The sequence below is a fragment of the Euphorbia lathyris genome, chromosome 5 (assembly GCF_963576675.1).
Source record: "Euphorbia lathyris chromosome 5, ddEupLath1.1, whole genome shotgun sequence".
Classification (NCBI taxonomy): Eukaryota; Viridiplantae; Streptophyta; class Magnoliopsida; order Malpighiales; family Euphorbiaceae; genus Euphorbia; species Euphorbia lathyris.
The window spans coordinates 68,327,256-68,390,466 of NC_088914.1; the positions used below are offsets into that span (position 1 = coordinate 68,327,256).

A 63,211-nucleotide genomic window follows, 5' to 3' on the forward strand; every position below is an offset into this window, starting at 1 on the left:
CTGGGCACGTTTGTTTTCACCAAAAAACGCTCACCCGAATTACGTTCACCGGATTTTTTTTTTTACTTGAGCTTCAGGGATCTTAAAATGACTGTCTAATTTAGACGAGTGTAATAGTATACAAATTTTCGAAAAATGAGGTTAGAAATGTCGGGAAAATGTATTTTAAAGAAAAGAAATAAAACAATTTTCTCTATCATCTCATTCATTTTATTTACAAATTTGACACCTTGCCCTTTTCAATTATCATCAAAATTACGCATTTTTGTTATATCACACAATAAGCTCCTTGTCACACCCTAACTCATTGTCACACTGGATCTCACCCCTATATATATATAGGGTTAAGGTGCAAAAATACCCCTAACGTTTTGGGTCAGGAGCAATTTTACCCTTAACTTCTAAAATGGTGCAATTTTACCCCTAACATTGGAAGCCAGGAGCAATTTTTCCCCTAACGTTGATAAATTGGATCAATTTCAGACACTATTATAAAATACATATATTTTTGTTCATTATTCTACACCAATTGCATAATAATTCGTTCTACAAAAAGGATTTCATGTTTTTTATAATTTAATAATAAAATTTGAGATTAATATTTATAAATTTGGTGGATTTTTTGATTTTTTTTTTGTCTAATCTGTACAAAAAGACAATATATTTTTTTTTTATTTTTTTATTTTTTTTCACATCCCAACGAATGTTTGTGATTTGTTACTAATAAAATGACACACATATGAAGTGTAGATAACAAAATTCATGATCGAGAAGACAGTTTGATGAATTATTTATCAAATTGACCCAATTTATTAACGTTAGGGGGTAAAATTGCTCTTGGCTTCCAACGTTAGGGGTAAAATTGCTCATGGCCCAAAATGTTAGGGGTATTTTTGCACCTTAACCCATATAAATATATATATTTTCTTTAACATCCATTTTCTCCCATTAAATGGTATGCAACACTCATGTGGTAGATGAGGTGGGTAAATAGTACTTCCGCACATGACTTCAAAATTATAAGGGCCCAAAATTTAAGACGCGTGCTTAGTCAAATATAGATATTAGTTTAAATTAAAAAAAAATTACTATAATTTAATAAAATCCATTTACACTCTTTCACTTCATTAAGTGCATATATGATTTAGATATTCAATCATTCAAAATTCACAATATTACATTTCATTCATTTTTCTTTATATTTTCTTAATACAAAATTCTATTAAATATTAAGAGTTTGATAAAAAAATTAGCATAGTGCTCCAAAAAGATTAAGACGGCCCTGGCAACGCTATTTTGATTAATAAGGTGTAGTATTCCACGAGTATACTAAAATTTCTCCATATTTAGGAAAAACCTTAAAGCTAGCGAAGATTCTTGAAGCTTCTAGCTTCCCTTGGGTGCGGTGGAGCTTCATGGGAACTGCATTGGTCCGTGTTAAAATCGTGCATGCCCAATGGTGAACTATCCAACCAATTCTTCCAACTTGTAGAATTTTCGCTGCACTTTCTAAATACCATACACTTCATAGGATGTGTAGCGCTCATTATAACATAGTAATGTCTTTTGCGTTTGGGCCTTGGGTTGGTATAAGGACTACAATAGAGGAAAAGTTTAGACATGAAAATTGAAATTGTTCCACTTATAAAATCTCCAAATAATAGTAGGAATTGAATCCAAGTGAATGTCATAAGAATTGTTTCCTTATCACTCAGACCCACATTATGGGTAAATTGCACCGATGATCATAAAGTTGGAGTGAATTTTAAAATGTTGATTGAACTTTATTTTTGTTCCAATAAAGTTATTAAACTTTGTTTTTTTTTATTTCAGTAAGTCATTCCAACTAATTCTAAAAAAAAATCATTGGAATAGTAACGGACAATCACGTTAGAAAGAATATATTTGTGTATAACATGGCACCCATATGATAGAAAATAAACCATAAAAATATTATTTTAGCAATAATGGATAAATTAGTTAAATTTAAGAAATTGCTTAAATTACGTGCAACGCGTCTTCCGTATGTAATATACTTTTTTTTACAACCGAATGATTAATTACTTATATTTTATGCAAATTTGAGGGTTAACTGAATATTTTATATAAATTGAAGGGGTTATCTGGAAATTTTGAAAATTTAGGATGAATCGAGTTTGTTTTAAGATAAATTTAAGTGCAAATGATGTATTAATGTTTTTAAAACAGTGATACATCATCATAATGGTAAGGAAAAGAGGCCACAAAATCCACGTGATGAAGCGAACAGAAGCTAAAAGGCAGAATTTATAATTGAATTGAACATTTTCTTCTACCCATCACAATGGAATTGAAGTACGTGTTTGGTTGCCATGAAAAGGACATTAAAATTGTCGTTTTCATTTTAGTTCTATGAATCAATTCTTCCATAGATATTAGATTTGGTCAAACTACTTAAACTGCGAACTCAATACCAAACAGAATGTTAATTAGTCAATGATACCGCGTTGCTAAACTAGTAGAATATTTTACAGATTTTCTCTTTAGTTTTTTATATTAAATATTGTCCAGAGAATTAATTAATTAATTAATTAATTTCTTACAAAAATTCAACGAAAAATAGAGTCGCAATGATAGGTTGTTTCTGGAAAAACTTTGCACAAAATTATAAATTATATTCAAACATTATAATTAATTAAGAAAAGCATAGAGAGACAGATATAAGAAAATTCAACCAGTCTCTTAGAAGATAAGATTGGGGTTAGCTTCCCTAGGCTAATTCCTGGATAGTTTGTTGTTATTCGTTTTTCTTTTTCTTTTCTACCAAAAAAAAAAAAAAAAGAAAATTCAACCAGTAATATAGATTGATTGATGATTCATATATCACCCAAAAAAGTGAAAGAAAACCCAGTATTACATGTAATATACATTCAAACCTATATATATATATATGAATTAATTAACCACACAATACAATAATTAAGCAAACAATTAATTAATTAATTAGGATTAAGGATTGTGGTTCTGGGTATAGATGTAATCAGTATGAGCAGCAAGAGTTCTTCTCATCAAACATTCTTCTTCTCCAACTCCATCACAGCTTTCTGCTTCAACACCCTAATTATACATTTAAACATTAATTAAACCATATTTTATAACCAAATTATACATTAATTTTCCATAATATAATTAAAGACAAAAAAAAGAAAAAAAAAAGAGGAAGCTGATCAACACACCTGATTTTGGCTCTTTACGGTGGATCCATTAGAAAAGGCTGGCTGAGGCCTGCCGGCGAAGGTTAACCCCGACGAGCAGAGGAGGAGGGCTACGAGGAACAGACTGACAACCTTAATCTTAACCATTTGAATTAATGTGTGTTTAGTTAGGTGTAATAAGAGAGTGAGATTTTGTGTTATATAAATTAGATGGAGGACATGATGTGTATTTATAGAGGTGGTGGATAAGGGAAAGGTGGGAATTTTAATTATTATTATTTTATTGAAAAGGTGAGAAATTAATTAATTGTGCATGTGAACTCGAGAAGCTGGTAGCATTTTCAACTATAGCAGCTTATAATTATTTTATACCTAATAAATCAATAAAGTTATATTTTCTTTTAAGAATTCTAGAAAAAAGAATTATTAGATAAATATATAAAAGATGGATTGAAATGACATATCAGGTTATCAATAAACGAAAGAAGTTTGAAAAAAAAAAAAAAAAACAGATACAGTGATAATTGCATAGATTTTATTTTTAATATTTTTTTTTTTGTAACAAAAATATATTTCTAATTTATCTTTAATATATTGACACTTGTAAAACATGGTAATCAATCAGATTAACCAACTGGGTTTTGTCGTTTAGGAAGAGATGGGTTGTTGGTTTAGATTCTGAGTTCACAGGTGAATCAATATTATATTGTAAAAAGAGAGCAAAAGGACAAAAGATGCTGAAAGAAAGAGCAGAGGCAAAACAGTGGGCAATTTGATGATACAGTACAAGTTTGAATTTTGCCTGCAATGTTTTGGGTTTATGTAAATGGCAGTATGTACATAGCATATTGTATCAAAATATTGGTGGCAACACTGCAGTATTTTTGTTCATGCTATACAAATATAATATTCCTAAAATTTATATTATTGATAAGCAAATTTTTAAGTTGAGTTTAAACTTAACCTCATAGTTTGAAAATGGTATGAAATATCATGAATATTTAATATTCTTTCATACATGTAATTTTTTTTTTTTTTTTTTTGGCAAAACCTCAAATAGATTAACGGGAAGAATTTGCATCTTCCAAAATAATGTTTGACAACCAGACAGGTAAAATAGAAAAAAAATAATCGCTAGCATTGGAACAGGTCCGCCTAGCCACCAAATGAGCGGCCCTATTCGCTAAACGAGAAACAAAAGCAAGTTTAAAACTAGGTTGAGAGTTTAAGATATCCCTGCAGTCTTGAATAATTGACCCAAACTCTGAAAGGTCTTGACGTCTAGAGGCAACATCATCAACCACTTTAGCATCAGACTCAAACTCAACTCTAGTGAAGTTTTGGCTAGCCAACCAACATAGACAAGTACGAAGAGCAAGTGCTTCCACAATTTTAGGCTCCTTCAATGCAGAAATAATACAGCTGTCACGTCCGCGTCTAAATTTCTAGAATTTATACCTTAATAGTAATATATATTATAATTATTAGGCGTGTGGTTTTTATTTGGTGTTATAGGAAAAATTTGGAATTAATTTGAGGGTTTTATATGTAAATTAAAAGTCAGGATAATTTTTAAAAGATTATAGAAAGATGAAGGATCAAATATGATATTTACCATATTTGGATATATATTGCAAAAGATTACGGATGATGATGATGATGATCAGCATCTTTGTTTATTTTTTTCTTTCTCTTTTCTTTCTCTGCCTCTTCGATCTTTTCATCATTCCTAAACCGTTTCTTCACCGTTTCTTTGATTTACGGAGATTCGACCGTCCGAATCACTCGAAATTGGAACCATAGCATCCTTATACATAAATCTAAGTCATAGCCGAAGAGTTTTTTAGTTTCGGCAGTGTTTGGAGGGAAATGTCTTAGACAGAGTTTAGAGGCGAATTGAACGGGTTTGTGGTCTCTAATTAGTAGCCAAAGTAAGTAACTATCAACTATATTTTGAGGTTATGCAGGAATTTTGTAAATTGGGTTTTTTTCACGATTTTGCTTTTTATTGTGAAATTATGGTTCAAATGAAGCTATTGATTATGCTTCTATGTGAATTTCAGATTTTCCTTGATTATGTTGATTTAAGGCTTAATTTGGTTGATTTACATATATACAAATATGTTTTTGGTTTCAATATATATCTATATTGAACAAAATGAATTTGATGGTTTATTACGAATTGTTTTTGGATTGAGAAATCCGTTGCGGTTATTATTGTTATTATTTTGGATTGAAGTCCAAATATGATTTTTATGATACAAAAGGGCTAATTGTAGCCAAATGATTTATGATTATGAAATAGTTTGGAATTTGATTGTGAAAGGAAATTTGAGCATGTTATGATTTTATGATTTTATATTCATCGAGAGTTATCCGGATCGGTGGTTTTATATTTGAAGACCATGTTCAGTGAGGGACATGGCATGTGTACACAGTGTGAAGACCTATTGGGTATGGCAGCGAAGTGTTGGGTAAGACCATATGGGATAGGCAATGTTAAGAGACGTCTCGACTATATATGTGGTTATGGATTGATACTTAAGGGGAGAAACTCGAGGATGGATACAATGTTTTAAGTTCATTTGGATTGTGTTTCCGATTATGATTGATTTTGATATAAGGTTTTGAACTCAAGAATGGATACAATATTATATATTTTTAGTTTTTGGTTTAGTACTTTGACTATATTATGAACTTAAGTTTTGAGTATATTTTATACGGTTTTGATTAAATCACTTTCTAAATGTATATATGTAGCTATGTTAAGTAAACTTGGTTTTTATAGCTGATAGTTTCTTACTGAGATTTTTGTCTCACGTTTTTAAATGTTTTAATGTTTTTAAGTGAGAAAGTACAAGATATAGAGCAGATTACCGACCGGTTAGGCGAGGTTTGGAAGTTGGCTGCTTATTATTAGAATTATGGTTAGAACTTTGGTATTGCAATTGTAATATAATGATATTTGGATAAATTAGAGACTCCTAAGTATTGATTATGATCTTTCTATTTCACGCCCGATGCCGATTGAGGTCGTTTAGGGTCGGGTGTGACAACAACTACTCCCAAACATAAAAGACCCCAGATCATTCCTAACTGTTGGTCCCTTGTAGGGTTGCAAGTATAGTTCCAAGGGGGGGGTTAGGAACTATTTAAACTTTTTCGCAATTAGGGCAGACTTCTTTTTCTAAGGAAAAAGGTCTTAACAGCGGCGCTGAGTAAACAACAAGATATTGGCTTAGTCAACTGGTGACTAGGTCAGTTTCTTAGCTTGAGTTAGGAGATAGCACTTAGAGTCTATTCCTGAGCTCAGATGTTCAACACGCACAACTCAACTTGACCTCTTTACTTGGTAAGTTTTTGGTTATTTTAAGCAAGCAATATATATAAGGAGTTAAAGGTAAGAAATACTTTACTCAGCAGATTTATCCAGGTTCGGCTTCTTCTAAGCCTACGTCCTGTCCCCGGAACACGTTCTGAGATTTCGAATCCTCTACTGAGCTCTTTAAAGGTAGAGCCTCAAACCTTTTACAATCTTAGCAACTGAGTATAACAAGAGTACCTTCCTCTATACCTCTACTCAATCCTAATCTCTCGCTGAGTACTATAACCGAGTACTCAGCCTCTCCTTTCTATCTCTAGAAATGATAAGTGTTTGTCCTATATAATGATTTGCTAAGACACTTTAGACGATTGAAATAATCACTCTAGACTTTTACACAAATATATGAATTGTAGTGTAAGATTGCTTTGCTTCTTTGCTTGCAGAACTTGTGTAGAAATTTGGTCAGCGTAATGGCTTGATCAAGTTCTGTATGGAATGAAGCTTCTGATGGCACTATTTATAGAGACGTCTTGAGGCATCGGTCATTTCGAATTTCGAAATAACCGTTGGAGGGAAACGGCTTCGTGTCGTTGTCATCCTGACTTGCTCAGAGCTCTCGGCCAATCAGATTTGTGTATCTTCTGTCCTCGGTCAGCTCAGCAGAATGTCTCTCCTTTTATGGTAAAGTCAACTAGACAGCATACTGTGTCGTCTGAACTTTACCCAAAGAGGAAATACTTTGTCTGGAAGTTTTCCTTAGCCAGCTGCTGTCTTGTACGTTTGTCGAATCTACTCAGCAGCTTCATCTTGAAGTTGTTCCCAAAGGTCTTCTAGATCCTTCTGTTGCTGAGTTGCGTTTTGTCCAAAGCGACAACGTTTTGACAAACGCGGGCCGAGTTGTACTGAGTTGTTTGACTTGGGCTTTGACACTTGTATTGGGCTTGGGCCTTTTAATTCTTGTGTCTTATAAACAATTTAACTCAACATTGAACAAACACATTAGTAGAATAAATCAAAGCATTTAAACTTAGTGTGTTTAGAATATGTATTTCAATTATACTTAAACAATTTTGTCAAATCAAAATTATGTGGAAAGGTGTTTCAACAAACTCCCCCATTTTGATGTTGGCAAAACTATTCAGCGAGGAACTCAGTATTGAGCTCCCCCATGATAGTTGACCTATTATAACTTAGCAAACTCCCCCGTAAGGGTTGAGCTACTGACTTAGTTTTACTCTAAACATTTAAAGGTTTAATCGAGTAAGTCTAAGGTCAGTTTTCAGATATAGGTCAGCTTATTCAACATATTCTATTTACTCAGTATTAAGCGGAAGGTTTAATCATATAGAGTGCGCTGAGTAATTTGTTGTTCAATGAGTTCTTAATAGACAATGTTTTATAAACATATAAGTCAAAGTTAATCATATTATAAGCATAGGATTAGATTGAAGATACTTTAATTGACTTAATACTTGGCATCAGATAAAATAACTCATAACTCATATAATGAACGATGCAAGTAATTATATAAATACTCAGTGCATTAGAAATAAAAGAAATAGGTACAAAGGATAAAATAATAAACAAATCATTCTAGCCTATCTCTATTTCTTTTTCTTTTGCTGAGACTGACTACGCTCATGCTGAGCTCTAGCTGCTTGTTCTTTCTCCCCCATTTTGTCAGCATCAGGAGGGGGAAGTCTGAAGGCATCAGTTAAGACAAAACGAGTCAGTTCTTGGGACAGCACCTTAAGTTTCTCAGCGCTTTCATTGACGCCGTCAAAAATTGCAACTCCATCAGTGGATACCTCTTCGGGTATGTTGAGTTCAGCAGCACTGATCATGTTGACGTTAAACGCCTGAGCTTTGCCTTGCCAGATGAGTGCTTCAGTAAGACCAGCAAAGACTTGGTGAAAAGTCTTTAAAAGGGCTGTGTCGTAATACTGACGTTGAATATTGGTATGACGAATGTGGTTAAAGGTTTGTCGTGTGATAGACAACATCTCATTTTGTTTCATTGCGTCAGTATCCATCTCTTGCTTATTCAGATTCAGCAAGCGAATAGCCTCACCAATTTGCTCCACTAAGCACTGATTGTAAGAGACCATTTGCTCATTGGTCTTGAGTTGCTCGGTGTGAAGCTAAGCAAAGAGCATCTTGACTTCAGATGAAGTGGCATAGTCGGGGTTCACAGCTGACAAGTTCTGAATTTGTAGTTGTAAAGAGTTCAAGTGTTGCACAATTGTCAGCTGGATCTCAGCCAGCTTGGCGATTGAATCCTGCTTAGCTTGCTGTGCTTGAAAAGAAATGATGACGTTCAGCAGGTCCTTGAGTCCCTTAACTTCGTTGAGAAGCTGAGTGACCTGGGAGAGCTGAATGGTCTCAATAGATGAAGACCCAGCAGCAGGAGGAGTGGACTGTTGAAGGTCTCTGATCAACGCTTGCACTGAGTCAATTATCCTCTTGCCGGACTCAGTTGCATTCAGATAGCTTTGAGAGCCTTCAGGGACATCAGTGTGACCGGTAGGAAGAGGAGTGAAAGGAGTGACATGGTCAGTGACTGGAATAGTGTTTTCAATCTGCACTTGTGGTTCTGGGATGGTGTTGGGGTTTGGTGTCCTCTAGTCAATTGTTGCAGGATACAAACTTAATGTAAATGAATTTTTCTTTATATCATTTGTTTTAACGAGATATATGTTTTATAACTATATAAAGGCAATCCCTTTTAAGCACTATATAAAGTCTAATAAAAGGAAATCCGTAAGTTTGTTTAAAGTGATTATAAAGTGTTCATACAAGCATGAAGTGAGACAAAACTTTATAATAAACTAATAAACTTAAAACCACCCCAAGTCAAGTGATATGTTTAGGATTGATATATCACTGTTGAGACTTGTATGTAACAATGTCTTTTGTCCGACAGAAAGCTGATCTCACAAGCTTCATATATATAGATATCTGGACAGTTACATAGATCCGATGAAACGTCGTTCATTAGGATTGGGGATCCGGTTTGAGATAACAGGATGGGTAGATTCATCCTTGTCACCTGTTCATCTCATTGGTATTAATAGGTATAAGTAATCCTCAGACTCAAAGGAATGTTAATTGGTCATCCTGAATTACTGAATGTGAGACTTTGATCCTGTGGTCCCACGATCCTTAACAGAGATGACTCTGGGGTGTGAACTGCAAAGGTTGGGTGTCACAGGAAGTAATGTTAGGGTAGTTATACATTGGATTGAGCATTTATCACTCCCGATTAATGGGAGATATATCCAAGGATCGCTTGTGGAAGACTCGACTCTAAATCCTTGCAAGGTGATAGCTTAAGAGTAGAAATACAGATTTCACTTAACCTATCTATTTGAGTTGACTCGGCCTGTACAAGTAAAACGAACGTCTCGCTATATGTGACTTGACATCACCCATAGTCATAAGATTCAGTTCAAGGATATAGTTGATAAAGGATCGAATTATACTGTAACTAATACGGAAGGGTTAACGACAGAATCAACCTGTCTTCTTAACGGACTCTGGGGGAATGATTACAGACTTGCCTATAACATACTCAGTACATCATTCCGTTATGCAAGGATTAAATATAATTCTTGAAGAAATTAATTTAATAGTTGCATACGGCCAGAAGTAGTAAGAACCTAATGGATCACACATAAGACTTGGAACCAAAAGAGAGATGGATATGATTAATAGATGGAAGCCCAATTGAGCCCAGTAAGGCCCATTTATATAGAGGGGGCCGAAATTTATATATAGTAAATAAAGGAATTATTTTAATTCCATTAATCCTAATTTGATTAGGTTTGTGAATTAAATTAATTAAGAGATAATTAACTTAGGAGTTTTAATTAGATTAATATACTCCTATTATTATCCAATTAGGTTATTTATTATTATCCTAAATGTATTTGATATATTATAAGATAATAATTAGGAATCCTATTCCGAATGGAATTCCTATTAAGTAACCTATTCCTATCTAACTAGGGTTTAGATACAAGCGACTATATATACCCCCTCCCTATGAGAATTTCGACCAAGCTAATCCCCTCCCCTTATTGTGATTTTCGAAACCTACATTAAGTAAGAGAGAGTGAATTCGCATCCCCTAGTTCGTGGACAAGAATTCATACGGCTTCCGTTAATTGATTAATCTCATCCATCTCTTTTTCTCTTTGATCTTGTGTTGGTTAATTAGAGGCAATCTAATTTGGTTGCATCTCATAAGGGTTGATTCCATCTTAACCTCACCGTATTATACTTTGTGGTTGGAATCTCGGAGAAGATTTGTGGGCGCTTCTTTAACAACGGTAGATTGTTCATCGAAAGGTATTCCTTCTTATCCCTCTTTATATGAAATAACGATTAACGGATCCTATGGTTAAAAGGAAGTAGGCTAAAATTTTTATATTTCCGCTGCTATACCTTAGCCTTAATTTCCTTCAGTGGTATCAGAGTCATCGTTAAATCCGTTATTTCATATATAAAAATTTAGAAGTTTTCAATAGGATTGAATAAATATTTATGGTTAGGATTAATTAACAAATTGTTTGATTAATTAATTCTAAAGATAAATAAATTTTAGTTAATTGTTAATTAAAATTGATTATGCATATGTTCCTAATTATTTTGGTTGATAATCATTGTAACAAAATCTATTAGTTTTATAGTTAGGTTAATAAAATTAGTTTTATTAATTCTAAATGATAAAACAGAAATCTATTGTAGTTTTTCCTATTTCTGAAAATCGTTTTTTAAAACCGTTTTAAAATCTGATATATATATATATATTATAAAAAAAATACGACAGCGGCTCGGGTCGCGCCTCACGGCGCGACCAGCCGCTGTCGCGCGGTTGCTGCCTCGCGGCAGCAGCCGCGTGCGCAGTCGCGGGGCTGCTGCCAAACGGCAGCAGCCCAGTTTCGGGCCCCGGCCCGAATCCCACTTGATTTTAATTGTTAAAATTGGCTTGAATATAATTTATATATATATATATATATATGTTTCGGAAATTAATAGTTTTCTGTTTTGATTATCGAATGAAAAATTCGTTTAAAAGTTTGTTTTTACCAAGTTGTAAATCAAAGTGTTAAATGAATTGAAATCAAAATAATTGGGACATGCATAATCGACGTTTTATATGGTTATATTAATCTAAGGATTAATATAAAGATACAAAACGATTAGAAGTAAAATTGGATGAAAGTTAATTTGACGAGTTAATGTGATTAACCTAAATATTACATAAGTCGGTTATGTAATCAACCAATTAAATTTATTTAATTGAGTCTATGCATGTTTGGAGTTATGGACATATTTGGACCCTCTTTTAGTCTTTTGGTATTTTTGAAATAGGGCCTGCGCGTCCTGCCTTTCTACTATCTATTGTAATTTCTCCTCTCATCTGATTCCCTTCAATTCAATTGAAGTTTTCTTATAGTAGTATAGTTAGTATTTCCTTAGGTTTGGCCTTTCTAGTAATATGTAATTTCAAGGCACCATGGAGAAGACGGAGGACCTAAAGAGAAATATGTAATAGTTAGTATTTCCTTAGGTTTGGCCTTTTATTCCGTCTCTGGCTCGACGGAATAATTTAGATGATATGTCCATAACGCCAATGTATGTGAATGTATGTATGTCTGATGTATGCTAAAGCAAATCAAGACTAAGTTAGATTATGATACTTAAATAAAATCCCTCGTTAAAAAGTTAAGTAAATAAGCAAGTTATTAAAATCGGTTGCCCCTCCCTAATATTATAATTCAGCCGGCAGTACTGGGGGCCTTTGGGTTGTTGAGCAAACTCAAGCTCGGGGTCTTATGGTAACACCTGAATTATCGAAAGTTATTCTTTCATGAATATGGGGTAATACTTAAATTAGATTATGATAATTGGATGAGCAAACTCATGTTGTCATAAACTAATGGGCAATATGGTTGGGATTAATGTGAATAACATGTTAGTTACTAATGTGGTTAGTAACCCAATAACCTAGGAGTCACATTCGAGATGTGATTGATTACATGAATCTACCTAACAAATGAGACTAGCTTGTTGAGCAAACTCAAGGCGAAATCTCAGGAGTTAGGATCCTAGCTCACTAAAGGATTTGTGAAATTCTTCGAATTAATATGGAGGGCTATTAATTTGGCAAAATAGTGGGATCAATCTGAAATAAATTAAAAGGCCTATAATTTTAGATTGTTATACTTTAAAGCTAATCCCCCTCCCTATGAGAATTTCGACCAAGCTAATCCCCTCCCCTTATTGTGATTTTCGAAACCTACATTAAGTAAGAGAGAGTGAATTCGCATCCCCTAGTTCGTGGACAAGAATTCATACGGCTTCCGTCAATTGATTAATCTCATCCATCTCTTTTTCTCTTTGATCTTGTGTTGGTTAATTAGAGGCAATCTAATTTGGTTGCATCTCATAAGGGTTGATTCCATCTTAACCTCACCGTATTATACTTTGTGGTTGGAATCTCGGAGAAGATTTGTGGGCGCTTCTTTACCAACGGTAGATTGTTCATCGAAAGGTATTCCTTCTTATCCCTCTTTATATGAAATAACGATTAACGGATCCTATGGTTAAAAGGAAGTAGGCTAAAATTTTTATATTTCCGCTACTATACCTTAGCCTTAATTTCCTTCAGATAGTTGATTGATCGGCAGAGATGTTAATAGGAGAAGTAGAAATACGAATACTGTCTGTGCTGATGGGGGCGGATATGTTTGAAGTCAGCACCATGCTTGAAGAAATAGCATTGACAGTAATCGCCTCAACCTGACTTGTTGAGGTGGCAGAAGCATTTTGGTCGGCATGTTCCTGTTGAGAAGAAACAGAGGCTTGCTTTTCTAAGGACGCCGATGCAGTAGACGTGGGTTGGCGTTTGAAAAATTTGAGCTTAACTGTGGAGGGGTCCTTGGTTGGCTTTGAAATAACAAAGTCAGGAAGAGTTGGTGGTGGCACAGGAGGTTCACTGACAGTCTTCTCACTGGCCTTAACCAATTTTCTTCTTCTACGTGGTGGAGTGTTACCGTGAATAGCATCTCCTGAGTGAGAAGGAGAAGATTCTTGTTGCTCATCATTAGGTTGGTCAGTTTGCACTTGGACTTGATCAACATTGTGTTGGTCAAGTACTTGCTCTTCTCCAGCAGCCAACACAGTATTGGCATGCTCAGTCTCATGTTCACTGGCTGTCTCCTCAGAGTCCTCAACGTCATCCTGACCGCTGGCCTCTTCTTCTTCTTCTTCTGTACTGTCACCATCGAGTTCTTCCTCAACTTGTGCAATGAACTGATCGTCCAAATGCACCTCATGTTCGTCATGCTCAGCTACTGTACCTTGACACTGGGTGAAGTGAGAGTCACCAGGTACAACAAAGTCTGTAGGTATGGCGTTGAGGGGAGTCAGTGTAGAAGGCTTCTGCTTCTTCTGAGGTTGCTCAGTAGTTTCCTCAATTCCAGGCTCACCTTGCCTGCTTCGTTTCTCAGCTGACTTACCAGCTGACTTCTGCCTTTTAGCTGGAGACTCAACATCTTTGGAAGGAGTCTCAGCAGCTTTTCTTTTCCGAGAAGCTGGGGCCTTAGTCCTTCTTCCTTTCTTTGGGATAGCAGTTCCCTCAGCTTGCTGTTCAGTAGTCGTAGCAGCAGCTTTTCCTTTCTTTAGAGGCTGACCGAACTTCAATGCTCTCAGCGAAGCCGCTGTGATCTCAGATCCTCTAGCTATTTCTTCATCGGTCAGGTCTACCTGATGATCAATGAGGATCCTGGTGATAAGCGATCCTAACCTCAGCGTACCAGTTCTTCGTAGGAAGCCAGCGACAAGAAAGACTGGCATATTGATTGGTGTGTATGTCAGCATATGCCATATAAAGCATTGCTCGAAGTTCGTTGCTGAGGTAGTGCAGTTGATCTTCGGATAGATGAAATAGGTCAGCAGATAATGAGCCATCTTCTGGTGCTGACCCATAGATGAAGCTGAGACTTCTCCTGAGTGGCCCTCAGGTTTGCAGAAGTTGACCTCGTACCCAGTGCCATCCTAATCTCCTGATCTCCTTAGTCTTGTTCCCTCAGTTTTTAACTGGAGCAAATTTCCTAGGTAGAGAGGGTTTATGAAGATGGTTTTCTCCTTCACCACGGTTACCAAGTAGTCCTGGTTATCATTGGCAACGCGAAGGTTGTGGTAAAACTCCTTTACCAGGTCAGGATAATTATGATCCCTAATGGAAAATAGCCCAGTCCATCCATTCTGTGAAATCCACTCGCAGAAGGGTTGTTCGTTTTGTACGAAGGCTTCAGATACCCAACTTGAGGGCTCAACTTTCCATTCTCGGACGTTTTCAAAAACCTTTGTGTAGGTCCTAACTTTTTCAGGCTTTCCCTTACCGGAGGATTGGCCAGTTTTTCCTTTGCTCGATGAGGTGACCTTGGTAGGTTCCGGCACAGAGGTTTGCCTAGAAGTGTCATCAGAGCTGGGCTTAGGGTGGCCAGCACCGGAGATGTTGTAGGAAACCTTAGTCATTGTTGAGGATGGGAAAGCTTAGAGGGGTTTTAGAGAGAAAGAATTTCTTTGCCAGAGAGTTCGATAAGCGTAAAGAATAAAAATGGGGAATTACCCATTATTTATAGAGGTGAGGAATGGATCTTATCGAATCCATGTGTCAGTTTTGCCTCGGGATTGTGAACCGACAATAATCCTGGCATTTATGACACATTCGGTGCGTACGTCATCCTAGGTGGCTATACGCGTGCTTTTGCAATTATTCTAACGGATATATTACTCAGCGTTTAGAATGCCAAGCGTTTGATATTCTGAGTGGTCAGTATTGCATAAGGGATAATTTCTAAGTTTAAAGCTAGCTTACTCAGTGTGCAAGTTTACTCAGTATTTGCTGTTTAATTAATTTCAATGAGTACACAGCAAAAACAATCATTCAGCATAGTAATTCACTCAGCATGCATATTCATTTAGTTCAGGAATTTACTGAAGAGGATTGAACATACCAATAGCTTCTCTCAGTATGCTGAACTGCTCACGGGCCAGTGGCTTCGTGAAGATATCCGCAAGCTGTTCGTCCGTTGGGACAAAGGTCAGCTTGATCTCACCTTTGAGTACATGGTCTCTAATGAAGTGATGTCTGATGCTGACATGCTTCATTCTGCTGTGTTGAATTGGGTTCTTTGAAAGATCAATTGCACTTTTGTTGTCACATTTGACTTCAATTGTCTTCGTTTGAACACCATAGTCTTCAAGCTATTGCTTAATCCATAGGACTTGAGCAACACAATGACCAGCAGCAATGTACTCAGCTTCAGTGGTAGACAAGGCTACTGACGCCTGCTTTTTGTTGAACCAGGATACAAGACAGCTTCCTAAGAAGTGACATCCTCCAGAGGTGCTTTTACGTTCCAGCTTATCCCGTCCATAGTCAGCGTCAGTGTATCCGATGAGTGTGAAATCATGAGTATTGGGATACCATAAACCTACGTTCACCGAGCTTTGCAAATATCTAAGGATTATTTTTACAGCAATGTAATGAGATTCCTTAGGGTTAGATTGATATCTAGCACAGTAGCATACTGAAAACTGAATGTCCGGTCTACTGGCTGTTAAGTAAAGTAGAGAGCCTATCATACCTCGATATAATTTGCTGTCTACTGACTTACCATTCTCGTCAGCGCAGAGGACAGTGTCAGTGCCCATAGGAGTGGATATTGGCTTGCAATTTTCCAAGTCATATTTCTTTAATATCTTCTTGGCATATTTGGCTTGACTGATGAAGATGCCATTCTTTCCTTGTTTAATTTGAAGACCGAGGAAGAAGTTGAGTTCTCCCATCATGGACATTTCAAACTCAGTCTGCATTTGTTTGCTAAACTCCTTGCACATTGATTCGTTAGTTGCACCAAATATTATATCATCAACATAAATTTGGGCCAACAGGGTATCTTTACCCTTTCTCTTAATGAATAAGGTTGTATCAGCTTTACCCCTGACGTAATTTCTAGTCAGCAGGAAACTGGTCAGCCTCTCATACCAAGCACGTGGTGCTTGCTTGAGGCCGTACAGAGCCTTTTTGAGTTTATAAACGTGGTTAGGGAATTTATGGACCTCAAAACCTGGAGGTTGATTAACATAAACCTCCTCGTTTATAACTCCATTAAGAAATGTACTTTTGACATCCATTTGGAATAATTTAAAGTTCATGTAAGATGCATATGCACATAGAATTCTAATTTCTTCTAGCCTTGCCACTGGGGCAAAGGTCTCACCGTAGTCAATACCTTCTTGCTGACTGTAGCCCTGAGCTACAAGTCTTGCTTTGTTCCTGACTACATTCCCTTGTTCATCCATCTTGTTCCTGAATACCCATCTTGTTCCAATGGTCTTTTGACTCTTTGGATGAGGCACTAGCTCCCATACATCGTTTCTTCTGAATTGATCGAGCTCCTCTTGTATTGCGTTCATCCAGAATTCATCGTACTCAGCTTTAGCGAAATTCTTCGGTTCTTGAACTGAGACCAAAGCAACATTGATGAGGTACTTCCTGAGTTGATTCCTCGTCATCAGGGTATTCCCAGCAGAATCAAGGATTGCACTTTCTGAGTGCCCTCTTGGGATCCTTATCTCTTTAGGTAGATTCATGTCTTGTGCTGTCCGTGTTTCAACAATCTCTGCAGAAGTAGATGGGTCAGTAAAAGTAATCTTAGGTTCACTCTTACTCTTGGTCAGCCTTTTCGTGAATGACTCAGTAGCTGGATCTTGGTCAGCGGTTACTGAGTGTGGATCATCTTCGGTCAGCGGCTGGTATCTACCTGCAGGGTTAGTTTCGTCGAACTCCACATGTACTGACTCTTCTAGAACTTGAGTTCGCTTATTAAAAACTCTGTATGCTTTGCTGTTTGTTGAGTAGCCCAAAAAGATAGCCTCATCATCTTTTGAGTCAAACTTTACTAAGCTATCTTTGGTATTTAAAATAAAACATTTACAGCCAAAGGCACGAAAGTATCCAATGTTGGGCTTTCGTCCTTTCCAAAGTTCATAAGGGGTTTTCTTTAATATAGGTCTAACTAGAGCCCTATTAAGAATATAGCACGCTGTGTTAACAGCCTCTCCCTAAAAATACTTTGGAAGCCTATGCTCATCCAGCATTGTCCTGGCTATTTCAACCAGAGTTCTGTTCTTCCTTTCTACAACCCTATTTTGTTGAGGTGTTCTAGGAGTAGAGAAATTGTGGTCAATGCCGCTGGCTTCACAGAATTCAACAAACTTTTGGTTTTTGAATTCTCCACCATTATCGCTACGGATGTGAGCTAATTTTAGGTCTTTATCATTTTCAATTTTTCTAACCAAATTTGAAAATGTCTCAAAGGTTTCATCCTTGCTGGTCAGCAAGATGACCCACGTATACCGAGAGAAGTCATCTACAATGACCAAGGAAAATCTTCTTCCACCCAGACTCAGCGGCTGGACTGGACCGAAGAGATCCAAGTGTAGTAACTCTAACGGACGCTTGGTTGAGACAATATTTTTGCTGTGAAAAGATTGTTTGGTTTGTTTTCCAGCTTGGCAAGCGTGGCATAATTGATCTTTTTCAAATTTAAGTTCAGGCAGTCCCTCAACCAATTGCTTTCTTGCTAGTTTGGCCAGGAGGTCCATGCTTACATGACCAAGTCTCCTGTGCCATAGCTAGGAATTCTCTTCCTTTGATACTAAGCACACAGTTTTTGAAAACTTTTTCTCTAAGTCTAGTATAAAGACATTATCTATGCGAGGGGCAGATAAGATTAACTCATTTGTTTTACCCTCGTATATTTTACATCCAGTAGCATCAAATATAACTTTTCTCCCATTGTCACATAGCTGAGCTACGCTGAGTAAGTTATATTTGAGTCCGCTGACTAGGGAGATAGATTCAATAGTAGGATTACCTCCGATGGTTCCTGACCCTACTATCTTACCCTTCTTGTTGTCTCCAAAACTTACACTTCCTCCTCGTTTACGCTCAAACGTGATGAACTGAGTTTCATCACCTGTCATATGCCTTGAGCATGCGCTGTCAATATACCACATCTTTGACTTCTCAGCACATCTCAGGCTTACCTGCATTGTAACTAGTTACTTTTAGGTACCCAATTCTTTTTGGGTCCTTGCTTGTTAGGTGCAACAGGTAAAGCATCATATTTTATTTTATGGCGACATACTTGGACAGTATGGCCATTCTTTCCACAGAAGTCACAGCTGACCTTCTGTTTAGGATGTTTCACTGACTTATCAACACCCCAGTGCTGAGCGTGCCAGCACACCTTAGTGGTGTGTCCTATCTTCCCGCAAAAGTCACACTGGACTTTTCGCTGGGGATTCCATCTCTGCTGAGTACCTTGGTACTGAGTTCTCAGAGAACTGTTTCTTTTATTTGGAACCTTTAGTTGGTTCTGGATAGTTGTGACGTCCTTTCTCAGTTTCTTTGAAACTGATTGGACTTCAGAGACAGACTCATGTATGATCTTCATGTTATCATGCAGAGTTGAATTGTCCTGAAGAAGGAATCTGAGGTCACTCAGTTTGACCTCTTCCACTTCGTCACAGCGCCTGCTGAGTGCTCTAACTTTCTTATTACACTTCTTGACAAGTGTGTAGAGATCACTCAGGGCATTAACCATATCGTTTCTGAGCTGGGGAAGAGTAATTACCTCATTTGATTGCTCTTCGTCATCTGATGCGACGGATAGGTCAGCATGCTCAGAGACGCACGGCTCAGTAAGTTCGTCAGCCATGAAGCATATCTTCGCTGACTCGGTGGCCTCAGTTTCTATAGATGAATACTCATCACTGTCGCTCTATGTAGCCACCATTGCCTTTTTACCGTTATTCTTGTCTTTCCTCAGTGTGGGGCAGCTTGACTTAATATGGCCGGTTTGATGGCACTCAAAGCATGTAATGGGCTTTGAGCTGTCCTTTTTGTATTTGCTGTCGCTTGAGTCAGCTTTATACTTATCAAACTTTCTGTAAGGCTTCTTAGAGTATTTGTCATTCTTCCTGAATAGCCTTTTCATCTTCCTTGTGAACATGGCCATCTCCTCATCATCAGTTGAGCTCCCGTCAGTGGAGTCAGCTTTCATGACAAGGGATTTCTGCTTCTTGTCTTCAGATTTTTCCTTCACCTCGAAGTTTTTCATAGATATCTCATGGGTCAGCAACGAGCCGATGAGTTCGTCATATTTGTAGGTGGTTAAATCCTGAGCTTCCTCAACAGCTGTCTTCTTTGCTTGCCAGTCTTTAGGAAGACTCCTGAGTATCTTTTTGACTTGTTCTTCCTCAGTGAAGATTTTCCCAAGTCTCTTGAGCTCATTAATGATGTTGGTGAACCTTGCATTCATGTCTGAAATGCCCTCATCATTGTTCACCTCGAACAGCTCGTACAGTCTCATCTGCTGATTCACCTTGGACTCCTTTACTTTATTGGTTCCCTCGTAGGTGACTTCCAGCTTTTTCCAGATCTCTTGTGCCGACTCACAACCTGAGATTTTATTATATTCTGCAGCATCGAGCGCACAGTGAAGCATATTGATAGCCGAAGCGTGATTTTGAAGCTTCTTAAGATCATCCTCTGTCCATTTGGCCTCAGCCTTTACAACTGTTTGGCCAGCCACAACTTCGACAGGTAAAAATGGGCCTTGGACTATAGATAGCCAGGCACTCATGTTTGTAGCCTGAATGAAATTTTTCATCCTATTCTTCCAGAAGGTATAGTTTGACCCGAAGAATAGGGGAGGCCTAGTAATGGACAGCCCCTCAGGCAGTATCTGAGTTGTTTGGTTTCCAGGGAGAAACCGAGTGCTGTTTTCGCCCATGGTAGGGATCAGCTCAAGGTTGTTAGACCTTTTACAGTGAGCTTTTAAGCTCTGATACCACTTGTTGGTCCCTTGTAGGGTTGCAAGTATAGTTCCAAGGGGGGTTAGGAACTATTTAAACTTTTTCGCAATTAGGGCGGACTTCTTTTTCTAAGGAAAAAGGTCTTAACAGTGGCGCTGAGTAAACAGCAAGATACTGGCTTAGTCAACTGGTGACTAGGTCAGTTTCTTAGCTTGAGTCAGGAGATAGCACTTAGAGTCTATTCCTGAGCTCAGATGTTCAACACGCACAACTCAACTTGACCTCTTTACTTGGTTAGTTTTTGGTTATTTTAAGCAAGCAATATATATAAGGAGTTAAAGGTAAGAAATACTTTACTCAGCAGATTTATCCAGGTTCGGCTTCTTCTAAGCCTACGTCCTGTCTCCGGAACACGTTCCGAGATTTCGAATCCTCTACTGAGCTCTTTAAAGGTAGAGCCTCAAACCTTTTACAATCTTAGCAACTGAGTATAACAAGAGTACCTTCCTCTATACCTCTACTCAATCCTAATCTCTCACTGAGTACTATAACCGAGTACTCAGCCTCTCCTTTCTATCTCTAGAAATGATAAGTGTTTGTCCTATACAATGATTTGCTAAGACACTTTAGACGATTGAAATAATCACTCTAGACTTTTACACAAATATATGAATTGTAGTGTAAGATTGCTTTGCTTCTTTGCTTGCAGAACTTGTGTAGAAATTTGGTCAGCGTAATGGCTTGATCAAGTTCTGTATGGAATGAAGCTTCTGATGGCACTATTTATAGAGACGTCTTGAGGCATCGGTCATTTCAAATTTCGAAATAACCGTTGGAGGGAAACGGCTTCCTGTCGTTGTCATCCTGACTTGCTCAGAGCTCTCGGCCAATCAAATTTATGTATCTTCTGTCCTCGGTCAGCTCAGCAGAATGTCTCTCCTTTTATGGTAAAGTCAACTAGACAGCATACTGTGTCGTCTGAACTTTACCCAAAGAGGAAATACTTTGTCTGGAAGTTTTCCTTAGCCGGCTGCTGTCTTGTACGTTTGTCGAATCTACTCAGCAGCTTCATCTTGAAGTTGTTCCCAAAGGCTCTTGAAGTTGTTCCCAAAGGTCTTCTAGATCCTTCTGTTGCTGAGTTGCGTTTTGTCCAAAGCGACAACGTTTTGACAAACGCGGGCCGAGTTGTACTGAGTTGTTTGACTTGGGCTTTGACACTTGTATTGGGCTTGGGCCTTTTAATTCTTGTGTCTTATAAACAATTTAACTCAACATTGAACAAACACATTAGTAGAATAAATCAAAGCATTTAAACTTAGTGTGTTTAGAATATGTATTTCAATTATACTTAAACAATTTTGTCAAATCAAAATTATGTGGAAAGGTGTTTCAACACTAACCACAGCTCCTAATCCACACTTTCCAAGTTGTGTAAAAATAGCTGCATCCATATTGCACTTGACTACTCTAGTATAAGGTGGAATCCAATAGCTCACACATGTGCGACCCTGATCAATATGTGAAGAGACACGTTCCCCTAATCCCACAACCCCAGTCCTATATCTATTGTCCCGAGATGTTAACCCTGATCAATATGTGAAGAGACACGTTCCCCTAATCCCACAACCCCAGTCCTATATCTACTGCACGTGACTTGTTGTTAGAGATTATAATAAAAAATTATTATTGGATCTTAATTATCAACTTAATCTTTTAGTTTAATCGGTTTCTCATTTGATATGGCATCGGAGCTTAGACTATGTGGTCAGAGAAGGAAACAAGGGGAGACCTGTAGGGACTCAGGCCCTCCGGCCGTAAAAACCACCCCTACCATGGATGGTTTCGGCCTCTACAGCTGTTAGAACTACATTTATTATGGATAGTTTCGGTCCCCGTTTTTGACAAATTAAGGTTCAAATTGATTAATTAATTCATTAAGTTTGTAGTTAATTACAAAATTCAACTAGATTAATATATGATATGTAATAAATTTTTCTAAGTTTGTCCAAAGCAACTCAATCTTCCTCCTCGCTAATATACGAGCACGAAAAGTTGAATTACACATGATAAAGACTTGTAGCGTAAAACAAAAAATCAAAAACAAGAAATTCACCTCGAAGATCAGTATACTCAATCATTTCGATTGCATAAAGCACCCCATCCAGGCCTCTCATAACACAAGGCATATCATCTTGGAGCATCATAATTATGCCTAAACACTCCCACTCCAGTCCACTCCAAATTTAATAAGCTTAGCAACAACTCTCTCATGAGCTTCAGTAAGCTCCATTTGATCTCTTCAGCCATCACAATCTCCTAAAGTTGGATTCCAATCCACTTGGAACAAAAAAAAAACACCAGAATAAGGAGTGTCTGCATCATCCTTATTCGGATGAACCAAAAATCACTTCATTTTGAAACCTTTGAAGTTGTTCTTATTATTAGACAAGAAAGTGGTCCACCGCATATACATATCCCTAATAATCAGTTCATTCATGGCTCTCAGTTTGGGCTGCCACAAACGGTGGAAGATGGCCCCATTCAGTTCAATGCCATATCCCGAGCGATCTTCGCAAAGGCCAGAAGTTCCACACAAGAATTGGGAGAAATCTGGAAAGGGAAAAGTGAAAATTCTTGAAGAATTTCCTAAACACTACCCATAGAGAGAATCAAGCCCTAACTCATCATATTGGGTATAAATACCTAAATAAGGACAAAAACGGATGTTCACCCGAAAAGGAGGCATACATCCATCCCCCGCAAATCAGGATGATCATCAAGAAGCAACCATAACTTGTTGGCATTTAAGATGGAAGGTTGCTCCTCAGCCCGAGGATAAGTTTTCTTCCCCTTATCAACTACTTTCTTTCCATCAGATTTATCAACCTCGGAAGGCTTCTTAGGAGCCATAACTAGAAAAGAACTGTAAAAGTAGAGAAGGATTAAAAAATACTTAAGCTTAAAAAGAAAATCTCCAAAGAGATGAAATCGCAAGAAACAGCAAAGGACATAGTAGATAAACAAGGAAAGAAAGAAGCTCGTCTAACATCTTCCTCCTTTTATACTGCTCGAGAAGTAAGCGAAGCAACGGGCGTCGTCATTACTAACAAGTAATGATTAAGGAGTATTAACTGCTCTTGACACATGTCCTTAAAAAAAACGTGGAACTACAACACGTGGAGAATAGAGATGAACCACTGTCAACTCAAAAGACGCCCAAAAGCATAGAAAACGTGCTCTGACTGTTACATTTATGAGCAAACTAAACGACGGAGAAATCAACTGTCAGAAATCCGCACAACCTCCTTATCAGTCACCCATTTTTAAAAAAAAAATCCAAAAATTATCAAAGATCAATCCTCCTCTTTCAACTTATTAGGAAATACAATGCTTTCTTATATATCCTAAAGAACGATAAATTAAACCATGGGGGAAATTTGATATGAGGTGAATATATACTTGTCATGTGACACTTAAGAGACTCAAACTAGCACTTGTGGAAAGAGAACATGTAGAGCCTCCATAGCCAAACTGGACAATACAACTCTGTATTAATTAGAGACATCGACTTGGGAAGTCTCAAAAATACTTAGTCAATGATCCATCTGTTACGGCAATCATGCTCGCTCCCGTGAATCACGAGCCTAGTAGGCTGGAGGAATATCAGACTCTGATATCTGGACCTATCAATAGGTGACACGTATCACACTTTTCTAAACTCATAATTGTCATCTACTTTTATTCATTCATTAAGATTACATTACAATTTTGATTTACTGTAGTGTTCATCATCATGTTTTATTTCAAACTAACTCACCAGAATAGATTAGCCGAACAACGACCTCTTTTGATCTTGTTTATATTCAATTGCAAGTTTTCAAATGAATTCAACCATAGATTGGAATTGAAATTAATAAAACTTACACCCCCATGTTTCTACGAAATTTAATAATAGGAAAAAAGATTAATTAAACAATAAAATAAAAACAGGACATGACAAGAAATTGGAGTTGTAGTTTGATGGTGAAATGGAAACCGAAGACTATATAGCTAAATTTAAGATGATTAGATCACGATGACATAAAAATGATTTGAGATAAAGTACATCTATTGAATTTTAAGAGGTAGTATTTTGCTCTAGAAAACAGTTGACATTGTACATTAATAAGTTGGAAAGTAACCGTTATATGTTTAGTGGACTTAAAACAACCTAGTTAATGATGATGGTTGCCATATACATATTGACCTATTCACAACCATAATTATTGCCAATAATTATCCTTCATTGTTTAAACTCTCTAATTAACACCACAACTAGGGTTCTAAAGGAATAAACTAATCCACTTCATCTTTTTATTAGTGGAGTATAATCATGATTAGCTTCTTATTTATTGTCAAATACTACCATTTGCTTTTTATCTATTAGCTTAATTTTGAAGTTAATTGATTTGTTAATATTACACCATGTTTAATAAATAAATAAATCACTTAATTGAATGAGTTAAGCACTTTTTGAATATGTTTGATATAATTACAATTTTTTAGCCACTTGAGCATCTTCAATAGGGTGGCATGACTCTCTAAATTGTCAAATTTAGCTAGTCATTTATAGAGTGATTACTCCAATAAGGTGACATGGCTCTCTAAAATAAATAGCTAGTCATTTTCACTAGCTAAATTTAACTAGTCTTTTTGGCTAACTATTTCTATTTTTTATTCATTTTTTCTCTTTCTCTTTTGTATCTTTTTTCTATTTTTTTTAATCACTTTTAATGATAAAATAATCAAATAAAGAGTCAAATAGCTAGCATGGTTGGAGCAAAACATAAATTTGGCTAGCTAAATTTGGCTAAATTAATATTTTATATTATTTTAGAGAGTCAAATAGGTAATTAGTGTTGGAGATGCTCTTATCCAGTTAAATTAAAAATCACTTACTTATTTTGATAAATCAAAACATTTATATTCAATATTTATTTTTTGTATTGACCAAATTACAACATTTAATATTTTTAGTATTTATAATATTCAATACGTATCTTTTGAGCACTTAATTTTCAGTTTTATCAAACAACATCTTAGTCTCATATAATGCGAAGTCGATAGTTCAAATTCTAACTGCTTTTAGAATAAAATGAAGAGTAAACTAAAAGAATTTGTATTATATTGTATTATATTTGGCTTAATTAGGGTTTACAAAAAAAATAGCTAATAAATAGAGAAGGAAGAAGATCCACAGATGGGAACAACGCGAATCCCAGATGGAGGAGGATAAGAGCAAGGAACAGATTCATGAATGATGATGAAACTTATGTAATTTGTTATTTCACTATAGAAAACTATACATATCTATATCTCTATATATACAAGATGTAAAGATAACTATCTAGCTACAACTGTCAAAAGTTTGTTATGAGTGATAGGTATAAATGTAAAAGTACATGTTATACAATTGTGTGCCTTGATATACTCTAACTATACAGACCCATCTACACCCTCAAACTTGGCGTGTATATGTTGAGTAACCCAAGTTTGAATTTGAAAGATTGAAAAGCAGGAAAATACTGAGCCTTGGTGAACAAATCCGCGAGTTGATTTGCAGATCTAATTGGGAGAAGATGAACAGTGTTGTTCTGAACCTTCTCATGAACCAGATGACAGTCAATATTAATGTGTTTGGTGCGTTCGTGGAAGACGGGATTATGAGCTATGTGAAGAGCGACCTGATTATCGCAGAAGATGACAGCCGGTGTTGAGTGTGACTCGTGGAAATCTCTATATAATAAATAAATGATTTTCTTAACGCTACTAACCTTGTTGTTTAAAATGCATCCCGAAGAACTCCTAATGCCACAACTACATTCCTTTCTTTCCGAGCATTTTCTTTGAAAAAATCTTCTTCACTATTTTTTCAGGAGGAAAATTAATGTTTGTTCCTTCTTCAAATCTATTATATTATTCTTATACTTTATTATGTCTTTTTGTTTTATTTTATGTGTTCTTTTGTTTGAAATCAACATATTACATAATGGTGTTTACATGAACCCTGAGTGATAAAATTTGATCAGGATTTATATAAACACTACTGTCATATTTTACTAAATCTCTTTTTCGTTTGATTAGTATTTAGCATCCATAATTATTATTTTTTCATTCATATCTTTTTTAGTGTAGCACGAGGAGAAATAATTGTCAGTGCAACATATAGCATTAGATCTACGTTATTTCGGTAGGATCAATTCAAAAAGGTTTCAATGATGCAATATAGATTACAACTATCTTTCTGTGGCTTTGAGTTTGTGGAAAATATTAGAATGTCATTCAATTTTTTTAGAGATAATAATAAAAGCTAATGTTGGATCTTAACTATCAGCTTAATCTTTTGGTTCAATTGGTTCATTCACGTTGTATCAGAACCTCTTAGACCATTTGAGTGGTGAGAGATCGAATTCTGACAATCAATTTATTGATTAAATTTTAACACACGATAAGATGAGTCTGTGTTTTACAAGCTTCAAGCTTAGGGGGCATTCACGTGAGAGGCATGTCAGAAATAATATCGATGTGCTAGAGGCGATGATAAATATTCTTTCATCAAAACCAATAAAATATTAATGAAACTATTAAAATTACTAATTTAACCTTAATCTTTCTTTACTTTCTATGCAAAAAAAATATATCTTTCTTTTTAATTTTTACAGCTTAATTAAAATTATTTTCATTAATAACTAAACATCTCTCTTACAATAAAATAAAGAAAAATGTAAGAAAATATTACAAAAAAATGTGTTTGTAATACAAAATAACATAAAATGAACAAATAAACTTTAAAAACGATATGTACATGAGAAAAACAGAGGGAGTAATACTTAACATTTTTCTTTATTTTAGTAATACTTAACCTTGTCAATAAAGGGGATTAAGGAATTGTTGCAATATAATAAGGGGACGTTTGGTTCGGGATCTTTAGGAATGAGAATGGAAATGAGAGGGTTTCATTCTGTTTATTCTTGTTTGTTTAAAAAAAATTCATTCCCTTTACCTATTTTAGATTATGGGATTACCCCATTTTAGGTTAAACTCATTACCTCAAGCCATGTAGGGAATTTGATTCCCTTTTCCTAAACATATCCAAACACATAGATGAATTAATGCTTATTTCTTTCCTTTCTTTTAGTTTCCCTTTTTTTGAATAATTTTCTCTTACCTCTTGTGAACCAAACACCCCCTAATAATAATAATAATAGAAAAGCAGAATATGCAATGATCTTTACTTAAGGTATTGTTGGGTACCTTTCCACATATATTTTTATCCCAAAAATGAAAAGTCAAATACGGTGCTAATATTTTTTTATGTTACCTAACGTATATTCCATGTACAGAATCTTCTATTGGATTTTTTCTTTTATTTTTTAAAAAGAGAGAGATCGGTGCATAATAATAAAATATACACATGTTTAAATTAATTTTAGAATAATGTCTTAATCACAAGGCTCAAAAGTGGTAATGCTATCTATGCTTGTAAGAAACAAGGGATGGTCGTACAATTAAATTAATATTAATAATACATATAACACCAGAGAAAATAGAAATGAAAACTTATATATTAATTTGGCTAATATATATATAAGCCCTTCAAGATAATGAAGGGACCTGGGATATTGATTTAGAATAACTAAAGAAATTCGATGTGCTGGTAAGGGACTTAATTGGCATTTTGCTTAATTGATTAGCAACTTGTAAGATACTATTAATAATATGGATTCGCGGCTTCTAATAATTTAATTTAATGTGTATTCACATCTTAATTTATCCATTAACATTTTGACCCAATAAGATTACACAAAATTAGTAAAGATACCCAATCATCAAAAGTTATAAAAAGAAGGGAATTGTTTGAATTGCAATTAGAAAAATATATATATATAGAGCTGAAAACCCTTTGGGTAGGTAAGGTATATTAGGAATTCCAATTCATATTAATTTATTGGGGCTAATTTCCTTTTTCTGATTTAAATAAAATAAAATTAGTTGAGCCCATTTACTTGCCTTACCTGAATTTTCTCAGCCTTTCTGTATTGAGAGTGGCCCAATGGCGTACTACAGTACAGTAAACCCTTATACCACGTTGATCAATTTTGAAATTAAATTAAAATAAAATCACAACAAATTCATATTGTGAATGCCGAAAAGTAACTCAACCATTACAATAAAACTTTACTAGCTACCTTAGGAGTTCAACTGATACGGGTATTTCTTTAAGGGTTCGAGTCCGGACGAAGGAGTTGGATGAGGAACGAAGCACAGATGAGCACGCGATGAAGAAAGTGACAAAATAGCCCCCACATGGCATGCCACCTATCCCGCACACCGTGTGGAGTGGGGTTTGGCCTGAGAAGAGTTGCCACGAGGAGTTAGGACGAGCGAATTCACGTACGGAAGGCAGAAGCTCTGCCACACGTCGTGTGGAGTGACCCACATGTCGTGTGGCTTGATCCAGACGTTGTATGGGTTCATTCACACACTGTGTGGTGTGTTTCCTGCACCAAAAAGTGCCATGAGACATTTTTGCTAGTTTTCTGCTACTCTGAAAATTACTGTTCTTTCATTCATGTATTTACTATTTTGCCATTTAGGGTTAATAACCTAAATGTCATTTGTGTTCTTCCTTCCCGTTCTACCCCTCTCACTCTCTATTATTTTTAATCCTAGCTAGGTATTTTAGTTTTTGTCTTTTAATTTGAGAGAGCTATATAAGACTCCCTCTTTGTAAGGATATGAAGTTCTTGTTAAGGTTTCAACCTTCAACAATGGAGGATCTATGATTTCCTACGGTTTAGTCCGTAAAATCCGGGATTAACTCCCTCTAATTTAGCCGGAAAAGAACCTTCTTTGTTGATTTAAGAGTAAAATCAACTCGTCCGAAACCGATCCGTAAGAGTTGGTATCAGAGCCGATCATTTTTCTAACGGAGACTTCATCGACAATGATGCAACCGAGTTTTTCACAAGCCTTAAAAGAGTGTCTTGAAGCTGGGACAAGGGAGATAGAGCTTGAGTATGCCAAGATGATGAGAAAGACAAGAAAGAACTTGGAGCAAGAAGAGATGGAAAGACTACGAAGTAGCCGGAGACGACAACGTCGAGCCCAATGGAAAAAGGAGGAAGAAACCTCCATTTTACCTCCTAAAGAATCATCCCAAATTTGTCCTCCATTATACAAGGAAGAGGTAAAGCCAAAACTTTCATGAGACTAAATTCGAAACCAGATTACAAAATATACATATTATCATTAGTAATTAGTAAGGTAAAATCACTCTCTGAAATTCAACTTCCCTCTTGATTGCTCCCCAAGTGTTTACAGTAGGATGTAGTGTTGGAAAAATGATAAAAAAAAATATCAATTTTACATTGCTATTATTTGTCAATTTGAGGTGCTTATATATAACAAAAAAAAAATGGAGTTTTGAATAACTTGAAGCTTACACCACGAGATTTTTCCAACGATATAGTATAAACTCAAAACGGACGAGTGATGAATGAGAAAATAGATGCTCAAAGTACACCATTTGGAATATTTTTATCCAGAATAAAAGAAAAAAAATCCCCATCCCACGTAGAAAAAGGAGAAGCATTTTGTTGGGTTTATATAGAATAAAGTTTTAGAAGACTTTAACTAATAATAACCCTAGATGCTCTCACATGTACAAGGGGGAGTGCAATCAAAGTCTCACTAGGTTGGGGGCGCATCCGAATAACGCGGTTGATGCTAATGTCGTACCATAATGGAGCCTCTTGGACTGTCAAATTTTGCTTCGACCAATATCTTTTATTTCGTAAGAAATTTACGTTTTGGGGTTTGTTGTTACTTTATCATAACTAAGTCTCATTTAATAAATTGATTTTTTTAAATTAATTCAAGGGTAATTAATTTATTAGTCCCTATATTTTGATAAAACACACTGTTTCGTCCCTATATTTTCAAAAACACATGGTAAAGTCCCTAACGTTTTTCTCAGTGAACTGTTTAGTCCCTAACGTTTTTCTCAGTGAACTGTTTAGTCCCTGCCGTTAGACTCTCATGAAGATTCTGTTAGTCAATTTGGATTTGCGTTCTTCTTTTCCTTTATTTTCCTTTCCTTTAAACTCTAATGCATCTGAAATCAATTTTGAATGTTCTTTTTCTTGATTTTCTTCTTAATCGTTCAAATTCGTAAGCATTGTATCGGTTCTTTTTCTTATTCTCCATACAAATAGCTTCTTCTTCTAAATTAGATTTCCTCTTCTAAAGTTTGAAGGTAAATAGTAAAGGGTAATTTCGTCATTTCTGAAGTCATAAACGGTAAAAAAATCTAACAAACAGACGGAAGGACTAAACAGTTCACTGAGAAAAAAGTTAGGGACCTTACCATGTGTTTTTGAAAATACAGGGACTAAACAGTATGTTTTGTCAAAATATAGGGACTAATAAATTAATTACCCTTAATTCAATAAAATATTTCCAAAAGTCGCCTCTGTTCCCATAGTTGTAAGACCCGGATTGAACAGGTCGGGTACGGTTCAATCGGAACCGATCACATTTGAGCTCGAGGAGGTCTAGTTTTTTCACCTTTGAAAATCGGTTAGGACTGTTCAAGTCATGATGCGCCTCGAGCTGCTGCTCAAAAGGCAGAGTTAGGGACCAGTGTACTCTAGCATTATCAAGTAATACTTAGGAAATCCATGTATCGAATCTACGAGAATTATATTGCAAGTATTAAATGTATTAAGGTCCCGTTTGGTACGCTGTAATGAACGTTGTAATGGAATACCCATTGCAATGGATGTTCATTACCATATTGGATTAGTCCATTTTTTTTATCGTAATGGAACCATAATTACATCACTCAATGGCTTAATAAGATAAAAAATAAATGATAAGTAGTCTAATATACTCAAATAAAAAATCAAGGACTTAATTAACCAAAAATTGAAAAATCACACGTCTAATGATGCATTTTGCCTAAAAACTATAGCCAAATTTTAGGAAATGATATTTCTACCATTCCTCGTTCTTGGTTTGTATGAATACTATTAGATGTTTTATATTTAGATGTTTTGATGGTTGATTTGAAGATTTTATAACTCAAAGCTTGCACTATAAAAGATAAATATGGATAAACTTTTCGGTTAACTTAGTTTTTTTTTATATCAATTAATGGATATAATTAATATTAACTTTTCGTCTTTGCACCATTTAGACCTTTGTAATGTATTACTGGCTGCTGATGGTTTTAGAAGTAATGTGGTAAGCTAGAATAGGAACACTTTTGGCCATATTATCAGGAGGAAACATAAAATTCTGAGTAGGATTGAAGGCATCCAACGTATCTTGGAAATCAGGTTTGACCATAGTTTGAGATGTCTCATTAGATCCCTTCAGAATGAATTGGAAGCTGTGCTTAGATAAGAGGAGCTACTTTGGTTTCAGAAATCAAGGAAAGCTTGGATTAAATATGGCGATCGAAATACGAGGTATTTCCATCTTTCTACTGTTATCAGAAGACAGAAAAATCGGATTGATGCTATCAAAGATCCTAATGGGAATTGGGTTTATGAGGATGAAGAAATTCGCTTCTTGGCCCTAAATTTCTACAAAGAGTTATTTAAAGAAGATCCGGTGGATTTGATGGGAGCTCTTTCTAGGTCTACGTTTTCGACGGTTAGTGAGGAGAAGATTGTTGAGGATTTTCACCCTATTGATCAGAAAGAGATTGGTTAGGCTGTGTTTAGCATTGGTGCTACTAAAGCTCCTGGGGTTGATGGGCTCCCGGCCGGCTTCTACCATAAGCATTGGGAAACTGTAAAAGAGGGAATGTTCAGTTTTATAAAAGGGGTTTTTGATGGTTCTGAGGATATTAGGCTTGTGAATAAAACTCTCATGGTCCTGATTCCTAAAGTGGAGAAGCCTTCCTCTTTCTTACAAATGAGACCCATTAGTCTGTGTAATGTGATTTATAAAGTAGGTACCAAAATCGTGGCTAATAGGCTTCGTGGTATCCTCCCTAAGATTATTAGCCAGAATCAAGGCAGCTTTGTCTCGGGAAGACATATGATGGATAATATTGTTATCGCTCAGGAGATGGTTCATTCGATGAAAATTAAAAAGGGTAAGCGGGGTATTGTGGCTCTGAAGCTGGATCTTGGTCTGGAGAGAGTTGGGATTCTGGATAATTGGAGGAGTTTGATCAAGGCTTGTATTTCGTCTCCTGTCTTCCAAGTTTTGATCAATGGGGACTTGTCTGAGGAGTTTACCCCTTCCCGGGGTATCCGTCAAGGGGACCCTATGAGCCCGTTCTTATTTGTTATTGCTATGGAGAGGCTTACTCATCTTATCCAAGATGCTGTTAGCACTGGGAGGCTTCATCCGGTTACCATTAATAAATTATGTCACCCGATCACTCATTTATTCTTTGCTGACGATGTGATGATCTTTGTGGAAGGAAGTGAGGAGCAAATTGGTGTCATCATGGATATCCTTACTAACTTTTGTTCTGCTTCTGGTCAAAAGCTTAACACCCAAAAGTCTAGGATGTTGTGCTCTAAAAATATGGATCAAAGGGTCTGTAAGAGAATGAGTGAGATATCCGGTATCCCTCTAACTAAGGCTTTTGGTAACTATCTAGGGGTTCCTCTCCATAGTGATAGAGTTTCGAAAGCTTCTTTTAAAGAGATCTTTGATAAAACCAATAATAAGTGTGCTAATTGGAAAGCTAAATCCCTTTCTCTGGCGGGCCGTCTTACCTTGATCCAATCAGTCAACTGTGCTGCCCCCAATCACTTAATGCAAGCTTGTAAGCTGCCGGAACCTATTCTCAATGGCCTTGATAAAATTAATCGTCGATTCCTGTGGGGGAGCTCGGAAGAGGAGAATAAAGTTCATCTGGTTCCTTGGAAGGAAGTCTGCCAACCTAAAGATAGGGGAGGTTTAGGGATTAGACAAGCCAGAGACAATAATAAAGTTCTGTTAATGAAGCTTCTTTGGAGAATGTGGCAATCACCGTCGGCTTTTTGGGTTCGGTTATTATGTGGAAAATACAGAAAGGATAAAGGTTTTGGGGGCCCAAAAGAGAGAGCCCTTAATTGTTCCTTTTTATGGAAAGGGGTTAATGTAGTTTTCTCAGAGTTTTGCTCTGGGATTGGTTGGTCGGTGGGCAATGGCAGATCAATTAGTTTTTGGAACGACACCTGGCTTGGGAAGAAGCCCTTATTAGAGGTGTGTACTTCTCCGCCGCCTCTGGAGACTCGTAATTGGAGTATTACGGATGTGGTGGACTCGGAAGGATATTGGATTTGGTCGAATTTTGAGGCTTACCTTAATCTGGAAACGCTCCTGAAGATTCGGTGTGTTAAAGTTAGTAGTAAGAAGGAAGATGAGGATATTCACTGTTGGTCCCTTACAAACAACGGGGCTTATTCTTGTAAATCCGCGTTTGAGGCGTTCTATCTCAATTTGGATTCTCCTCCTTCAGCTATCTGGAAGAACATTTGGGCCTTAAAAGTTCCCTATCGCATTAGGAGTTTTCTGTGGCTTGGTGCTAAAGATAGGTTGCTGACGAACGTGGAAAGGAAAAGACGCCATTTAGTGGAGACTGATACTTGTAGTAGATGCAGAGTTCAAGCTGAAACTACCTGCCATGCCCTTAGAGATTGTGTGAAGAGCAAAAATGTGTGGAGGGAAATTCTTCCGGCCCATTTGCTACAGAATTTCTTGGCCTATCCTGGTCATGATTGGTTTATGGATGGAGTTAAGGGTTTGTTATTGCCTGAAATGGAGCATGGTGCTATTATCTTTGCCGTTGTCTGTCACCAGCTTAAGCAGTGGAGGAATACTGATATTTTTGGAGAATGAGCAATTGTCTTTCCTAATTTACTTTCTTTTTTCTCTAAAAAAATTGATACTATTATTAAGAGCTTCAAGGAGGATAGTTTAGCTAATACTAGCAAGAGGGATGTTGTTCATTTATTGGGTTGGAGTAGACCTGGCGAAGGGACGGTAAAGTTAAATACTGATGGCTCTTGTCTGTCGGATGGCAAGATTGCGGCTGGTGGGGGTTTGAGAGACGCTGATGGTGCTTTGGTGTCTAGCTTTGCTCAGAATCTAGGTGTGGGATCTTCCTTCACTGCTGAGCTTTGGGGAATTTTCTCTAGGCTTAGACTCGCCAAGAGTCTGGGCGTGAAGAATCTTCTTGTGGAATCTGATAACCTTGAAGCAGTTAAAATTATCTCTGAAGACAAGGCTTTGTGTTTGAGTAACCAGAATTTAGTAAAAGGGATTAAAAGGTTATGTCCTTTCTTCGACACCATCAACTTTGGACATATCTTCAGGGAGCAAAACAGGGTTGCAGACCGCTTTGCTGCTGAGGGCCATGTGAGGATGTTAGGAGTCTCTACTTTCTCGTAGCCACCGAACTTCCTCTTTTCTATGCTCTCAGATGATCTAGTTGGGGTTAGCTTTCCCAGGCTAATCCCGGATTAGTTTTTTGGAGTTTTTTGTTTTTCGTTTTTTCTTTTCCTTACCTACAAAAAAAAACCTTTGTATGTATCTTTTTCCAAACACCTATTAAGAATTTACATAGCGGTAAGTTAGTGACTGGGGGCAGAAATGGAAAGTTAGTTATTTGCTATTGTGAATTCTATATAGACAGGAATTGCAATTTGCTATTGTGAACTCCATTTGATTTAATAGATTCTTTAGGATTTTCACCAATCTTTTGAAGTCTTCTAGTTCTTGTCGACATTATCTAGTTGATTTCATATGTAACGTTTCTCACTATGTCAAATTAAAGTTCATATATAATATTTGATACAGCTATCTATAATTTCACACACCAAACTATATTTTAAAATTTTATCACTTCATGATATCATCATAATCTTTCCTTTGGTCAACCTATTTTAAATTTTGATAAATAATTACTATATTATTTAATTATCAAATTTTGAATTGAGGGCTTTTGTTACAGAATAAACTTTTGATAAATAATTAATATATTATCTAATTATCAAAGTTTGAGTTGAATATATATAGTTAGGGATATAAACAGGGCAGGACGAAGTGGGGAATGCATTTCCTATTTCCTTCTCCGACTAGTTGGGAATTTTCCATCCCCGTCTCCACGAGCTAAATAGAGACAAACTTATCCACATACCCGTCCCCACGGGGATCCCCATTCATCATTTAGAGTTCCAAAAACGATATCCCTATTCTCAATTTTCCGTGGAAAATCACTGTTTATGTTAAAAAAACCCAGTAAAGACAAAAACGTTTAAAAAACAGTGGCTAATAATACAAGTATTAACAATTATTTTTCAAATTTTTCAAATCACAAAAAACTAAAAACTGAAAACAACCAATCACTTAATTAAAATGTACTTAAATCATATAAAAAATTCAATTATCACGGGAAATAATCAAAGATCCTCAACGGGGATTAACAGGACGGGAACGGGGATCCCTGTGAAGCGGGGATACCTTTCCCCATTCCCGCCTCATCCCCGTCACGAGGAATAAAATTATCCTCATTTCCATCCCATGAGGATCCTTATCGGGGATTCCCTATCACCGTCGGGACGGGTCACCGATGGGGATGGAAAATTTATACTCCATTTACATCCCTATATGTAGTGTAACTTACATTCATGGTCCCTTAACTTAAATTTTACTTTCTCTATAAGACAGCTCACCTTTAAAATTGTAAGTCTCTAAAATTTATTATTTATTAACATTAAAATCTCTTATAAAAAAGTGATAATAAAATGATTATCCGTGGTGAATAGGAGATCTAAAATTATTTTGAAAAACTTGACATAAGTCTATAATGTTTTCCTTTTACTAAAATTAAAGTCTCTTTTAGTAAATGATCTAAAATTGAAATCAAAATTATTTAGAATTACATTTTTTAGAAACCAAGTTTTCAGTTTTTCAAAATCATCATTTTTTTTTTTTTTAAGATTTGTCAACATCTAAATAAATCAAAACAATAAAAATTAAGAGAATTAAAGTATCTTAAAGAATGATTTTCATAACAATGATAGTTTACTTGCTATTGAAATGGCTAAAGGTTAAAATAATTTAATGTTAGTAAATAGTAACTTTCAAATTTGGAGTGTCACCAAAAGAAAAAAATAAAACCCAACTTGAGGGGTGTGGGTGTATTTTACCCCTATATATGTGGGTTGAAGTGAAAACGCAGATAAAAGACAGGGCTTCTGAAATGCAGGTTCATTAATGGGCTTCTGTATTGCAGGCTAGCCCATCTATATGGGATCCAGATCTGACTAAAGAAGAAAACCCCCTTCTTTCCAATAAAAAAAGAAGCTGGAAAACCCTGAAATTGGAAACCTGTATTTAATCCCAGAAGTTGAAAAATAAATCTTTTTGAAATGTTCTTTCGAAGCAGGTTTCTGTCTTTCCCTTTGGTTATTGGAGCAGTTGTGTAAGTCTCTCTCTCTCTCCTTTTCGCCTATGTGCTTTCTTCTGATGATACTATCATTTTACTCTTCTATGAACTCGAGTAGTAATTTTCTGATTTTGACGACCTTCTAACTTATATATTTTTGTAATTCCGATCACTCTTGACATTGATAATTGCAGTAAATTTAGTTAAAAAATCTGTATAACTTCGCTGCGTTAGCTCAATTATTTATGTTTTTCCTTTATATTTATGTCTGGCTGTTTTGCAAGTCAATCTCCCTTCATTTGACCATGAAATTGGATGTTTCTCCATCTGCTACATTTAATTTGAGAAGATTTAATTGCTGCTTTTGATTAGCAGCAGGCTACTTCCCCATTCTTAAGAAATAAAGTAATTGATTCTCTTTGATGATGTTGTTTGTAATTGAATCCTACGAGATCTGTAGAAACATATTTTGGTACCACTTCACCTTCAAGTGATATATCTATACCATTTTCGTTGAGAACCATATATCTTTTTTCTTTTTCATCCTTATAGTTCTTCAGTTTTCATTTAACCTGGTTCAGTTGTAGTTGTGTTTCTCTCAGCCAATGTTGTTGAAATGCCCTATCACCATCTGTAAAAAATTCACCAATCACCAGTATAGCTCCTTGATTTCATCCAGCTTGCCAAATGATGGCCTCTATCGTTTAAGAAGTATCTGTACGAGCTACATATGCATCAAAATAGTGGTAGCTACTCTTTTTTTTTTTTTTTTCCTGAAAAGATGTTTATTTTTGTTAAATGCTTCAGAGAGTTATTATTAACTCTATCAACCAAACGATGTTCTGTTAACATAAAAATGATGAAATTTATTTGCAATTATATATGTATTTTCCATAGTAGAGACACTCTCAAAACAAAGAACAAGACAAACAAATGACACATACAACTATATATGCATATGCTGTTTCACTCTGAGATTACTTTTGCATGGAAACTCTTCTTCATTAGGTTTCCGCGTTTCGTGTCTGTTTCCACTTCCGCTTCCATTACTGTTTCCGTTTTGTTTCCCGTTTCTGTGCATCATAGCTTTAATGTCTTGCTCGCTTGAGTTTTTTTTACGTCTCTGCAGTTCCTTGTCTTCCTGCCTGTGACTGATACTTGACAATAAAAAAGAAACAACTTATTATACTCGTTATGGCATTGGCATCCCATGTATACAATACTCTCATTTTATTGGTGGTTTATATGAATAGAAAATGTTAATTTGAATCATTTCTTTTTATTGTTGAGTATTAAAAAAATTAGTGTTTGCTCCCAAGCACTCAATCTGAAATATATTGATTAGTCTGTGCAATTTCTTTGTTAGAGTTCAGTTTTTCCTGGGCATTCACTTGAGCTTTTCATAAAATTTCTTCCAATTTTGCTTGGCTAATAATTTTTATTCATTCTTGAGCTAGAGAATACAAGTCTTTTGCCCCTACTTTTTTTTGTGGATCTTAGACTCTAAATTATATGTCCAATTTGGTCTGGCAGATAAAATAGGCTACAGTGAATAACACAGACAATTCATAAGCGTCCTTTCTAGTTCTTAAGCATTTTTTAGGCTTTGAAAATCATTATCCACGGATTATGCAGGATTGGAGTTGTCTCCGGGAAAGCAATATTCGGACAACCACTTGATGAGTACTGGAAAAAGAAGCTTCAGGAAGAGGCAGCAGCAAAAGAAACTGATTCAAAGTCCAGTTAGTAGATACAGCATTTGATTTCTCATGATTACTTCATGACAGTTGGAACCAAGGTTCCCGGAGGGAGGAAATAATCTTCTCCAGTTATACGGTGACAGAATTATTATATGAACAGAACTGACAGATATTTTGATTCTTATGTTAATCATAAGGAAGGTAGTTGAAGATTCATTTCGATCCCTTCCATTAGACCTTTATTTGTTGTGGTTTCAATATGATTATCTGATTCACACATTGTGGGTCTTTGATGTGGATAAAAGTAGGAAGAATTTCACAGCAGGCGACCGAAAAGTATCTTAGAAGTTCAAATACAAATAGAATTGAATTACCCTTTAACTGTGAATGTTATTTTGGAAACATTGAATTCAATTTTATTTTGCATGAAATTTCCTGTTTAGAAAAGTCAAAGCAAAGTATTGACTAGTTTTATTTAGAAGATAGAAGTCATTTTAAGTAAATTCAATACTTGAAAGAATTGGATTCCAAACAAATACATTACTAGTCTTTTTCTCATTGGATATGTATGAAACATGCATATCCATTATCCAGATAGATAGAACACCAACATGACGCTATGGATAACAAACCTTTTTTATACGTTACTAAACCATTACTTTAACCGTCTAGGTCCTCCAAATTCAGAAAAAAAGGTGATGTAATGTAGGAGGTGAGGTAAGTTGCATCATTGTTTTTCAATAAGCTCATTAAAGTTTTCTTTTTCGATAAAGTCATTCAAATCAATTCAGATAAAAGAGAAACTAAAATAGTAATGTGTTGGGCACGTTGAAAAGAACTTACTAGCGACTAAAAACAACAGACAATATATATGAACGACTGAACGAAATATGTTTATAATATAAGCAAGCTTTGCACATATGTTTCTAACATTCTTAAAAGTATAATAAGAATTGTGTACAAAGGTAATTATCCACTTGAAGTATTGAAACAATGAGATGATAATGAAAATGAAGTAGAAGCTTTCAATAATGTATTAAGCTGGCACTAAAACCCAAGCACCATCCAATATATGCAACCACAAAGAAAGACAAACAGTAATGAATACAGATGATTTTTCCCCAACATATCTCACAACTCCAAACCCACTTTCATGAACATATTCTGCACATCTTTTTACTCCATCATACAATTTCTCCACCAAAAATTCCAGAAATGATCTGACTGTTTCAAATGTAACCCTCCCTGTAACATCAACAACAAGCCTTCTATTACTTGGCACTGCCAATTTTGATGACACTTCACCAATCCACCCACTAGAAGTATCAGAAGTACTTGAACTGTGTAATTCAGAATCAGAACTTGTCAAAACTTGATGAGATGTTTTCACAAGTGTCTCAATAGCACCATTACAGACTGTTACAATTGCATCTGTTACTTCCTTTTCATGCTTTGGATTAGTCAATCCTGCAAACATTTCATCAAATGTATTGATGTGCATAGTCTTGTCTAGATAAACAGCTACAGCAGTGCTCACAAATAGCTGAATTGAATCACCAATTAGCTCTTTACACCTATTTCCACATATAACATCTATCCATTTAGTTGCAGAACTCTCTTCTGAATCAGTATTTATCTGATAAAATGCCATAACTAAGTTCCTGGCAAAGCTTCCAACAACAACAGAGGCAAAACCAGACACAGATGGGGTTGAAAGCTTATCAAACACCTTATCTAAGAAACTTGGACTGTCTCCATGATCAAATCCTGCAGTGGAGTTATAACCCTGCAAAATCCCCAAAGTTAAAGCTTGTGTAAGGCTAATTACAGATTCTGAAAACTCAATTGACCTTGTAACTTTGGAGATTTGCTTCATACTATTGGGGATTTGATCTGATTCTGATTGCAGAAAATGTTTCAAATCTTTGGAGATGACACCAATTGTATCAGCAGAATCAGAGATAACTTCTGCAATTGAAATTAAAGCTCCCAAAAGCTTTGAAATTCTTTCCCTTTTTCGAGCAATTGAGGGAGAGTGATAAACTCTATAAGCAGCAAAACTAGAAAAACCAAGAGCAGCAAAAACAGCAACCCATCTCTTGTTTCTCTTAGAATAATCAATGAGAGTGTTTTTCACTAACTGCAACTGCAAGTCCATATGACACCAATTCGAAAGAATCAAATGAACCCTAGTGCAGCAGTTATGACCAAAAGTCGGCTACTTTTTTGGGGGTTCTTCCTATTAAGATTAAAACAAGACGAAATGTTACGGTCAACTATTTATAGAGATTGATATTATCCTTATCCAAAACAAAAATGGAATCGGATTAATAATGGAACAATTGCAAGTGTTTATCTAAAAGGCACATAAATCGAGGAAGGAATTAAGAGATAGTGAGAACCTGGAAGAAAAGAGGAGGAATGACATCAGGACGGTTGCAGGGAATGAAGAAATTGGAAATTTTTCTTGAATGGAAGAAGAGATACGATCAACATCGAAATTTTAATAGCCACTTAATTATTATTTTTTTCAGTTCTTCAGCTTCCGCAGTTCTGCCATCACTGTGGGACTATTGACAAATAAATAATACTAATAATAATTTTTTAAATAATAATTTTGATATATTATTGTGTATAAAATAATTTTCATGATTGTAGCTTTAAATTTAAAACATGTAGAAAATTGTAATTTTATTTTTAAGATTTATTTAATCGTTTGAATTTATTTATTTTTTAATTTGCATGCTTAACAATTTTAGCTATTATCTTATTATTATTATTTAATTACAATGTGCATAAATGATGTTAATATGTGCCGTGTACTTAATGTATTTTTATGAATTTTATTATTATTGTTGTTATTATTATTATTATCGTTAATAACTAAAAAATAAACAAAATTTTCCTAAATTGAAAAAAATAGAATTTTTTTTTTCATATTTGGTTGAGAAAGTGTTTCTTGCCTTTTTAAACTTAATATGAACTAGTTTATAAAAAACTATAAAACATGACTCATTTTTAAAAATGGTTGCGTAAGAAAATTCTTTCCTTAGTGAGAATTTCTTGAGAGTTTTATGTGATTTTCTATGGAAATTTTGCATGTCGAATTATCCCCATCTCAGGTAGCTATTTTTCCTGATTTCCATGGTTCTGATACTTCCATCTCACCCACTATGATTGACTCCAGTCTTGAAAATATATTGGTCGGGTATCTCATGTCGCCCCATCGCGTACAATGATAAACCTTAGTTGGAACTATTAAGGGCTTGGCATCCCTCGAGCAGTGTTAGATTTTAAAAATCTTGTTAGGAGTTGTAAGCCATATTTAACTTTTTGTGTAGAAACTCGTGTTCATTATGCTATAATTGATGAAATAAAACATTGTCTTGATTATGATAGTTGTCTCTTTGTTGATTGTGTTGGAAATAATGGTGGTTTAGCTGTGTTTTGAAATATCTCTATTAACATCACTATCTCTAGTTTCTCCAAACACAATATTGACATGACTATTTGTGATTCTATATCTCCATTATGGTGGTATACGAGTTTTTAAAGTGTGTCGGTTGGTTCGAATAGGCATATCACGTGGAATCTTTTATTAATATATTATTTTTAAATACTTAATTGTGTTGTCAAACACATTCTTAATTGTGAGCATTTTGATATGTTTTTCATAACCGTATTAGTAACGCAGTAAACATTTAGAAATAATTGATGTTTTGAATGTTGGGACAGATCAATAATATGTCAAATAAAAGTAAATTATCTCATTCATTTTCTTTGTTAGATATGAGTAAAATTAATCTTGCTTATAAATATTAGAAGTAAAATTTTACTATCTTGTACATTAGAGATAATTTTACACTTCTTAAAAAAAATGATATGGAAAAATTTGAACTTCATCCTAGCGAAAATGGTATTTTCATTTTTTGTGAAGCAAAGTGACATATATCACCATGTGTGTGTATTAGACCTGTTCAAGGACCTACTGGCCCGTCCAATCCGCCCAGAGCCGTTGTATATAGGTTGGGTTTGGACATGCATAATTAGTTTTTGGTCCGGCCCGACCCAAGCCCGAATATAAGATGGGAGGGACTTGGGATTTATCTCAAAACCCATATTTAGCCCGGCCCGGCCCGACTTCTATAATTTATACTTTAAATTTTATTTATCGTTATTAAATAATTGTATACCATACAAGAAATCCGATCTTGTATCTTTTACTTTCACATTCTAAGATTAGTTTTTATCAGTTTTTTTGTACTGCTTTGAAATATTAAATATTATTAAAATGAAATTATATATTAGTGGTTGTGATTTGTGAAAATATTAATTCGTGCTTTTGTTTGTATGAGTTTAACATTTTACACTAAATTTTATACAGTGAAAAAATTTAAAATTCAATATTAAATAAATTTCAAAAAAAAATTATTGGGCGGGCTGGGCCGGGATTGGGATTTATAATTTTTTTCTCGGGCTGAACCCGGCCCGATTTTTAAACAGTGTGGGTTGGACTGAGTCTGGGAAGATGATTTTAGAGCTCAACCCGATTAAGCCCGGCCCGGACCATCCCAACCCATGAACAGGTCTAGTGTGTATCATAGGAAGGATGTGCTAGAAATTAGAAATGGGTTTATTCTCTTTTACATGTAGGCCGAAACCTCGTCCAAAAGGGTAAATTACACAATAATCATACTGAAAATAATATTTTGTTTTTAGTCAAATGATTAACTTTTATATGAAATAGATCATATTTATAATTTTTATTTTGAAAATGTCAGAGAAAAACAGTTTTTGTTTTTAAATTTAAACCTGGATAACCTTCTTCAAATTAACTAATTATTAGTAACTTTCTAATTGACAAAATTAAAAATAAAATTTATCATAACTATAAATAACATTTGATATATGTTTTTCCATGTAATTTCCTCCATCCAAAAGGGTACAGATTGTTCGGCCTTCTTCATTCTCCCTGTGCCCATCTTCTTTTATATATATATATATATATATATATATATATATATATATATATGGATTTCCTTATCTTTTATATTCTATTTAATTTTTCTTTTTTTTTGAAACATTCTATTTAATTTTTCTAATTTGGGATTTCCTTTGTGAATCTTTTGTATGTCCAATAGGATGGCCTACCCAATAATTGGCACAGATAAAATGTTGTAATTATGGCAAAAGCATGATTGAGTTTGGATTTTGGAACATGGGGTTTGAATGGAAAGAGAAAACTGAAATTGAAATTGAGGTGACACAATAGAGTACTATAACCATTGAATTATCTAATTATACCAATGTTATTTGAGTGCAGAGGATTTTTTCCTTTCTCTTTTTAAGGTTGCAGTTTAGTTGACAAGATTCTTCATGATGAAATAATCAACACCAAATAATTAGGACAATTTGAAGAACCTTTCATTTTGCTAGCAGAAATTAAGTTGTAATCAAATTGGGGACAAATAAAGAGCTTGATTGGGTATTGATATTGGCAAATAACTGATTGTGTCACCTGTATTAATGGTACAACACGGTTAAAAATAACGATAAAAGGATAACTAATTGTAACACGTGAATCAATGGCACATGCATGCCTCAACTCAAAAGTGATCATTTCGCTTTACTCAGTATAAAGCTAGCACACTCAAAATTTATGCGGTTCCGTCTAATAATGCATCTCCAACCTCACTCTTACACGTGTCAAGTATATTAATTACGACAAGTAAAACCATGTTTCCCCAAAATGCATCCAAGCATTATAAATAGAGGAGATTTGGGGCAGTCAAGGTCAGTGGCGGATCCAGGATTTGAAGGAGGGGGTCAAAACTCTATGTAAAAAAAATTTAGACTAATGTTTGTAGCCAAGAGCAAAAATACATTTAACGTTTTTTACCCCTAACGTCTAAAATGATGTAATTTTATCCCTAATATTTGTAGCCAAGAGCAATTTTACCCACAAAGTTGATAAATTGGATCAATTTTAGACACTATTATAACATACAATCATTTTTTTTTCTTTATTTTGCACCAATTGCATATCAATTTGTTCTAAAAAAAAGGATATACTGTTTTTTGTAATTTAATAATAAAATTGGATATTAATATTTATAATTTTGGTGAATTTTTTGAATTTTTTTTTGTCTAATTCGTACAAAATATAATATATTTTTAATATTTTTTCTTATTTTTTTCACATCCCAACATATGTTTGTGATTTGTTACTGATAAAATAACGCATGTGTGAAGTGTAGATGAAAAGATTCATGACCGAGAAGACAGTTTGATGAATTATTTCTCAAATTGACCCAATTTATCAACGTTAGGGGTAAAACTGCTTTTCGCTTCCAACATTAGGGATAAAATTGCATCATTTTAGACGTTAGGGGTAAAATTGTTCCTTACCCAAAATATTGGAGGTATTTTTGCACTTTAACCATTTTTTTTGGACTAATTTTTTTTAAGGGATGAAAGGGGGGGGGGGGGGGGCAAATGCCCCCTTTGACCCCCTGCATCCGCCACTGGTCAAAGTATCCCATTTGAACCTTCTCAGAATTTTACTTTCCTCTGTTCCATCATCTTCTTCATAAAATTCTACTAATTTAGGCATAGAAATGCATGTGTTTGTCCTCATTTAACATTTCCTTTCTCTTATTGCAGGTTATATCTACACCAGTTACCTATCAGGAAGTCCTTTCTCATCATTATCCACAACACATTAATGTGGTTAGTGTGGACTAACATAGTATCCATGACTCACAATAAGATCCTAGTAACCCCCACCAGTTATTCTTTCACTTTAACCCCACCTTCCTTTCCCAAAACTTCGAACCCCAAATCTCCACAAGATCTAGTAACCTCCCTTGACGCTAATGGGTGACACATCCCCATCCAGGACATAACCTAAGAGCTAGAGCATTTGAATAAATGTTTGGGTTCCCTCGATCCAAAATAGAGGCGGTTCTTTGATGGTATCACAAAAAAAAGAAAAAAAACTCATTTATACTATGGAAACGATCCAGGAGAATGTGAATGACTGAGAGGTGAGCATAACGTTGAGGTGGAACATAATAAAGCCCAACTTTGGGTGGCAGAGATGGAAATCAACTTGTCAAACCATCAAGGATCAATAGTATTTATCGGGCACCATATTGTCTACAGTTGTCTCAGAAATAAACAAACCTCGCACATATCTAAGCCTTCGGATCACAAAAAATTATAAGGAGCCAGAGCACAACAATCAAATACACTAGTACCATTATTCTAGGTACTCACGGTGATTTCTAATGAAATCAGCTGGAAAGAGTCATCAAAAGAAGAAAACTCCTCCATGAGACAAGCATTCACATCGCACAAGCTTTATCAGAGGTCGTCGTTCCCCCCATAAAAAGAGCCCCCTCAAAATCCGAACAAAATCTAGATCTCCATAGATAAGGAAGATTCATTCAACCTCAACAAGAGAGAGGTAAGCCGAAGGCTCAAATCGCTATGATGAATGCAAGGATTGATTCTCGGATTCCTGAAGTCACAGACACCAATTCCCCTCTCTACACTCGCATTTTAGAAGAGCCAATGATCCGTGGCTTAAAATATCCCTCCCTTAAAGAATATAATGGATTGGGTGATCCCACTATGCATGTAAAAAATCGGCAACTGCTGGAAATTTCACAAATGTTGTCATGTGTAGGCTATTCCCCACTACGCCGAATGATCCATTTGCATACTGGTATAAACAACTCCACACATGATCGATATACAACTTCAACCAGATGGCCATGGAGTTTGTGCAACATTTTGTAACCTAAATAATGGAGCATAAGATAATGAAGGATCTCAACTACCCGATCCAAGACTGGACTGGAACCCTCCATGAATGGGTGGTGATGTTCCAAAAGACAACAATCCACATATGACATGTTAATATTAATGTTGTAATCGACCCATGACTGCTAATTTTAAAATGATCTATCCAATGAGCTAACCACGTGATGGCCCGAGTTGTTCCCTGACCTCATGCGATGGGGTCGGGATTCTTTAATCTGGGAAGACATCGCCTCAACCACTATCAAAAGACAAACCTCTATAAGGCAACCAAAATGACCAATAACGTGCAAAGGGAGACAGTGATCGAAGAAGACAGAGGGAACGTCTTGGATGTGACTTTTCACCCCTTAGTGCTCCTTGGAGAGAAGTTCTATACTGGGTTGAAAAAACACAGCAACACATAACCCCCAAGCTTAAGCACTCTAGATGATGTAAGGGTATGGCACTGAAGATCGTAGGCAACTGGCCCTAGAGCTTAACAAGATGGTAGAAAAGGGATTGTTAGATTGTGTCCTAAAAAACTAATAAAATCACTCGCATAAGAGAATAAAACTCCCCATCCTTCGATTCGAGCATCCCAATAGGTAATCAACACTATGTCATTTTCCCTTTCACATGACACAAGATACATGACAGACATTTGTTTTCGTGTCGTCTGAATGTTTTTTGTGACAGTATTTTAACTCTATGTCATCTGAAGGCGAAATAAAAAAAATGCGCTCGATTACAGAATCATGTCATTCAAAGAAAACGCGCGTTTTTGTTAAATTTCACTTACTCATCAGATGACACCTGCAATAAATGACTGTAATTGTATACAGAAAACAAAAAAAGCGGCAAACGAAATTTCACTTACGCGGCCATATACCAAATTTAGGCGTTGGATGGTTTGACTGAAATTTCAGCTCGTATATAAACCCTGTATCTCACCCAAAACCCCATTTTCTAGGTTACGCAATATTGATCCCCTCTCATCTCTCTCTATCTCCATGGTTGATTCATGCAATCAGTGAGCTCGAAACACGGTACTGGTAAGTATCTATTGATTTTCATTGTTGCTTACTCTCTCTTTTCCTCATCCGATTTACTTTTGTGTATGTCGATTTCAGCAGCTGGAATAAGGATCTATTGATTTTCAGTCCTTGAAAGGGTTAGATCTCTCGCTTAGATACACTGATTTTATTTTATTCATTGTTAGATTCACCGCTGAGAAGCTTGAGTCTTTATCTTTTTTAACCTAGGTCAATACAGTGCCGGTTGCTGAAATGTTCTGATTTCTTTTTATTTGAACATAATATTTACATGGATAGTAAGAATGCTACATGCGAAGGCTGACTGAAGAGATTGTCAATCAATTCTTGCGTTTAGCATATGGGAAGATTTCTTTAACTTATTGAGTATATATTGTTGTTATGTTGGTTTGAACTGATTGGTTGCATGTATGATGTTGTTGTGGGTGGTGCTACTGAGATAGGTTTGCAATATATCTTCCACTTGGCTTGTTATCTGAATGAGTATGTGTATGTATATGAAGCATATTGGCTTGTTCATGCTTGATGTTCTGCTTAGGAAGCTAGAAGTGATTGAGTATGTTTGATGTACTATTTAGGAACATAGAACTCATTTATTTAGGAAACTAGCCTGATTTAGTATATATATTGTTATGTGGGTTTGAACTGGGCGATTACATATATGTATGATGTTGTGGGTGATGATGAAATGATTGGTATGAACTGATTGGTTAGATATAACTGTTTAGGAAGCTAGGACTCATAGAGTTTATGTATGAATGATCATTACGCATGTGGCTGATTAGGCATATTCTAAAGCTTTGAATGTTCATTGTGATTGGCAATACTCTTACATGGCTTGATATGTGTATGTCTATGAAACATGGCTTGTTTGATGTTCTGTTTAGGAAGCTAGATTGATTGAGTATGTGTACGAATGTTCATTTGGGAATTAGCTTATTAGTTACATGTATGATGTTATTGTGATTGGCCATACTCTCATGCTATGAATGTTCATTGAGTGAAATAATGTTCATGCATACAACATATGGTTTGTGAAGCATAGTCATATGGTCAACCTAAATCTCCATTACTATGTATTATGTCATTTAGCTTGTTATGCTTATGGAAAAGTATTTAACATGGCGATGAAGTTGTATGATTCTAACAACACAAGTTTATGACTAAGCTTGTGGTGACAGTATCATACATTTCATCACCATGCTAACTTCATCATGAACTGTACAATCCAAGTGGCAGGTACATAGTGGTGGCTTTAGGCAGGTACATAGTGATTCTAACAACACAAGTTTATGACTAAGCTTGTTATAGCATGTTAGGCATACTCTTAAAGCTGAAAATGTTATGAATAAGTAAGGAATAGACATGCACGAATAAGTTGTCTACTTGATATTCTGTTTAGGAAGGTAGCTGATTAGGCATACTCTTAAAGCTGAAAATGATGAACTTGCCTGATTCCTTTCTATTTTAACATGAGTTATGCTGATGAGATAGGTTTATAATATATCTTCCACTTCTCTTGTTATCTGATTGAAACCATTCAGAATGGTGATGGGTTTTCGATGCTATCAGTATAAGTTATGAACTTGTGGCTAGAGCATCGCATACTTCATCACCGTGCTCACTTTGGCATATAAAGGGTTATTTATGTGCATTGCTATTAATGTTCATTTTGGCATGTTATGTTCTGTTTAGGAAGTAGAACTGATTCAGTTTGTGTATGAATGTTCATTGGGCATGTAGCATGTTATGTGTCACTTGAATATACATATGTTTCATATCAATTTAGGAATAGACATAAACGAATAAGTTGACTACTTGTTATAGCATGTTATGGTACGTAATTAAACGAAAGGGTAAAACGAGATTAATTAGGTCTAACTGTATACGGTACGTAATTAATGAGCATCAATTGGTTTTGCAGATATCAAGACTTTGGGGATTCTAGACAATGATGACTTAGATATACATGCATATCAAATTGGATTTGGCTTCCAATCAACACCACCACGCCTCTTGAAAGATTGACGTATTGACAGATTTGGAGATGTACATTGCTTATTGTTTTTACCTTATTACATTCAGAAATTTGTCTAGTTCAAATGTAAACAGATTATGAGCATTAGTCTCCAATAAATTTAAAATCATTGATATACATAAATTCTTGTTTATTTGATTATTGTTCATTACCAGATTCATTCGAAGAAGAAGGCAAAGAGTGACATTTACGTTTAAAAAAATATCATCTAAACAACAATAAAAAGACATTAAAATAAAAGAATTTGTCATCTAAAATAAATCTATTGACATGATTGATTAAGATCTATGCCATTTGATACAAGTTACTACGACAGAAATTATTATAAAAACTATCACCGCGAATACCAATATGTCGATTTCCCATATAGCTACTTGACATTTTTAATTATTAAACGTTGTTGTCGTGTGACCAAGAGGTCACGGGTTCGAGTCTTAGGAGCGGCCTCTTGCCAAATAAATTGGCAGGGGAAGGCTTGCCCCCAGTACACCCTTGTGGTGGGACCCCTCCCCGGACCCTCGCTCAGCGGGGACGTGTAGTGCGACCGGGCCGCCCTTTTTTTTTAGTATGTCATATGATGACATTAAAGGTAACGTTAATAAATAAAAAGATGCATCGTAACAATATTCATATGACAGTACTAAACTAGGCTGATGTTATGTATAGTATCTTCAAATGACAGAATCTAACCGTCGTCTGAAGGTGCAACAGACGGCAGCGAGCCCTGTGACAGATTTATATCTCGCGGGATGACGGTTTTTAACCGTCGTCTGAAGGGGGTTTTAGTGTAGTGCAATGTCATTGTCGGAGAACCTAGAGAAAGTATAATAAAAAAAAGAGAAAACAAGCCTCGAAGACAGACACATTCGCTACGAGTGAAAACTAGAATTTTTGTTCCACCATTTCAAAAATATACATCATAATCGCATGTGGATGCCTTGATAATTCAGGTATTGATAAAACACTTAATAGTCTATCATGTGTTTTTTGACACATGAAGCTCAGCTAACATAATCACTCAAAAGGCATACGAAATGAATTATACAGCGTCCTATAGGCCTATCGAAAACCCCCATGAATGCGCCACTAGAGAAACACCATCTTTGCTCATCTATGGCTTTAAAGTTTTCATCCTAACAAAAATGAGAGCCTCGAGCCCGGAGCGATGTATTATAGTCTAGTAATGAAGGAAACATGTTCAACATTTAGACTTTTTGAAGGAAAAAATGACCTCACAACGATAACAATGAATGCTTAGTGACAACGTATGTAGACAACACACGACAAAATGGTACATTCACAAGGTATTCTTCTAACATTCATAAGGTATTCTTCCAACATCTTTATGGCTAAAGAACTGAAATCAAATAATCAAGATCATATGTCTATGTATCTTAATCAACAATCTCCAAAACTAGCATAGTGAATAACAAATATATAATCTCTTATCAAATCTATTGTCCATCTAGTATTTCAAGTTAATATCTATATTCAACTTCACACTAAAAAACTCAGATCTCATTATATCAATTATTCTTCTCGCAAAGCAATAATCGACTAGTAAATAGTATATGGCCATTAACACAAACTATAAACATAGACCTGAGAATGCTAATAAATTAATATCTAGACAAACAAACTCTTACCCAGCTCTATCCTTCTTACACTTACTCTATGTTGGATGATCTACTCACTCTTCATAATGGTAGGATTGATAAGAGCATGTACATCGCATAAACTCATAGTAAATGAATGAAAATAGAAAAGAGGTGAAAGCTCTCATAATCAGCAATGGCGGAGAAAAATGTATAAATGTACTAATTAATAATGAAAAAGAAAGTAATAAAAAGTGACCCCTATAGGATAAATCATTCTCCATTTTTTTACGGTGCATTTGTTTTTCATAAGCATACAACTTCCATTTCTCTTTGTTCCAAAATTGAATTGAGCAATTTTTTGAGTGTACGTGTTACACCGATCTGAGCTATGCAATGCAAAATCGTACTTCTTTTTTGACTGAATTATTTTATCCTTGAAACGACCGGTAATCCTGATTGCTTGCACAAACTGTTGCGAAAATGACTAGCAAATTGAAAGCTAAAGCATAAAACAAATAGAGAAGACACTAGAATTTAACGAGGTTCGGCCAATATTGCCTACATCCTTGAACACTACTAAATATTATTGCAAATGAGCAAATATTACAATAGAGAAAGGAGGAGAAAACAACTAAGCCTTAGAAATTAGAGGAGGCTAGTTGTGGGGTGCATTAAGCCTAAAACCCAAGCCCAAATATATAGCCTTTCAAACTCCCCCCAAAAGTCTAGCTTTCCAATGTGGGACTTTGAACAACTAATATACACTTTTTCCTCTTCTTCCCTTTAGGCTAACAATTTGAAATTCTTAAAAGAGAGCCATTTTTCTACAATCTCCACCTTAGCGATCTTCTAAGAAACATCAACCAAACTATCTCTCCATCCTTTCTCATACTTAGTAGTGTCTTCAAATTGCAACTTCAAGTAGAGATGACATTAATCAAGTCCAACCTATTGAAACTTGATTAATGTTACCACCTTTGTTGTCATATCTGTAGGATTGCCAGCGGTCAGAATCTTCTGAAGCTATATTTGTCCCGCTTCAAGAATTTCCCTTACAAAATGATAAGGAACGTCGATATGCTTCATCCTTGCATGATAGGCTTGGTTCTTTGCTAAATAAATATCACTTTAACTATCATAGTGCACTTTGACATGCTTCTGTCCAACTCCCAACTCTTTTAGCAACCCCTGAAGCCAAATTGCCTCCTTAACAGCTTATGTAACTACCATGTACTGTGCCTCCATCGTAGACAAGGCAACTTTCGACTGTAAGGTAGACCTCCAACTAACTGGTGCCTTTGCAATGGTAAACAAATAACCAGTAGTTGACTGTCGATTATCCAAATCACTGGCATAGTCCGAATCACAATATCCTACTACGTATTGGCTGACTTTCACATCCCGCTCAAACACTAAACCAACAGCCACAGTATGTTGGATATACCGTAGAATCCATTTCACAGCTTGCCAATGTCCTTTACCAGGATTATGCATATACCTACTCACAACTCCAACTGCTTGTGAAATGTCGAGCCTCGTACACACCATCGCATACATCAAGCTACCAACTGCATTCGCATATGGAACATTTGACATATGTTCTTGTTCTTCATCACTTTCTGCAGATAGAGTTGCACTAAGTTTGAAATGAGGAGCAAGTGGAGTACTGACTGATTTTGTCTTCTCATCCATGCCAAAATGTATTTCTTTAGATATTCCTTTCGAGTCAAACAAAGTCTCCCTAATTTCCTATCTCTGCTTATCTCCATATCGAGAATCTTCTTGGCCTCTCCTAAATATTTCATTTCGAATTCTTGATTCAGTTGAGCCTTCAATCTCTCAATCTCTCCTTTATTTTTTGACGCAATCAACATATCATCAACATAAAGGAGAAGATAGACAAATGACCCATCTTGTAGCTTACGTAAATATACATAGTGATCGTACTTGCTTTTGGTGTACTTCTATCCCATCATGAACTTATCAAATCGCTTATACCACTGCCTTGGAGATTGCTTCAATCCATATAAAGATTTGCTCAACTTGCACACTAAATTTTCCTTACAAGCAACCTTGTAACTCTCTAGATGAGTCATATAGATTTCCTCCTCTAAGTCCCCATGTAAAAATGCAGTCTTTACATCCAATTGAACTAGTTCCAAATCAAACTGTGCTACCAAAGCCAACAATATTCTAATGGAGGTATGTTTTACAACTGGAGAAAATACTTCATTGTAATTGATAGGCACGTAATTGATCCTATTTAAACATACCTTATGTGATTAAAATGGGGATAATAAAGGTTTTATCTTGTATAAAGGAAGGACTAATTAGTGTTTTATACAGATCTCGATTGAACAAGTCAAAAGGGCTGTTATGCAGCCTGTTTTGCAGCCAAAAGGAAGAGAGCAAGCCATGAACCAGCGGTTAAAGCTGCTATCTGATGAAGGACATCGACTAGAGGAAGCGGAGCAGGAATAGGCGGCCCAAAAGTAGTAGGATGACATGATGTTTCGACTCTTGAGTCTTCAAGAGTCAAAGAAGATACCACCCATTTCAGTACCTAAACAATATCCACCTTTTTGTTGAACAATCTTTTTGCTGTAATAATTTAGATTATTTTTCGTACCTTTTTGGGAAGCCTTCCCTCCTATATATCGGTAGTGGAGGGAAAGGAGAACATACACTTTCCTAGGAACATTTTGTAGAGAGAGGAAGAAAGCTCTCTGATAGGGGCATTTCGTCCCTATCTTTTAGCGTGGTTTACGGTTTATTTTCGAGCTAAATAAATAAGTTTAATTACAAAAATAATGCATTTTAATAAAATAATGAAATAAAAATAAAAACCGAGCTTTCGGGTAATTTTCTTTATTTTTAGTTGAATTTAGAGAATAAAATGTCAAGCTAACTCGGCTCGTGAGAAGTGCATTTCGCAGGTACAAAAATACAATACACGCAGGGCGTATTCCCATCCACGTGGGGCGTGCAGACAAGTGAGTCAGAAATGACTGATCTATCCTGAACCACCACATGGAATCTACTCAGCACACGCAGGGCGTGTCAACCACCACGCAGGGCGTATGACATCTGTCAGAACATGATTAACCCAATCCTGAAAGTCAGACTGCATTGTCCCCTAAGTCAACTATCAATATGCAGGGCATGTTTTGGGACACGCAGGGCGTACATAGGGTAATTCGAGCAATAAAATGCCAGGAGCTCAAACACGCAGGGCGTCTCCTTCCATACGCAGGGCGTGCCATGAGATTTCTGCACCAAATAATGTACCTCTATGATTGTACTTTGTGAAATTACCACTCCACCCCTAGCTTGATGTATAAATAAGAGTGACTAGCACTCATTTTAGCAATCTAGACCTAGCCATAGAGTTTAGTAATCTAGACTTGGCTATAGAGTTTAGACATTCAGATTTTGTATAGCTTTATTCTATCACCTTGAGAGCTTGTTCGTTGATCCCGGCATTCCGTCAAAGTTCCGTTCCTTCTCCGTTCACCGAGCTCGAAAGTCCCACCTCCAAGTCCTAAGCGACGGCCTTGAGTCCGGTTAGCTAGTTCCGAGGGCCGATTCTTCCCTCTTCGCTTGCTAACTAGCTTGCACTCTTCCTATGTACTAGGCTTGGTTGTATTCATCATTTTTATTCTCCATATTTATAATATATGATCTGCAATTTCCGTTTCTATATACGTGTTAATGTTTATTACTTTCTTTGATACTTATAATTGACTATTGTGTAGGGGAACGCGATTTCCGACGCCATCCGGGCTATCTTTAGGGATTCATATAGGTGTTGCCTTACCGGAAGTGACGCTCCGGAAACCGTAGGACTTGACACGCCACGGAACTTACGGGCCCTAGTTTCTGATCCCCAGCATTAGACACGCCTTGACTAGGAATCACGTAGTCTAAGTACTTCACGGGTCGGTCGAACTACACGTAGTCGTCTTTGCAAGAGTCGATTATTAATCGTATATATTCGGAGTCTTTGTTTGTCATATTTATAACTTATCGTCGCCATTGCACTTCGTAGAGTATTTGTTATATAAAATCTGTCTTACCAATAGTTTAGGAATAGTTGGTGGTTGTCACCAAACCCCTTTAAGGTATTCACCGCTTAAATAACGTATAAAACCGAGTCGTTTAATACTTGTAGTTATAAATCCCGTGGATTCGATACCCGGTCTTAACCGGATTATTACTTGATACGACGGGGTACACTTGCCCCTAAGTAGTGACGTCTAGTGAATTTAGAGCAATTAGAAAGACCACATCCATAGTCCCATAGCACACTCATATCACACTACATCCGTAAACACACCGCTAGACGAAACTCGCATCAAGTTTTTGGCGCCGTTGCCGGGGATTTATAATTTCTTGCAATATTAGACAAAAACGTTTTATTGTTAGTTTAAGCATTCGTAAATATTACTTTATTTTTGTGTGAATAAGTTATTTTGTTTCGTGTTGTTACTAATGATTTGTTTCATGGTATGATGCTTCATAGTCGTCATCGTTGGGACGACCGCATGGATGCCGAATGCCCACACTCAACCTCGCAATTCGATGTGATAAATTCTTTGCTAAAAGATATTCATGAAAGTTTATCTAACACTGAGACATATTTCAGGGAAATAGGAAATCTATGGGCCAGATTGAAGTCTCCTCTTGATTCCGCCGTGGACGAATCAATTCGAGATTCCAATTCGGTTCGCCAAAATAGGAAGCTCGAGTTAATTGAGTTTTCTCAAAAGGATCCCCCAAGGAATAAAAGTCGTTTCAGCTGTGAGAAAACGGACATCGATGAGTCGGTTGTGCGCGGACCCATGGAAATAAATCCAAAGTTAGAAGAGTCGGAGGTTCCTTCTATGTCGGAACATTTCGCTCTTTTTGAACTACCAAAGGAGTCAAAAAGGGAGCAAACTAAACTCTTCGATAATTTCTGTAAATATAGTTTTTGGTTTTTGTTAAATTTCTTTGAAGCTAACAATCTGTTTTGTAGGTACGGGTTGTTTATTCAAGAATTTGGATATCTTACGCGATTAGAGGCATTCACCTAGGATGGGAAAAAGTCGAGCTACTCCGACTCTAAACGTAGCATCGGTTTGAATTTCTCAAACCATTTGTTGATATATATCTAAACCATTTTTCGACTTATTTATTTGCACTCTTTCTTTGTTTTTACGTGCGACGTTTTTCTCGTGTCTTGTTTTATTGGTACTTATTTATTTGCACTCTTTCTTTATTTGCACGTGTGACGTTTTTCTCGTGTGACGTTATCTTTTCTCAAAAATTAAAAGAAAAAAAACAAATCCCTTTAGAAATCCAAATATACGCGGGGCGTACACACCCTTACGCCCCGCGTGTTCCGGGCTCTGCTCTTTTTCATAGCAAAAATTGCAGAGGACGCGGGGCGTCCCTACTCCACGCCCTGTGTGTTTCCCTTTTCTACAAAGAATAAAAGGCCACGTGAAGGGACACGCGGGGCGCCCCATGGCACGCCCCGCGTATCCTGGGGAGCTGCGAAATGCAGATTCCCCATGGCACCCTTTCCTCTTTCCTCTCCCATCAATCACCTCTTCCCCAAAAAATCTTTCCCACTTCTCCACTCCACCTCCCTTTCCTTCCAATCACATCATAACCCTTTCAAATCCACAATAAATTCATCTTAATTACTTTCTTAATTACTCATTAGAATAATAAAAACATTAAAAAAAGGGACGAGCATGCACGCGGGACGCACCCCGCAGTACGCCCCGCGTCTCCGCCTTCTCCCAGAAAAAAAAACTAACTAGGAGACTTGACACGCAGGGCGTACCATACGATACGCCCCGCGTGTCCTACCGAAATAAAGTCAGGAGGCGGGATACGCAGGATGTGGCCCCTTCACGCCCCGCGTGTCCCGCCTGGGAATCCGAACACTCTTGGATTCCCCCTTCTTTTTCTATTTAAACTTACCCTCCTTTTCCCCTTCTTCCTCACAAATCACTCTAACCCTCCCCACTATCTCTTCATTCTTACTTCCCCCATACAACCATGACCCGAAGCAAGCGACCCGCAAGTGACCGCCCCCCACGGGCCACTTGTGCTCGCTCCGCTCGTTCCACCCAAAATCCACCATCTCCTGATCGGGAAGAAACCCCACCCCTCACCCGACAATACCGGGCACCCTTTCACCTTCTCTCCGAGGCCGAGGCCGAGGCTTATCACACCCTCTCCACCAATCAGCCTTTGGTCCTCCCGTACTTCAGATTGGACACTCTCGAGCATGACAACGTCCGTGATGCTTTCATCGGGCACCTCCGCACTCTTGGTTTGGAGGACCACTTCCGGGCTCGTCATCATGTTTATCCATCCTTGGTGTTGGAATTTTTCACCACCATGGCTTCCAACAATGTCCCGGGTGCGGCCCTTTTCACCTTACGTCTAGATAACAACCCCTTCTCTATTGACACTCAATGGATCCGCACTCACTTCACCAAACAAACCGAAGAGGGCATCGCTGTTTGGCCGGATGGCGTCTCCGCTAAGGAATTCTGGACCTCCATCACCGGGTCCAACGAATTCGACGTCTCCAACCTCCGGCCATCATGCATCCGAGACCCCGGCCTCCAACTTCTCCACCGGTTCATCAATTGTTATTTCTCGGGGAAATCAGAGGCTGTCAAGGTGAACATTCACGAACTACTTGCCCTCTATTGTGCCGAAAATAAGCTCGCTTACGACTGGTCCTATCTCGTGGCGGTCCACCTCCACGCAATGCCACGACGAAAGCGGGCTCAACTCGGTTTGGGCCACCTCATCACTATCTTCGCCACCTCCGCCCTCAGCGAAAACACCTTGGATCGTCTCCCAAGCCACGAACCACGGCCGCTAAGTAAAAACGCTTTCAAATACCTTGGGCAGCCTACTTCCGGTCCGGGGGAGAGTTCGGGGGCGGCCCGACATGCGGAGGAGACCCAATATCAAAGGGATAGCGGTTCGGACTCGGACATCGGGCTTAATTTTAGTCCTCCACCCAACCATGACTTTAACGCCATTTATGCTCGGTTGGATATCTTGGAGGATAACCAACGCCGGGACCGGGTCCATTATGACGCCCAATTTGCCACCCTCAACACCCGCTTCGATACCATTGAGGCACAACAACGTGAGGACCGGACCCATATCGATACTCGTTTCGATGCCCTCACCGCCTCCTTTGCTTCCTACTTCAACCTCAATGGAAATCCGCCTCCACCTCAACAATAGTTCCCTTTCCTTTTTGTTTTTCTTGTGATGTTGTTGTTGTTCTTTTTGTTGTTAATGTACTTTCCGTTTATTTTATTAGTGATTTTGGTTTGTGTTTCGTATTGTTTTTCGTTTAATTTTGCTATTCGTAATAACAATACGCAGGGCGTACCCCATGGCACGCCCCGCGTCCCTTCATTTTTATGATTAACAACAGTTCAGAGACTCAAACACGCGGGGCGTCCCCCAATTGCGCCCCGCGTATTTGAGTCTCTGCCCAAAAACATTACCAAACATACTGGTTACGCAGGGCGCCCCTGTGGGCACGCCCCGCGTAACCCCTGACCATTAAGGGCCCTCTTTTTCTTCTCCTTTCTCACTTTATTTTCGTTTTTGTTTTTGTTTTCCTTTCTGTTTGCGACGCCCTTGGAATAGGCATCATTTTAAATAACGCGGAGGGACGTGCAACCCCGCACTTAACATTTGTTTTGCACTACCAAAAACAAAAATAAAAATAAAATAAACAATAAAATAATTAAACTAATTTATTGACTCTCTTAAATTTTCCCGACACGCTATCCCTCCTTCGAAAATTAATTAAAGTTCCGTTATTTGTCATCAAAAATAAAAGTGTCGGAACATAAAGGAATGATTCGATGAAGAAATTTTAGTCTTGGTTTTGAAATTAGGGAATTTGTGCAAAGCTTAGGTTAGTACTAAACTAAGGCATTGAGTCCTAACCCAATTGTTATCTCCATAATGAACTTTAAAAAGACAATAAAAACGGGATAGTTGAGAATTTAGCGAAAACTTGATAGTGCACAATTTGAACCCGAATCTTTGTGAGGTATTTTTGAGCCTAAAAGAGTTCGTACGAGAACTCTAATTCTTTCACAATTTTTCGAGAGCTTTGACTTTACTCGACTCATAGAATTTGCATCAAATACCGGGTTAAGTACACTTATTTGTGGTGAAAACGGCACTAGATGATAAACCGAACCCACTTAGGCTAATTTTTCTTAATTTATTTTTCTCGTTTTCATTGAACATTAGGAAACCCCTTCGAGCCTAATAACCCATTTTTTGTTAATACCCTTTCAACATTCAACCCTTTTTCCTCTTGTCCAAATACCGACAAAAATCAATTTGCACCTGAATTATCCGAAATAAGTCACGACCTTAGCAAATGAGCACCATAAGCTTTCAAAATTTTGTTTTTGTGCCTCTATCAAAACAAAGGATACAATAAAAGTAAAAAGGCATTCTCAAGCTCCACCCGAGCAATTTTGAAGTACATCTTGTAAAATTCGCTAAGGCCGAAGCAAAACACGGTGCGATCATAAGTCGATATTTTGGAACTTGAGTTTCTCAAAAACTAACCACTGAAAAGCCTCTCACATTACAACCCCCCTCTGGGTTCGTTTTTAATATTGCCTAAACCATAAAAGTAGGAGGAAAAACCCGGATAAAAATGCAAATTCAACATGATCTCGAGTAAGTGCAAAGAAGAGCGATAAAACACCGACCCACCTAAAATTGAGCGTAAGAGCGAAATTCCGTGGTGAGGTACTATCGGGTTCTCAAAAGATAATCAACCCCCGTTAATATTGCCTATTAATCTTGATCATGGAGGTTTCAAACAAGTTTTGTACTCAATTGTTTGCGTAGTTACTTACCGAAACCTTTGCATAAAACCGTAGCTTTGAAACCACGCACTTGGTAAAACCCGAAAGGAGAACATACACTTTCCTGGGAACATTTTGTAGAGAGAGGAAGAAAGCTCTCTGATAAGGGCATTTCGTCCCTATCTTTTAGCGTGGTTTACGGTTTATTTTCGAGCTAAATAAATAAGTTTAATTATAAAAATAATGTGTTTTAATAAAATAATGAAATAAAAATAAAAACCGAGCTTTCGGGTAATTTCCTTTATTTTTAGTTGAATTTAGAGAATAAAATGTCAAGCTAACTCGGCTCGTGAGAAGTGCATTTCGCAGGTACAAAAATACAATACACGCAGGGCGTATTCCCATCCACGCGGGGCGTGCAGACAAGTGAGTCAGAAATGACTGATCTATCCTGAACCACCACATGGAATCTACTCAGCACACGCAGGGCGTATGACATCTGTCAGAACATGATTAACCCAATCCTGAAAGTCAGACTGCATTGTCCCCTAAGTCAACTATCAATACGCAGGGCGTGTTTTGGGACACGCAGGGCGTACATAGGGTAATTCGAGCAATAAAATGCCAGGAGCTCAAACACGCAGGGCGTGCCATGAGATTTCTGCACCAAATAATGTACCTCTATGATTGTACTTTGTGAAATTACCACTCCACCCCTAGCTTGATGTATAAATAAGAGTGACTAGCACTCATTTTAGCAATCTAGACCTAGCCATAGAGTTTAGTAATCTAGACTTGGCTATAGAGTTTAGACATTCAGATTTTGTATAGCTTTATTCTATCACCTTGAGAGCTTGTTCGTTGATCCCGGCATTCCGTCAAAGTTCCGTTCCTTCTCCGTTCACCGAGCTCGAAAGTCCCACCTCCAAGTCCTAAGCGACGGCCTTGAGTCCGGTTAGCTAGTTCCGAGGGCCGATTCTTCCCTCTTCGCTTGCTAACTAGCTTGCACTCTTCCTATGTACTAGGCTTGGTTGTATTCATCATTTTTATTCTCCATATTTATAATATATGATCTGCAATTTCCGTTTCTATATACGTGTTAATGTTTATTACTTGCTTTGATACTTATAATTGACTATTGTGTAGGGGAACGCGATTTTCGACGCCATCCGGGCTATCTTTAGGGATTCATATAGGTGTTGCCTTACCGGAAGTGACGCTCCGGAAACCGTAGGACTTGACACGCCACGGAACTTATGGGCCCTAGTTTCTGATCCCCAGCATTAGACACGCCTTGACTAGGAATCACGTAGTCTAAGTACTTCACGGGTCGGTCGAACTACATGTAGTCGTCTTTGCAAGAGTCGATTATTAATCGTATATACTCGGAGTCCTTGTTTGTCATATTTATAACTTATCGTCGCCATTGCACTTCGTAGAGTATTTGTTATATAAAATCTGTCTTACCAATAGTTTAGGAATAGTTGGTGGTTGTCACCAAAACCCTTTAAGGTATTCACCGCTTAAATAATGTATAAAACCGAGTCGTTTAATACTTGTAGTTATAAATCCTGTGGATTCGATACCCGGTCTTAACCGGATTATTACTTGATACGACGGGGTACACTTGCCCCTAAGTAGTGACGTCTAGTGAATTTAGAGCAATTAGAAAAACCACATCCATAGTCCCATAGCACACTCATATCACACTACATCCGTAAACACACCGCTAGACGAAACTCGCATCACTCTCTAAGAATGAAAAGGTAACTCCTTTAATGGAGTATCTCCGATCAAGCTCAGGCTGTTCACTCCGCACCATGAGTGAGTAGTCATTTTGAATGGGCTAGGCCAGCAAGGGATGGTGTTGTAAGTTATCTATCTTCTTTTTATGAATGAATGTTATTATATGCTGATGTGTTTGATGAAGTTTTCATTTGCATGTTAAATGCATCCATCTTACTGATCAATGAATGATAGGGAACTGCTTTTATTATCATGGAACTCTTATCAACCTTACAAGACCCGAAATAGGAATATTAGGGGATTGTATCAAGGGTTTTCTGGATAGAAATGATGTTTCACCCGTAATGCAAGAAAGAACCAATGTTAAGGACGCTTAAGGTTGTAGTAAGACTTAGAATCTTAAGAACACATGAACGTTGACTTAAGTGAGCTTAAAGCAGAGACCTTGACTTCACTATATGACATTCATGAATAAATAGGAGATAAGATGCTGTAAGCGACCTGTTCCACTTTGGCTTAGCCCATTCTCTCTTTTTATTGTAACAAATCCACATTTTCTGAAGTACCAAGCAGTGAGTTTATATTTAGTTACTTCCAATCAACCCGATCAAATCATATCTCAACTAAAGAAGAAATCACGTACCATGAACACCCTATTCTACAAAGTTTTTCTATTAAAATTGGTCATCAATCCCTGAGGAGACGATACTCTACTTATCATTTTATTACTTGTATCTAGTGCACTTGCTAGAGTCTGTTTTGATGACAACAGTAATCAATTCCCTCCTTCTGAGCGTAGCCTTTAGCCACCAACCTTGCCTTGTAGCGAACACTGGACTTGTCCGAAAATCCCTCCTTCATTGTAAACACTCATTTGCATCCAATTGCCTTCTTTCCCTTTGGTAGACTTACTAGCTTCCATGTTTGATTCTTTTCAAGGGACCGCATCTCCTCATCCATAGCATTTCTCCATCTTTCATCTTCTGAACTTTGTACAACTTCAGAATAAGAGGTAGGAATTTCTTCAACTGAAGATGCACAAGCCACCGTATCTTTATAGCGAGCAGGCTTTTTTCTATTTCTATGTGGCTTTCTCAATGCAATTGGCATCTCTTGTTATGGTGATTCTTGTGCTGGAACCTCACATTCTTCATCTGATCCTTCTACAGTACGACTATCATATTCCATTGCTGGATCAATTTTTCTACTTCCTTCTAACTCCACCTGTTTGGAAGTATCCTCCACCTGTTGTGGAGTACCATCAGTTTGACTATCTTCTACCTTCTTCAATATGGTGGATTCATCAAAAGTAACATTTCTGCTAAAGATTATCTTTTTAGACTCACAGCACCATAAACGATATCCTATGACTCTAGAGGAAATGCCCATAAATACTGCTTCTTTTGCTCTCGGATCCAACTTTGGTTCCTTAACGTGGTAGTATCCAGTGGAACCAACCACATGTAAGGAATTATAATCTTTAGCTGGTTTTCCATGCCACACCTATAAAGGTGTCTTGCCGTTGATAGCAAATGATGG

At 36.7% G+C, this 63,211-nt stretch overlaps 2 protein-coding genes and 1 long non-coding RNA gene across 3 annotated transcripts; 1 reads left to right on the top strand and 2 right to left on the bottom strand.

The window, feature by feature from the left end:
* Positions 1-2,825: 2,825 nt before the first annotated feature.
* On the bottom strand, positions 2,826-3,402 carry LOC136228879 (phytosulfokines 3-like). The gene is made up of 2 exons (XM_066017368.1): positions 3,216-3,402; positions 2,826-3,096 (listed from the first exon to the last, which is right to left on the bottom strand). The coding sequence occupies exons 1-2, from the start codon at positions 3,339-3,341 to the stop codon at positions 2,989-2,991; spliced, it is 234 nt and encodes a 77-aa protein (XP_065873440.1). The 5' UTR covers positions 3,342-3,402; the 3' UTR covers positions 2,826-2,988.
* A 33,275-nt stretch (positions 3,403-36,677) lies between these two features.
* Positions 36,678-38,993, top strand: LOC136230102 (uncharacterized). The gene is made up of 2 exons (XR_010689263.1): positions 36,678-36,898; positions 38,498-38,993. It is a non-coding gene; the product is annotated as an uncharacterized lncRNA (long non-coding RNA).
* A 441-nt stretch (positions 38,994-39,434) lies between these two features.
* Positions 39,435-41,114, bottom strand: LOC136231181 (protein PHLOEM PROTEIN 2-LIKE A10-like). Its single transcript, XM_066020487.1, has 2 exons — positions 40,965-41,114; positions 39,435-40,801 (listed from the first exon to the last, which is right to left on the bottom strand). Exon 2 carries the CDS (start codon positions 40,718-40,720, stop codon positions 39,599-39,601), a length of 1,122 nt encoding a protein of 373 aa, XP_065876559.1. The 5' UTR covers positions 40,721-40,801; positions 40,965-41,114; the 3' UTR covers positions 39,435-39,598.
* Between the last annotated feature and the right edge of the window lie 22,097 nt (positions 41,115-63,211).

Bases quoted from the DNA above. Each gene is read 5' to 3' on its own strand.
- LOC136228879 (XM_066017368.1), bottom strand. From the start codon at position 3,341: ATGGTTAAGATTAAGGTTGTCAGTCTGTTCCTCGTAGCCCTCCTCCTC. The intron at 3,097-3,215 runs GTGTGTTGATCA...ATGTATAATTAG, and splicing joins CCGTAAAGAGCCAAAATCAG to GGTGTTGAAGCAGAAAGCTG.
- LOC136231181 (XM_066020487.1), bottom strand. From the start codon at position 40,720: ATGGACTTGCAGTTGCAGTTAGTGAAAAACACTCTCATTGATTATTCT.